Raw genomic sequence first — 71,624 nt, 5'->3', positions numbered from 1 at the left:
CTCCTCCTCCTCCTCCTCCTCCTCCTCCTCGGCCCAGGTCACGGCTGCGGGTTACCTCCTTGCCGGTCCAGTTGGTCGGGTTATCTCGGCGTCTTTTACTTCGGGTTATGAATGTGGAGCAAAACTTTCTGTCGGTGAGGCAACGCGGCTTTACGTCATTAAGATTTACACGGCGCGCGAGTGTGTGTGTCGGGGGGCGTGGGCGTGGGTGTGGGCGTGGGTGTCGACGGCTCGGCTTATTTATTTTTTCTTTAACGGTGAATCACATCTTCGACCTTCCCGTCACAAAACTTCCCTTCCCTTCTCTCTCTTCTCTCTCTTCTTGTTCTCTCTCTCTCTCTCTCTCTCTCTCTCTCTCTCTCTCTCTCTCTCTCTCTCTCTCTCTCTCTCTCTCTCTCTCTCTCTCTCTCTCTCTCTCTCTCTCTGGTTTCCTCTCGCATGCCTTCCCTTGCTTTATACTTGACTTGCTCTCCTTTCCCTTCTCCTTCCTTTCCTTTCACTTCCTTTATCTTTTCCCTTATCGTCTTTCTTTTCCTGCCTTGACTTGCTCTCCCATCCCATCTCGTCGCTTTCCTTTACTTCTTTTCTTATCTGTTCCCTTTCGTTCTTACTCTTTTCATTCTTTTCCTTTCTCATCTCTTCCCTTCCCTTCTCTTCCTTTCTCTCCCCTTTAGGTTCTTTCTCTTCCCTTCTCTTCCCTTCCATTCACTTCTCTTTCCATCCCTTCCCTTCCTTTTGCTTCACTCCCCTTCCCTATCCTTTCCTTCCTTTCTCTTCCCTTCCATTCACTTCTCTTTCCATCCCTTCCCTTCCTTTTGCTTCACTCCCCTTCCCTATCCTTCCCTTCCCTTCTCTGCATACCCTTCCCTTCCCTTCCTTTCCCTTCCATTCCATTTCATTTTTTTCTTATCCCTTCCCCCTCATTCCACTCTTTTCTCATCCCTTCCCTTCCCCTCCATTCTCTTCTCATCCCTTCTCTTTTTTTTCCCCTTCCTCCTGTCTCATTCCTTCTCTTCGTTTATAGTTTTCTGGGTTATATATATTTTTGTCCTCGCCACTCTTCACAGCCACAAACGATACACACATATGCCATCAGTAAGTAGCAGCAAGTATCGGTCTTGTTTTTTTCATTATTGTTTTCTTTTATTTTACGCCCTTGCACTGTCTCCTCTGCTGTAAAAAAAAAAAAGTTCCCATTAATTCCTCCGTGATTCATGGTGTCTGTTATTTATCCGTCCATTCATTTATTATACCTGTCTTATCTTATATACACTGGCAGCATCAGCACCATTGTTAAGAAGCGGCGTTTTTTTGTGGGTGGCTGTGAGTGAGTGCATGACATTACTCGGAACACTGACACACACACACAGAGATAAAAGGAAGAGGAAAGATTGATGAAAGGAGGGGAAAGAGAGATGAAAGAAGGGAAGAGAAAGATGAAAGAAAGGAAAAGAAAGATGATAGAAGGGAAAAGAAAGGAACACACACACACTTACACTTAAAGCCGGTACACAACGAGAGAAAGAAAGAATAACATTGGAATTACGAACACACACACACACACACACACACACACACACACACACACACACACACACATCTGCATACGAATAACCAGATACAAAGATAAACGAACTGAGAGAGAGAGAGAGAGAGAGAGAGAGAACAAGGATTGGGACTTGATTGTGTCCGTGTCTGAAGAATGTCAAGTCAACTCCCTCTACCCTCTTCCCCCGCAGCCTCGGTTCGCATACGTCGTGTGTTCCTCGTTGCGTCTCTGCGTCCAGCGAGGGAGGAGCTCGGAGCTAAACCATGTGTGGCGTGAGAATCTCTACTCCGCGTTATGGTGAATGAAGCCGAAAAAAATATGCACGTTTCTGAATGGCCTCTTCTTTTTAGTGCAGCAATTCTTGACGATATTTTCATGTTTATTCACTGGATATTAGATTTGCAAAGCATTAGTGTAGTTAATTTGCAACTTTGGTGTGTATAAGTGTTACAAAGCACTTTTTGGTAAGCAAGATAAAGTTCATTATGTGTTTGGGTGTGTAGTGTCTGCAGCGTGAGAAATGATCTTTCCTTTCCTGCAAAGCATCAGTTAAAAAAAAAAAAAGAATGCGCTAGTGTGAATTATGCCTGTGCTTTCATGTGCCGCACTCCTGTAAATTACTGAAACAATTTTAAGATTTTTTTTATTTTTTTCGCAATGAGTGTATTATTTTGATAACATCCTGCTGGGGTGCGTGGAAAAGTATGGGATTAACTCGAGTCATTTATCAATTTGCAATTCAGATCATTATTCGTTTTTATTTTGTTGTTATTCCCCGCAAACACGAATGGTATTTGAGATTTTCTGCACAGACTGATGCGTATTCATTTCAGTTCGCTTATCGTTGTATCACACGGCCAATCAGCAACGCGCAAACACACAGCAGGAAGCGGAAGCAGCGCGCCAAGACAGCCAAGAACTTATAAGCAGAAACACGAACTGCAGTATTTCTCCGCGCCGAGTTGATATTACTCGACCAAGTGCCATAACTCACGGATAAACTTTTATAAACCGAGGCATTATTTACACCATCAGGAAAGCAGTCGGGCACACACACACACACACACACACACACACACACACACACACACACACACACACACACACACACACATTTGTCTGCATCACTCATCGTCGTCGTCGTCCGTCTTCTCCCTCGTTGTGTCCGAACCTCCACCTCTAGTAATGGCATTCAGTGATTATATAAAAAAAGAGGAAGAGGCAAACAGTCAGGAAACAAAAGAATCACAACAAGGGAAGGACTGACAGGCTGGCAGACACACGCATCCCCTTCCGCCGGGTTCCTCCTCCTTGCCGCTCTTCTTCTCCCGATAATAACGTCCCATCCTTGCCGAGACCTCCGCAAATTCTCCTCGGGCATTGGTGTGGCAGTGACGAGTGGGCCAAAACGCAACTGTTCACGTATTGCTGCAGGCATTTCCCTTCCCCCCCCCCCACCCCCCCCCACACACACAAGGAGGAACTATTGTATGTGTTATCTATGTGCTTTTTTTTTATAATGCTTAAATGTTATTCGTGACTGATTTTAATATTAGTCGCATGCATTTTTTTTTTATCATTATTTATCTTTTTCAGTTATTAATATAGAAACTCCACAATTGCCTGCCCGTTAAAAGAATGTAGTGCATTTTAACGGGATTATACTCGTAAATTATTAACTATTAAACAATTAAACTATTAAACTATTATTGTATGCGACAGTTGCGCGGCTCGATAATAATACTGTACAGGGAAACTATTTATGACCTTTTGCAATCCTAATCCTTTTTGTCTCTCTTTCGTTTGTCCCTTTCAGAAACACAAAAATAAATCGCATTCACTGGTGGCTTTACTTTATTGTTTGCTGCAGCGTCATGATTCACATTATTCATTAGCTTTCTGTATCTGATGAGCACTGGGCAGGTGGCGGGGCTGTGTTGGTAATAATAATAATGATAATAACAATGATAATAATAAATAATAATAGTTAATAATGCATTTCCACCAATAAAAAAAAAGAGAAAACTGACCTCTTCTGAACTCTCATACTTTCTCTACTGGAGCAACGTTTAACGGGCTTTTTTTTTGGTTATTTTATTTATTTTATTTTTGTTGCCCTGTCAAAAAAGATAAGAAAAAGAAAAAAGAGCAACGTTGTGAAAATGAAAACCATGGGAAACCTGATCAAATGCTGCTCAATTTAGCATCAATTATATGTGTGTGTGTGTGTGTGTGTGTGTGTGTGTGTGTGTGTGTGTGTGTGTGTGTGTGTGTGTGTGTGTGTGTGTGTTATTTAACCTTTTTACTCTTTTCCTTATATTCAACTTCACCTATTTCCTTTTAATCCACCTTTTTGCCTCTTCTCTTCCAATTCATTTTTCCCTTTTATTCCACTTCTCTTCTCCTTTCCTTCCATTCCCCTTTTACTATTTCCTTTCCATCCACTTCTTTTTACCTTCGTTCCAATTAACTCCTTTACTCTCATCTTCATTCCGCTCCTTTATCCATTTCCTTCTATTTTACTTATTTATCCATTCTCTTCCATTCCCTTCCAATCCACTTCCTTATCCATTCCCTTCCAATCCACTTCTTTATCCATTCCCTTCCAATCCACTTCTTTTCCCATTCCCTTCCAATCCACTTCCTTATCCATTCCCTTCCAATCCACTTCCTTATCCATTCCCTTCCAATCCACTTCCTTATTCATTCCCTTCCAATCCACTTCCTTATCCATTCCCTTCCAATCCACTTCCTTATCCATTCCCTTCCAATCCACTTCCTTATCCATTCCCTTCCAATCTACTTCCTTATCCATTCCCTTCCAATCCACTTTCTTATCCATTCCCTTCCAATCCACTTCTTTATCCATTCCCTTCCAATCCTCTTCCAATCCACTTTCTTATCCATTCCCTTCTAATCCACTTCTTTATCCATTCCCTTCCAATCCACTTCCTTATCCATTCCCTTCCAATCCACTTCCTTATCCATTCCCTTCCAATCCACTTCCTTATCCATTCCCTTCCAATCCACTTCTTTATCCATTCCCTTCCAATCCACTTCTTTATCCATTCCCGTCCAATCCACATCTTTATCCATTCCCATCCAATCCACTTCTTTATCCATTCCCTTCCAATCCACTTCTTAATCCATTCCCTTCCAATCCACTTCCTTATCCATTCCAAACCACTTCTTAATCCATTCCCTTCCAATCCACGTCCTTATCCATTCCCTTCCAATCCACTTCCTTATCCATTCCCTTCCAATCCACTTCCTTATCCATTCCCTTCCAATCCACATCTTTATCCATTCCCTTCCAATCCACTTCTTTATCCATTCCCTTCCAATCATCCACTTTTTACCCATTCCCTTCCAATCCACTTCTTAATCCATTCCCTTCCAATCCACTTCCTTATCCATTCCCTTCCAATCCACTTCCTTATCCATTCCCTTCCAATCCACTTCCTTATCCATTCCAAACCACTTCTTAATCCATTCCCTTCCAATCCACTTCTTTATCCATTCCCTTCCAATCATCCACTTTTTACCCATTCCCTTCCAAACCACTTCTTAATCCATTCCCTTCCAATCCACTTCCTTATCCATTCCCTTCCAATCCACTTCCTTATCCATTCCAAACCACTTCTTAATCCATTCCCTTCCAATCCACTTCTTTATCCATTCCCTTGCATTCAACTCATTTACTCTATCCCTTCCATTTCATTAGTTTACCCATTCCCGTCTAATCGGCCCAGCCCGTTCTGGCGCAGGCGAGTGTTTATAGTGGCGCCATCTTGCATTGGCTCATGCTGCCCTCCCAGAGCTCATCTTTGATCCTAGAATCTAGAGTCCGGGTTGATAGGTGGTCTTCTGGACAGCATGTGGGTAGTTTGAAGCCACTCGGCGGCGGCTCAAAAATCCCAGCTTGGTGGCACCGGGCGGGGATTGAACTCGCGTCCTCCTGAACACGGGGCCGATACTCTGACGACTCAGCCACCGCCTCCCCCTAATCCATTCCTTTACTTTTTCCCATCCATTCTAAGCTCTAACTGTTCCCTTTCCCTTCCTAACCTTTCCTCCGCTCCACTTATGTTGGCAGCCCCATTCTACTTCGCTCGTTTCCTGACATTCCCTAATATTCTTTCTCCTCCATTCCATTACCTATTCAATTTCCATCTCTGCTCTTGCCTCATCTTCACTTCTCTCCCTTTCCTTTCTTTCGCTCTTTTTCCTTTCCCTCCTTCCCTTCGCTTTCTTTAGTTTCTGTGCCTTCTCCTATCCTCCTCTCCTATGTTTTCTTTTCCCATTTCTTCATTTCACTTACCTTCACTTATTACTCTTCTTCTATACCTCCGTCCTTTTCACATCTCTCCGTCCCCCACAATCCCCTCCCCACTCTACCCCTTTCCTCTCCTACGATCCCTACATCTCTCCTCCCATTCTCCCCTACCCTACCTTCTCTTCTCTTCCCCCACCATCCCCTCTTCTCCCTTCTCCCCCTCCTTCCCCCGCCCCTCCCTTCTTCCCTATCAGCCGGTCGAGCGAGATTTGGGAATGGCGAAACGGAGGTAAGACGGACGAGTTTCTCTGATTTATCGCTCACTTTTCCTTTCGTTGTTCTTGACCGTGTCTCCACCGCAACAGCAGCTAGTGGTCGTCGAGGAGGAGGAGGAGGAGGAGGAGGTGGGAGGAAGAGCCGGAGAGCCTATGACCGAGATACAAGGCGCAATATATGTAAAAATGATCCTTGCTTATACTGGTTTTCTCTCTCTCTCTCTCTCTCTCTCTCTCTCTCTCTCTCTCTCTCTCTCTCTCTCTCTCTCTCTCTCTCTCTCTCTCTCTCTCTCTCTCTCTCTCTCTCTCTCTCTCTCTCTCTCTCTCTCTCTCTCGCTGATGACGTGATGTTTTAATATATATAACAGCACTTTTCAAGACTTACAATCTCTTAAGACACTTTTGAGATTAATTCCTTTCTTCCATCACGCGCTCTCTTTTACGTATTGCAGGAGCGCGTAGAACGTAGAGGCCAGGCGCGGTGAACTTAACCCGCCTCCTTCTACCGTAATAAAACAAAAAAGACAGAAGGAAAAACTAAATTAAGGGTTTTATTGATCGCTCCATAAAGTTCGGATATAAAGGAACAGAAAGGCAATCACCGGAGGACTAAGAGGCTGCTGATTCTAATTCCTTTTTGTTCGATGGTGAGACATGAAACACGTAAGAGTCCACTGTCATCATAATAATCAGTCATTTTTCTTCTACTGCACGACGAAGGCCTCTAAAGTCTTCCACCTCTCAGTCTCAGTTAGTGTCCGCCACCTTCCTCCGGCAAACGCTTTTTAACGTCTCCTTTACATCTGGTTCTGTCTAGGCCTGGAATTCCACACTTTCTGGGTTAATGTACTCTTCCTTTTATTGTCTGTCCGTCATCTGTTAGGCGATTGCTATAACCTTCTGAATTTCTTGGGAGTTTTGTTTTTCTTTGTACTTTCACCACTACGTCTGGATACGGAGACATCAGCAACCAGTCAATTCTTTAGGTCTATTGGAGGTTGCTGATCCCCCACCTTCCCGTTTCTTCCTTGCGCAACAAAATCCATTAGTGACCGTTGGGGATACTTAACATGCTGAGCGAGGGCCTTATTGGAGAGAGAGAGAGAGAGAGAGAGAGAGAGGCAAACTGAATACTGAATCATACTTAATGGATTTACGGAGAATATTGACGATGCGCGACTGAGTGTGTTTTATTTGAGGCTTTCGAGACATCAAGACATTGTGGGAAAGGCCAATATTTGTTGTACAGTTATTGTTGTTCGGGGAATATAATGTATGCCTCTTGGATAATGGGGGGGGGTCATCTCTCTCTCTCTCTCTCTCTCTCTGTCTCTCTCTCTCTCTCTCTCTCTCTCTCTCTCTCTCTCTCTCTCTCTCTCTCTCTCTCTCTCTCTCTCTCTCTCTCGATTCTTTTATTAATTCCTAGAGTGAGGCAGACAGTTATTGTCGAGAGGAAGGGAACATGTGTAAGTGTGAGAGAGAGAGAGAGCAGCTAATGAGAGGTATAGTGCATGTGCTTTTTGTCTCCACGTCACAAAGCTGGTCTTCGTAATATCCTGGTGGGGGCGTGAGAGGCGATGATTATCCCTTTGTTTGTGTGTAGAGGGATGTTACGAGCGTCCGATGAAGAGTATTTCGCGTCCCGTATCACATGTTTTTCTTATTACCCCTTTGAGCTCTTCCTCTCATTATCCAGCTTTCAAGTACCTAAAATTCTAAGAAAAAGAGTATCGTTAATTAAAGCTGAAATGGTATCCACGTATATATAGTTATAATTTCCCTAATTTTGTTGGATATCATCATTAGGCATTACTGGTTGACTGTAGAACAAAGGCCTTTTTTTCAACTTATCCGGCTTTGTGTAGTCTCTTTTTTTTTTCGTCTAATCTTAGTGTACTCCATTATGGGTTTAAAATTGCTCTATTTCCATCTCTCGACATGGTTTTGCCCGCCGTGACCTTTACAGTTTCTCTTTTACCACTCCGTCACTTTCGTTTTACATCTGTTATCAGTTCTAAGTATGTGATGTCCTGTCTAAGTCTATTTCTTGTTCCCAATCTTCATTAGAATATAGTCCACCTTTCTCTGTTCCTCAGTCATTTGTTCTCCTTTTATGTGATGTTATTTCCATTAGTTCTATGTATGTGATGTCCTGTCTAAGTCTATTTCTTGTTCCCAGTCTTCATTAGTGTATAGTCCACCTTTCTCTGTTCCTTAATCATTTGTTCTCCTTTTATGTGATGTTATTTCCATCAGTTCTAAGTATGTGATGTTCTGTCTAAGTCCATTTCTTGTTCCCAATCTTCATTATAATATAGTCCACCTTTCTCTGTTCCTCAATCATTTGTTCTCCTTTTATGTGATGTTATTCCCATCAGTTTTCTCTCCATTTCCCTGTGAAGTTTTCTAAGCTTTCTCACGAGATAATCTGGAAGGCGCCAAGTTTCTGAATCATATGTTAGCACTGACAGGGTGCAGTGATTGTACATCTTTTTATTCACGGCGAGTGGCCTGTAATAAAAGCAAATTCATGAATGAGTAGCTTTTCTTTTATTATATTTGCATTTACCAAGAAGTTCGTGGCCTCGTTTATTTATCTTGTATGTATTTTCTCTACTTTAATATACCAGTAAAAGATTTATCCGTTGTCACTCCCTTAAAAAAAAAAAAATGTGTTGAACTAAAGGTTAAAGGGTGAACACACACACACACACACACACACACACACACACACACACACACACACACACACACACACACACACACACACACACACACACACACACACACACACACACACACAGGTAGTTTTCTCTCAGCATATCCACTTGACCTGACCTTACAGTTATCAGTCAATCCAGAGACTTGTTTTGCCTGTGCCCAGCCTTGCACCCACCCACCCCCTACCCCACCCCCACGCACCTTCCCTCGGCCCGGCGTCCTTCAGGGCTGCATAGCTGTCCCCTGGTGTTGTCTGTCCGCCTGACCACCCGCCTGCCCACTGGCCTTGACGCTGCAATGACCCGCTAACTTTATATGCCATTGTTGCTCACTTTCCTCGCGCTTAAGTCGAAGATGCTACAGTTAATTGCTTCATTCACACATGTGGTTTAGTTGTCTTTTTTTATCAGGTTTTATTGTATGTGTTTTTTTATTTTAGTTTTTTTTTTAGTATTTTTTATGTGATTTATGTCTCTTTGTCTGTCTGTTTTTCTGTCTGTCTGTTTGGAAGGATGGATGAGTGGATGGATGGATGGATTGATGGATGGATGACTTGTACTCTGTTTCTGGATCTGCCCATCTGTCTTTTTTTTTTTTTTTGCCTCATTAGGCTTTTTTTAATCACCACAGATTCAAAACAACACATATAGTCTTTCACCTTCATTGGTACCGTGTGTGTGTGTGTGTGTGTGTGTGTGTGCGCGTAGTGTATAAATTTCATCTCTGATAGAAACTAAATCAACACATATATATGACCGGAAAACTGAGAATCAATTTACTTCAATAATTTATTCATAAGCACACAGAGACACATGCATACATATCACTTTCACGTCGTTTCTGTTCATCCAATATTTATTCCACTTATTGGACAACATTTATTCATTGCTTCATTCAACCCTCCACCTGCTAATTTTTTTTTCATTGTCATCAGCGTCGACCATCAGTAACCACTTCGATGTTATTAAGGTCACAACGGCAATTTAAAACGTTTCGTGCATGACAAAGAAATGCTGAATAGACCTCCTCTTTGTTTTTTGGTCCTCAGAAGCCATTAACGTCTTCATGCCTGTGTTGTGTGTCTGTCTTTTTCCGTCTCTTTGTCTGGTCATTATTCTGTCTCTTTCTTTCTTTGTAGCTGCGTTAGTCTGTCTTTATTTGCTTGTCTGGGTTTCTGTTTATGTGTGTCGTGCATGGGTGGTTATCTGCATGGCGTTTGATTGTATATATGTTTGTCTGTCTTTTTCTGTCTGTCTGTGTCTGGCAGTATCCATCTTTGCCCACCTTCATGTCTGTCTCTCTTTGCTTCTGCTGTCTTGCCTGGTTGTCTGCTTCTCTGTCTGGTGTTTTATTTATCCGTCTGATTGTGTGTCCTTGCGTCTGTCTGTCTATGTCTCTGTCTCTCTTTCTTTCCTTTCTCTCACTTTCCCTTTTTGCTCATTATCTCTTCTCCTGTGTCCTCTCTTTTTTTGCTCATTATCTATCTATCTATCTTTTTTTCTATATCTATTTTTCTATTTCTACGGCGGCCAGCATCACCAAGTCTACCGGTTGCTCGTACTTTCACTCTCATTCAGCGTCACATTAAATCAATCAGCAACCTCCGGCCACCTCAATACTGGGTCTTCCCGTTTTCCTACCCATTCCCCGCAGCCACATTTCCTTCCCCGTCTCTTTTATGTTCCCTTCACCTTCCCCGGGGCCATACCTCTCTTCTACGTCCCCTTCTCTTTTCCCATTACTCTCTTCTACATTCGCTTTTCCTTTCCGATCTTCTCCATGTTCCCTTTCCCGTCTCTTTCTATGTTCCCTTCACCTTTCCCCCGGCCATCCCTCTCTTCTACACCCTCTTCTTTTCCCATTCCTCTCTTCTACATCCCCTTCTTCTCTTTTCCCACCGTCTCCACGCTCCCTTTCCCGTTTCTCTTATGTTCCCTTCACCTTTCCCCGGGCCATCCCTCTCTTCTACGTCCCCTTTTCTTTTCCCATTACTCTCTTCTACATTCGTTTCTCCTTTCCCATCTCTCTTTCCTATAATCTCTTTTCCTTTCCCATCTCTCTCGTACATTTCCTCTTCCATTCCCAACTTCTCCACGTTCTCTTTCCCGTCTCTATGTTCCCTTCACCTCTCTTCTACATTCCCTTCTCTCCTATTACTCTCTACTATATAACCTCCCTTCCCATCTTCACGTTCCCCTTCTCTTTTTCTCTCTATTCCAGGGTTCTCTTCCTTTTCCCATCTTCTGTAATCCCTCATTTCCCCATTGCTTTCTTCTACATCCTCGTCTCCTTTCCCATCTTCTTCACGCTCCCTTTCCCTTCTTGGTTATCTATTCCAGGTGGTTTGTCTTCCCTTTCCTATCTTCCCCATCCTCATCATGCACTCAGTCTCGCATTTCCAGTTCCCTTCTCTCGGTAGTCCTCTCGCTTCACTTCCGTTTACCTGTTAACCCTCAATTTACGTTTCGCTTGCTCTCTCTCTCTCTGTGTGTGTGTGTGTGTGTTTATCTTCTCCTCGCTTGGTTAACCCTTCCTCATATCTCCTCCCCCTTTCAGTCTGTTCTAATTCTTCCTTCCATTTCCTTTCTCTTTGCATTCACTTTTCGCCCACTTTTCTTCCTCTCATTCTTTCTCCTCCCATTTTTTGATCTCCCTCTTTTTGGTTTACTTTTATTTTTCTTCTGTTCCTCTTGGTAATGGATTTCTCTCTCTCTCTCTCTCTCTCTCTCTCTCTCTCTCTCTCTCTCTCTCTCTCTCTCTCTCTCTCTCTCTCTCTCTCTCTCTCTCTCTCTCTCTCTCTCTCTCTCTCTCTCTCTCTCTCTCTCTCTCTCTCTCTCTCTCTCCATTTCTTCTTTTTACACCAACTTTTTTTTTTCCGCTTTTTCTTTTCCTTTATCCCTTCTCCATATGTTCTTTTCTACTTCCCTGTTATCAATCCCCATCTGTTCCTTTCCCCTTCATCTCTTTCCCTCCTTTTTCTGTCTGTTCCTTCTTCCCCCCTCGCATCTTCCCTCACCATCTGTACTGCCTCTTATCCGTTATTTTTTCCTCCCTTTTCCCTCTTCAATATTGCAGCTTCCTCTCGTCTGCCTCATCTCTCCCTCGTGTTTCAAGGTTATCTCTCTCCTTTGCTTCCCTCATTATTCCTTCTTCATTCATTCCCCTTCGTATCCTCCTTCACCCTGCATTATCTTCTATTTTTCTCCCCTCTTCATCTGTTCTCACCACTGCACTCTCGCCATTCCTTCTCCCCCAGCTCTTCCTCCTGTCCCTTCTCTCCTCTCCCTCTCTCTCTCTCTCCCTCTCTTCTGACCGTCTGTTATCACGCCCTTTCCCATTTGTCTTTACCTTGCATTACGTTCCCCTTCTCCCATCCACTTCATCTTTCTTCCCCATAATTATGTTCTTGCCCTCTTCTCCGTTTTTATCATCTCAACCATCTCATCATTTCCCGTCACCCCTTCCTTTCTCTCCTTTCTTGCTTTCACAAACACTTCTCCCTTCCCTTCCCTTCCTTTCCCCCTTTGTCTATGCTCCTTCCTTCCCCTCTTCTTCCATTCCTCTTTTTCCCCTCTCCTTCCATTCCTCACCCTCCCCTTCGCATTCATTATTCTCCCATCCTCTTTCCTTCCTTCTATGTGTCTGTTCATCTCCTCCCTTCCGATTCCCTCCTGCATTTCCTTTCTCCATAATTTCTTCTCCCCTCTCGTGCCTCTCTTTAATGTCTGTTCTCGTCTCCTCCAATCCCCTCCCTTCCACTCCCTCCCCATTCATTATTCTCCCTTCCCCTTCTCGTCATTCTTCCTCTACTCTCGCCTCCCCTCTCCCCTCTTCGGCCTTCCACTCCCCTTCCCTTCCCTTTCCCTTCTCCCCTCCCCTCCCCTTCCCTTCCCTTCCCTTCCCTTCCCTTCCCTCCCCTTTCCATTCTCCCCTTCCCTTCCCTTCCCTCCCCTTTCCATTCTCCCCTCCCCTTCCCTTACCTTCCCTTTCCTTTCTCCCATCCCCTTCCGTTCCCCCCCCCCCCTCGCCTTCCCCCGTATATTATTCTCCATCGTGTTTGTTTATTCGTTTGTTTGTTTCTGGAACGACAAGAATTACGTGTCCCAGCGAGGGGTCTGTGATTACGGCCGGCATGAAAATCTTTTGTTTTTTTCATTCTTTTATTTTTTTTACCTGCAGCCTCGCAAATCAAGCTTAATTATTGGCAGGTATCATTTTTTTGCTGTTGTTTTTGTTTGCTTCGCGTCCGGTGGTATTCATTACTCATTGTTGTTGTTTTCTTGTTTTTATTGTCTTTATTGCCATCACCATCATTATTTTTTCCCCTTCTCACTTATCTTCATCATCAATACAATCAGTAGTATATCATCATCTTTACCTCCACTATCATCATCATCATCATGATTATCCATCATTATTATTTTCCACACCTTCAGTAGCAACACCGTCTTCGCCGTCGTTAATACCATCATCATCATCATCACCATCACCATCACCATCACCATCATCAACATTCATTACCTCCGCTAGGTGCCCCTGGTGACCGCCTCGGCCGGTCGTCACAGGCGCTGAGGAGGCTGGCAGCGATATGCGATAGACTGTGCTTTCGGCGAGACCTTCAGATGCTTTTTTCCAAGTCGTGATCACTTGTCTCACGCTGGGAGCTGCCCCACACGCGATGCCTGCTTCACCGCTTAGATGTATGGCCAACGAATCATTCCTGCATTTTTTCACAGTAAATTGAAAGAGATCAAGGGCTTAAATTAGAAAACAATAATGAAAAGAAAGCCCGCAAATCACTGTTGCTATATAAAAGAGTTAAGAGGAGTGTAATGTCAGCAATGGAAATCTCAAGTCAAATAGTACTTCTTAGTCCGGGCAAACAGGGATGCTAAGAATATCTCAAATCTCAATCGCAAATCTCAAATATCGCAAATCACTGCTCCTGTATAAAAGAGTGAAGAGGAATGTGATGTCAGCAATGGAAATAAAAAATCAAATAATGCTATCTAGTCTGGGCATACAAGGGAGCTAAGAATATCTCAGTTTTTGAAATACAAATACTGAAATACGCGATGGAACATGGACTATTCATGCACTGAAGCAGGAAGTTAAACTGGAACAGATAGACTGGGCGCTGAAGCAACACAAAATTTATATGTTGGAGGGATGAATCAAACCATTACGACGGGAAGCAATAATTCCCTTTTTCTTCTGACAGAGTGCACGGACAATATGGGACGTGATTGAATCGGTTTTATTTTGACTTAAAGGACTTCATGAGTATTATCCGTATGAAAACCTTTAGCCAGTAACAGATTGCTTTGTTTGTTACGCACCGACATGTATTACAACCCATGGGGAGATAAAAAAAGATCCCCTTAACCAAATGTTGCAAAAGAGAATCACAGTACATATACCAACAAGTGATATGAAAATTGTGAAAGTTGGCAGTAATAATCCTCCTCCTCCTCCTCCGCCTCCTCCTCCTCATCATCATCAGTACCATCATCAACCTAATTTCCATCATCATTATCTTCCTCATCTTAAATATCATCATCACAGCATCCTCATCTCGTCGTCTCATAGCGCAGCATCTTGAGTGGCAGAACAAGTAACCAGGTAACAGCATCATGAGAGAGAGAGAGAAACACACATTATTCATCACACCACTCACCTTTCCATTTCAAACTCATAAATATTGAGGTACCAGAAATGCAGGAGGGGAGGGGAGGAGGGAGAGAGAGAGGGAGAGAGAGAAGGAAGGTGAAATGGATATGGTCGTTTCAGTGGCATTCAAGTGGAGGTAGGGATGGGGACGGGGAAGGGAGGGAGAGAAGAGTAGTGGCAGGTGGAGGAGGGTGAGGGTGGAGTAGAGAGGGAGTACGGGTAGAGAGGAGGGAGTAAACAGGGACGGTAAAGTAGGGGAGAGTAGGTGAAGTTGGGAATAAGAGAAAAGTTCATTATCTACTCATAAATAGAAGAGTAGCAAAAGTAAGGAAAAGAAAGAAAAGAAAGGAGGAGGAAAGGAAGGAAAGGGAAAGGAAAGGAAAGGAATGTAAAGAAAAAAAAGAAAGAAAAGGAAGGAATGGGAAAGAAAAGGAAAGGAATGGAAAGAAAGGAAAGGAATTGAAAAGGAAGGAGGAGGACAGGAAGGAAAGGGAAGGAAAATAAAAGGAAAGGAATGGAAAGGAAAAGAATGGAAGGGAAGGGAAAGGAATGGCATGGAAAGGAATGGCATTTGAATAAGAAAAATAAAAAAAGTTCACTTATTCTCTTTTATAAACTCCTGATATCAAGGTAACAAACAATCTAACAACAGTACTACCAATCTGAAAGTACTGAACCGGTCTCTCAGTATCCCCTCTTTCGCACCTTAACTCTTCCTCCACGTTTTTATGACTTTACGAGAAGTTCCAACTATACGTGCTGACTTTTCTCTCTTCTTTTTCCCATATCCCGAAGCGTCAAGACGGTATTGGCTTTTTCTTGTTTTTGAGCACGGAGAGGCGGTTGTGTAAGGTACGCGCGTGCTGCCTCTATTCTTTTTTCTTCCGTATTCCGAACAGTCACGACTCCATTCGCTGGTTGCTTCTTGTTTTTGAGTACGAAGAGTGTGTTATGTAAAGCTCCTATGCTGGTGTGAATCGCTATTTTCAGACGCTTCCGCCACACACAGCAACTATTTCCTGAGGCTGAAAAGGAGGTCAATTGGGTTCTGATGAGTGTCTTCTTAGGTTCATGGTACAGAAGAAGGATCAAACTACCACCAGGGTCGTAGAGGTACCCGTGGAAATACCCAAAACTTGAGCTTGATGCCGAAATGTTGAAGAAAATGACCCTTAGCCTTTGTTACGGCACTGCACTTGATGCGTTTTCCTGCCGTGGTCTAGGTTCTGTTTTATTTCGATATTTTTCTTACAGTTTAGTTATCCGTGGAAATACCAAAACTTGAGCTTGATGCGGAAATGTTTAAGAATATGACCCTTAGCCTTTGTTACGGCACTGCCCTTGATGCGTTTTCCTGCCGTGGTCTCCGTTCTGTTTTATTTCGATATTTTTCTTACAGTTTAGTTTCCGTTTTTTTTAGTCTTACCGTTTTTATTTTTTGGACTGTAAAGATCATATACGCTGGTGGCTTTCTCGCTTGGGGGGTCAGGAGAGGAGCTTTGTTTTGAGTTGTTTTTTTTTCCTTTGCGGTCTCGTTTTATTTTATTAAAGCGTCCGCGTGAGAGTATCCACTTATGTTATTGCGGGGAGGAAATTTTGTGGTGGGATTATTTTGCTGCAGTGCCCGCGGGAGCCATGTTATTACTGGCGTCACCACCACCACCACCAACACCACCAACAACAACAACAAAACAACGACCATTATTTACTTTTCCTTGTCTTCTATTGCTATTCCTTTTTTCTGTTCTAGTTCTTGGTTTACTTTCTCTTCTTCTTCTTCTTCTTCTTTTTCTTCTTCTTCTCCTTCTCTTTCTCCTTCTTCTTCTTCTTCTTCTTCTTCTTCTTCTTCTTCTTCTTCTTCTTCTTCTTCTTCTTTTTCTTCGTCTTCGTCATCTTCTGCTTCTTCTTTAAAATATTGTTGATAGTGTTTCATTTAATATTGTTGTAGCTCTTATTATTATTATTATTATTATTATTATTATTATTATTATTATTATTATTATTATTATTATTATTATTATTATTATTATTATTATTATTATTATTATTATTATTATTATTATTATTATTATTATTATTATTATTATTATTATTATTATTATTCCTGTCGTCAGCGGTACCGTCTTCGTCATTATTGTTCACGGATGAGGGCGTTGCCTCCGCCTCGCGCCAGAAGTGGCGGGGATATTGGAGGTTCGGGACTCTGAATTTCGCGTCATATTGAACTCCTGAGTACGACGCTTTAATAACCTTAACATCCACAGTGCGGCACTTGCACCATTAGCGTTATTAAATTCATATCTCCTTTTTCCTGCTCCTCCTCCTTCCCCTCCCGATCTTTCCTTGTTTCCTTCTTCTTCTCTGCCCACTCACCCCGCTCCTCCTCTTCCTCCTCCATCTTCTCCTCCTCCTCCTCCGCTCACTCAAAGATATTTCAACTCCACACTCATTCAGGAGCAGGAAATAACGCTCTACCACTTCAAGAGAGACGTTGCGGACTTGCGGTACAGTTGTCGGTAGTTTTTTTCTCCGTTTCTCCGTGGGAACACACATTTAACGGAGGTGGTGAGGGCAAAAACGTCGAACGCCTTAATGGATTGGATTGACCGCTCTCTCGTTGCGACAGAAGTGAATTGAACGAGGTCGTGTGTACGATGAAAGATTTTTTTTTTTTAGCTTGTTCTCTGCAGGTCATTGGAAAGCCTCACCAACAGAATAGATCATTAAAGCAGGTAGCATCTATAAATCAATATAATTTATCTTGCCTGCCCTTCCTAGTTTCCATGTTTCTTCCTATTTTATTCCTTGCTTCGGTTTTTGTTTTGTTTATTTCCTCCTCCTCCTACTTGTTTTCCTCTGTCTCCTCCTTCACCTCCTCCTCTTTCTCCTCCTTCTCCTTCTCCTCCTTCACCTCCTCCTCTTTCTCCTTCTCCTCCTCCTCCTCCTCCTACTTGTTTTCCTCTGTCTCCTCCCTCCTCCTTCACCTCCTCCTCTTTCTCCTCCTTCTCCTTCTCCTCCTTCACCTCCTCCTCTTTCTCCTTCTCCTCCTCCTCCTCCTCCTACTTGTTTTCCTCTGTCTCCTCTCTCCTCCTTCACCTCCTCCTCCTCCTCCTCCTACTTGTTTTCCTCTGTCTCCTCCCTCCTCCTTCACCTCCTCCTCTTTCTCCTCCTTCTCCTTCTCCTCCTTCACCTCCTCCTCTTTCTCCTTCTCCTCCTCCTCCTCCTCCTCCTACTTGTTTTCCTCTGTCTCCTCCCTCCTCCTGCACCTCCTCCTGCACCTCCTCCTTCTCCTTCTCTTTCACCTCCTCCTCTTTCTCCTTCTCCTCCTCCTCCTCCTCCTACTTGTTTTCCTCTGTCTCCTCTCTCCTCCTTCACCTCCTCCCCTTTCTCCTCTTCCTCCTCCTCCTCCTCCATCTCCTCCTCCTCCATTATCATCATCATCATCATAAATTTCGTCCTCATCATCGTGCTCATGGACCCTGCAATTCCCCCTCCTAATCCTGATCCACGGAGGCAATAGATGAAATGAGAATTCGCAGTAGAAAATATAAACGAAATCCCATCGCGTCCCGGAGCGAGGGAAAAGAAAATTACCGCTATTATTAAACGCTTCTGCCCCCCTACCAAAAAAAAAAAAAATTAAGAAAAATGAGAAACCGGATTCATTGAGGTGGAAAAGAGAGATATACGATGAGGGGAATGGGAGGATATAATGGAAAGACAGCGGGACGGATGGAAGGGAAAAAGGAGTGGGAAGAAAAAAAAGAACAATAACACTATACAGGGATGTGACGTGTACAGAACGGGTCGGGAAAACACGGACGTCTGTTTCACGGCGCGGGGAGTAAACAAAAATATGAAACAGGGAGAAAAGTTTGAAAATAGAAAGAAATGTCGAGTTGGAGAGGCGAGAAAACATGTCAACACACACACACACACACACACACACACACACACACACACACCTAATAAATATATCATGATGAAAAATGGGATGGTGTTTTTAATGAGTTTGTCCAGCATTATTCTGGATCCAGGGCATGGCGACCCCAGGCAGGACGATCTCTTGTATCCTGTGCCACGTGTGTCCTGTGGGGAGGAGGAGGAGGAGGAGGAGGAGGTGGTGATTGGTCAAGTCTGGTCACCCCTTCCTCCTCACTTCTCAATCTGCCGCATCCCTTCCCTTCCCAGCCTAATGGAAAACACACAGAGCTTTAATAATGAGAGAGAGAGAGAGAGAGAGAGAGAGAGAGAGAGAGAGAGAGAGAGAGAGAGAGAGAGAGAGAGAATGATTTATTACTTGGATATCAATAGGCAAAAAACTGGTTTGTTAATAGGGAAGAGGATGAATTGAACCAATTGTCCGGTCACGTAGGCAGTGCAAATACAATTAAAATTCTAAATGTAGGCTGATTTGATTTACGGACGGGCGAGTCACACGGAGAGTAACTCGTTCTGAGGACCTTCCTTATGTAGGGTGACTGGCCTCCTCTGACCTCCTTAAACGAGTGTGTGTCAATTGGCTGTCTACATAATCACTATCAATTAGCTGTCTGCATAAATTATTAGGAAAGAGAAAGGGACGTGAAAGGGACAGGTGAAAGCAGACTGACACACACACACACACTCTCTCTCTCTCTCTCTCTCTCTCTCTCTCTCTCTCTCTCTCTCTCTCTCTCTCTCTCTCTCTCTCTCTCTCTCTCTCTCTCTCTCTCTCTCTCTCTCTCTCTCTCTCTCTCTCTCTCTCTCTCTCTCTCTCTCTCTCAGCATTTGGTAAGCATCGAGACTAAGCCGAATATTCATCAGAACATTCAGCAAATTCCAAAGTGAACATTGTCTTGTAGAAGGAAGCAGATAGACCACCAGATAGAGGAATAGGGAAGGTGATTATCTCTCTCTCTCTCTCTCTCTCTCTCTCTCTCTCTCTCTCTCTCTCTCTCTCTCTCTCTCTCTCTCTCTCTCTCTCTCTCTCTCTCTCTCTCTCTCTCTCTCTCACACACACACACACACACACACACACACACACACACTCCCAACACACACTCGTACACGTACACACACAGCTGTCAGGTACTGAACAGATATTGCACTAACGAACACGTAGAGGTTTGTTTGGAGACAATACCGACACACACACACACACACACACACACACACACACACACACACACAAACCATAAGATACATATAGTGAGATAAACAGACAAACAAATATACCAAATAGACAGACAGATAGGTAAACCGGTAAAGAGACAGACAGATTAACAATGGACGCTGGTTGTAACATGAACACATAAACCTAGTTCCATACACATACAGAGTGGCGCATGACGGAGAGACAGTCAGACGTAAACGGGGAAGAGAGCGGAAGAAAAAAAAGCCAGAAGTACAAAACATAAACAGGCATACTTGGTGAGAGCCAGGTGAAGGGACAGGTTAGGTAGCCGAGCACGGAGGTAGACAGGCAGACATAAACGGGGAAGAGAGCGGAAGAAAAAAAAAAGCCAGAACAATACATGAACAGGCATACTTGGTGACAGCCAGGTGAAGGGACAGGTTAGGTAGCCGAGCACGGAGGTGGACAGGCAGACATACACTCAGAGTCCCAGGGTTGCCAGAGTATCGTATCCACCATTGTATTTACCGTTTCTAGACACTTAACTATAGCAAAAAGACACTAATAAGTAAACATTTCAACGGTAACTATAAATAAATGTAGTTGTTGGAGTGGAGCAGACAGTTTTGGGGTTGGAAATCGGAAAACATAAGAGGCTAAGTACGATAATCTGGTAACGCAGACTCAGACACACCCACAGAGCAACAGAGAAGCAAACAGGTAGACAAGATATGCAAGAAAACAGACAATCTAGCATGCAGGCAAACACACAGACATACAGACAATCCTAGCTACGAATAGACACTTCTGCATACAAATAGTTACCAAGTGGCATATAAAGTTCATGGCTGACCCAGACAAGCAGATAGCCAGGCAGACATTCAGGCAGCAGCAGGCAGGGTGCAGCACCTGACCCAGACGTCTCAGGTCCTGCCGTGATGCGAGCCACGTGTGAGCTTTTTATTTTCAAGGTTTCAACACAAACCTGATTAGCCGTTGACACTTATTGCAAATTATTGGTAACTCAAGAATGCAGCGCGAACTTTGACCTAAATAGAGAGAGAGACGCAGCATGCACTTCTTTTTGTCTTGGTACCCTACTTTATGCTTTCCCTGTGAATCGGTGTGCGTGCGAGTGAGTGACGGCGGGACACACCTGGTTATTACCTGTCTAGCTTCCCAGACGAACCAAAAAACACACACACACACACACACACACACACACACACACACACACACAAACACACACACACACACACACACACACACACACACACACACACACACACACACACACACACACACACACACACACACACACACACACACACACACACACACACACACACACACACACACACACACACACACACACACATTGTAACTTTTTCTTTTTCCTCTTCTCCTCCTTCCTTTGTTCTAATCGCTCCTCAGGGCCTCTTTCCTCCTTCCTCTTGCTTCCCTTCCACAGCGGCGTCCTCTCCACGGCTGTCCGCGCCGAACTCAGAGGCCGCGGGTAGGAACGGGAAAAGCCCCAGCAGGGGTTGGGTTAATGGGCGGACGCGTCTGGAGCACCCCAAAGCCCTTTCACTACTGTCCCCTCCCCTTGCCCCGCCCCGCCCCGCCCCGCTCGCCCCGCCCCTGGAGAATAACACTCTTGCCTCTCACTCTTTTTCCACTGTTGCCAGCTCTTCACACACTAATTGTCCATTCCAGCGGATAATAGATTTTTCATCGCCAGAGGTCGCCACGTGTCGCTTTTTTTTTTTTTTGTAATGGGTGACCTTGCCCTGGGTCCAGTCTTGATATGAGAGTTATTTTGAGTGGTAGTGTGGGGGGTGGGGGGGTGCTGAGCAATGGGAAAGTTAAAGGGTTGTGGGGGGTCTCTAATGGGGTTGCGGACAGGGAGGGGGCTTGTGACTGTTGGGGTTCGGTATTGGGGCAAATGGGGATGGGTTTGAGTTGTAGGGGTAAGGGGTATCATGGGTTGACATAATGGGGGTAAAGCTGGAGGGTGATATGCTAACGGAAGGGGGGGGGGGTTCTCTGCTTGGGGGTGGCGAGTTAGGGTGATGGGGGTCTCATAGGGGGATGTGTTACTGTTGAATGTTAGGGTGATATTAGAGGGGTGATATGCGTGTGCTTTAGGGGGTTAAAGGGTCACAGGGGAGGGGAGGACGGGGTTGGGTGTAATGAAGGTAGGGTTAAAATGGTATTGCGGTGGTGGGGAAGATAATCGACGCTAGAAGGGGAATGAGAGTGCAACAGAGAGTGGAGGGGTTCAGGGTTAGAGGGTAGGGTAGCGAAGGGGGCTGTCAGAATGCTGTAGAGGGACTGGAGGGTTTGGAAAGGCAATGGATGAGTAGGGGGAAAGCGGTAGGCCTCTCAGAATAGGACTGGGGGTGGGGTAGGTGGCAGAGGAAGGGGTGATAGCAGTGGTAGGGGGAGGTGCTGGAATCGAGAGTTAGGGGACAGGGGCAGGGCAGGGGTTGGGAGAGCTGGGGGATCTGGGAGGGCTGGGGGAGGGGGCTGGGGGTAGGTAGAAGAAGCAGGGGTGGACAGGGGAGGGAAGGTGTTGGAATCGAGAGTTCGGGGGTCGGGGCAGGGAGGTGGGGGCAGGGGGTTGGGAGAGCTGAGGGAGAGGGGCTGGGGCGGGGGGGGGAGTGGCAGCGGCACGGGTGAACTTGACACTACCCCTGTGGTGCCACGGGTCGGGCGAGGGCGACGAGGCGGTAAGTATATAAGAGTGAAAGTGAGTCAGGTCGCATTCAGTTCCTCTCTGCCCTCCTCGTCTCCGTCATGAGGATGCAGGTACTGTCTCTTGTGTGGACCTCGTGTGTGTGTGGCGGTGGTGGTGGTGTGGTGGTAGTGTGGTGGTTGGAAAATGTTTTGCTCTCCTCTCGTCTCATCCAGAGTGTAAATTCATCGGTTCCAATCCTCCCGGCGTCCCTTTTTTTTTCCTTTATGGACGCACTGGAAATATTGACCCTAGGAACTGATTTGTATGGTGTTTGAACGGGCCGGACGCACTTAGCTGACTGGATCTTGCTTCTCGTCTCTCCGTCCGTCTGTTCGTCTGTCTATCTGCCTGTCTCTTTCTTTCTCCGTTTGCCTCTATGTCCTTAATGTCCTTATCCATCTCGTCTCAATGTACATCCTTCTTTTTACTCCTCCACTCTCTGTTTCTATCTCCCGCATTATGTTCATATATTTACCGTGGTTGCTTTGTTTCCTCCTCTCTAGCTATCTCAGGTTTTGTCCTTTTCATTTTATCCTCTTTAGCAGTTTACCTTTGTGTCTTGTTCCTATATTCACTTTCTCTTATCCACCTGTTTGTCGTCCTGTCTTACTCCTGTGTTCTCTGTTTCTCGATTCTAGTCCTGTGTTCTCTATTTCTCGCTTCCCTTGTGTTTGTAGCGTGTCAATGTAGTGTTTCTTCGTGTCTAGATGTCTGTGTTTTACGTTAGCCAGTACTGCAGCGGTTGTCGGTCTGTCTGTCTGTTACTTCGAGTGTGTTTGAGGTCGTTTCTTTCGTCGCGTTTTTCTGCTTGTCATTCGCACATCAGTTTGTGTTTTATCTTAATGTGTCTGCTTCTGTCGTTCTGTTAGTTCTTTTCTACCTTCCTGTCTTTCTGTCATTCGTGCGTCAGTGTGTTTTATCGTAGAGAGCTTGCTTATGTTGATCTGTTTATGACATCTACCTGGTTTGCCTGTGTTCTTTTCTCTCTGCCTGTTAGCTTTTTTTTTTTCTACAACAAAGGAGACAGCTCAAGGGCACCCAAAAAAGGAAACAATAATAAAAAAAAGCCTGCTACTCGCTGCTCCTAAAAAAAAAAAAGAATCAAAAGAGGTGGCCGAAAGAGAGGTCAATTTCGGGAGGAGAGGTGTCCAGATACCTAGTTTGTCCGTATTTCTTGTGTGGGTTATCCTGCCCCTTGATCCTGTCCGCCTCCGAAATGTTCCCCGGCTTTGGTACGGTACAGATCAAGAGGCGCCTCGTGTTGCGTGTGTTGTATAAGCTTCCTCTTAATAAGTCGGGGCAGGAATTTCATAACATCTTCCTCATACTTGCGAGATTTTGAGCAACTACGGCCTATACAGACTCTCCCCCGCCTCTCCGCTTCTCTCTCTCTCTCTCTCTCTCTCTCTCTCTCTCTCTCTCTCTCTCTCTCTCTCTCTCTCTCTCTCTCTCTCTCTCTCTCTCTCTCTCTCTCTCTCTCTCTCTCTCTCTCTCTCTCTCTCTCTCTCTCTCTCTCTCTCTCTCTCTCTCTCTCTCTCTCTCTCTCTCTCTCTCCCCTTCTTGCTTATAAAGTGAATGGGTTTATGAGAGGCCCTTAGGAGGTGGTGATTATGAAGTAACAATAGAAGTAGTTACAGGATGGAAAACAGGACTACGGTAATTGTTCTCGCACGTTGTGGATGCAATACAAATACGAGTTTTTTTCACGTTTTTTTTTCTCTGACTAGACGGAGCCGTTTGATAGAAAAAGGGTCCGTTTTCTTGCCCTCGGGAGCATCTACTTCCCGGTCTCTGGTTTACTAAAGAAATGGATACAAATATAATAAAAAAAAAATAATAAGGCACTGCCGAAGTGGAGCTGCTGCGCGCCGTTGTATAGTTAATGCTTCTACTTTTGATGTTAGTACAATTTTTACTAGTACTGCTGCTATTTTTTGCTGCTGTTATTATTTCCGTTCTTTATTTCAGTTATTTTTATTTTCCTCTCATGATCTTTTTCTTCTTGTTTTTGCTCCTCTTGTTCTTGTTTTTCTTATTATCATCATATTACTTTTAGTGCTAATAATGATGATGATAATGATAATAATAATAGTAATAATGATAATAATAATGATAATGATAATAAGCAGTGGTGTAATTCAGCAGGCGTGTTATTAAGAGCTCCTCCAGTCAGCGCGTGTAATCTCCTGGGCCGGTTAAGCCTACGTGTAATGTATTCAGTGTCTGCCGCCACGCCCGGCTGCCTGCCGCCCGGGGAGACGCCGCGCGGCCTAATTGCAGAACAGCGGTAACTCGTGTACGCGGCGGGACCATGTAACACACACACACACACACACACACACACACACATGGGGTTCGTTTGCACTCACACCTTGCTCTGGTAAATTTAATAACATGCAGCCTTTTTACTCTTCTGTATTTCGTTCTTCCTGCTATTTAAGACATTTATTTTTTATTTTTAGAGGAGAGTATTAAGACACCTCTGGAAGTAAAGTTGATTCCTCGCTTTGCATCTTGTTTAGTTTATTTTATTTTGGAGCGAGCAGAAAGTTAGATTTTTTTTTTTGCTATTTTCCACGACTTTTGCCTTATAGTATGTAAAGAAAAAAAGTGTATCTTTTCATCTTTCCGTCATTTTGCACATATACCTAAATCTCTTCTCTTTAGTCATTATTACACAGGACAGACAGCTTTACTAGTACATCATCATCATTACCATCATTACTATCATCATCATCATAGTCATCATTCCACGTAACCGACGCCACCATGAGCCATCACATCACAGGCAAGCGTCAGGGCAGCGCAACGCAAGCAGCCACACGTTGAAAAGTCTGCTCTATTCCACTTCTGGCACGCCATAATTATCTCGTCCTCTCACGCCCTCTCATACCCACGAAGCCTGCTACCTCTCACCTTCCTTTCCTCCCCTCCCTGCTACCACTACTAAGACCCATGTTAAGAGTATGTTGTGTTCCATTCCTCTCACGTCCATTCCATGCTGACGCCTTGCAACACGCCCTTCCCTTCCTTTCCTTTCCACCTCTCTCATTAACACTACATTTCTCTCTTGGTCTCTCTCTTTGAAACGCACAATCAACTAGCCTTTCCCTTCCTCCCCTTTCCATCTCTCTCATCAAGAATGCGTTTCTTTCTCTGTCTCTCTCTTTGGAGCGCACAATCAAACATCCCGTTCCTTTTTTCCCTTTCCACCCCTCTCATCAATACTACATTTCTCTCTCTCTCTCTCTCTCTCTCTCTCTCTCTCTCTCTCTCTCTCTCTCTCTCTCTCTCTCTCTCTCTCTCTCTCTCTCTCTCTCTCTCTCTCTCTCTCTCTCTCTCTCTCTCTCTCTTTGGAACGCACAATCATCCAGCCTTTCCTTCTTTCCCTTTCCACCTCTCATCAAGACGACACTCCTCTTCTGTCCGTCTCACACTGGGTTTTTCGCTCCGGTTACGTGCGGAGTATGAAAACCTTAGTATATCTTCGCCCCGCTTTGCTTTCCGAACAGCTGAGAGGGTCAAGTATATTCCCAAGCCAAACCTCATTGACCGCCGACACAACGGGACACTTCTTCCGCGCACCCCCACTCACCGCTATATATTAAACTCCCTGTCTGTTCAGTCCATTCAGTAGGCGGAGGGCTGTTTGTGCCGACTTATACGGAATTGGGGAGAGAGGGAGAGAGAGAGAGAGAGAGAGAGAGAGTTGGTTATTTCTGCGTTAGTTACACTGTTGAACTTTTTCCTTTATTCATTTTCAGTCCTCCTCCTCCTCCTCCTCCTCCTTGATCGGTGCTCGGGTTACGGTCTGGGCGGGAGGCACCGACCACTTTCACTCTCACCTGCCCATGTCCTCGACGCGACCCCCCTCCCTCCACCCTTTCCCTTCCTCCTCCACCTACTCCACCTTCTCCCACCCCCCTCGCCCTCTCCTCCTTTTTCTTACTCTCCCTCTCTTGCTCGCATTCTCCTTCTCCGTAACCATCCGCCGCACAAGACCCGCTTAATCATAATATTCCGTCGCGGGGTGGCGGGAGGGGCCGTGGGGGGTATACCTGTGGCTTGACTTACCTGCCGGCACAAAGGAAGACCCTCACCGGACATTGAATTTACCTTTGCTTCCCCGGGGCGACCTTACAGCCAGCAACAAACATCCTAGATTACTCATGTTTGACCTCCCCTTAACTACGTGTGTCTCTCTTTTCCTGTCCCTTTGTGTAGAGGATTATAGATACAGAAGTCTTGTTTAACCTGAAGATGAAGAGCGAATGAAAGATTGATATAGAGAGAAATACATAGACAGAGATACACATACACACATAGACAGATACACATACATATATAGATAGAGATGGAGAGAGATAGTGTGCATGTTTGTTTGCTTGTCTGTTTGTTTGTTTATCCTTCTCACCGCTTTCTATTCCCTTACTCCTTTGTGTTTATCTGTCTATCTGTTTATGTTTGTCTGTGTGTCTCTTCTCTCTATTTTCTTAACCCTCGCCTTACTTCATCACCCGTTTCTCCTTCGTGCATTACCTCCTTATTATCCTCGCCTAAACCATTTCACTCCACCCACACGCCCTCATTTGTCTTTCCAACGTGTTCTCCACTGTGTGTCGCAACCTTCACTCCCTCCTTTCCGCTCCCTAAGACATTGAAGTGCGTGTGTGTATATGTGTGTCTGTGTACCTTACCCGTCCCCTGCCTGTTCGTCTCACCTTGCCCCACTATGAGTCACACCTCCAGGCAATACTAACCCCCCTTTTATCGTCTCCAGGAGCTTATTCTTAGGCCTCAAGGTATAGGTGGGAAGATATTGATGTTTCTCGCCTCCTCTCATGACCTGGATCTGCTGGTACAACTGCTGCAGGTTTTTCCTATTGGGTACGACAGCGCTTCCTTTCGTCTTTACTCCCACTTTTTTATGTGTTTAGTCAACCTTGAACCGCGGCGATTTTGTCTATTTTGAGAGAGAGAGAGAGAGAGAGAGAGAGAGAGAGAGAGAGAGAGAGAGAGAGAGAGAGAGATGGGTGGTGTAAATGAAAACAAAAAGTGACCTCTTGTTGAAAGGTGTCCGTTTGTATTCAATCTCATTATTTGCCACTTACAAACACACACACACACACACACACACACACACACACACACACACACACACACACACACGCACACACGTACACACCTCCTTCCCACCCCATGTCTTCATTCTCTCCACTTATCCACTTAGTCATGAAACACGTTTATCGCCTTCCTGATTTACCCGCCTCGCTATCACCGTGCGCACCTGTCCTCCTTCATCACCTGGGCCGCCTCCTCCTTTATTACCTGGCACGTGACCTGATCCCCCTCCACCTTGTCTTACTTTACCTTCCTGTACGTTACCTTACCTAACCTAACCTAACCTAACCTAACCTAACCTGACCTGACCTGACCTTTCAATATCTTACCTGACCAGTTTTATTTTCCACATTCATCTACCTGCTTTCCCTCTAAATTACCTGGCCTACCATACCATACCTTCCCTTCCCTTCCCTTCCCTTTCCTTCGTCTCCCATACCATTCCATACTTCCCGTACCTTCCCTTCCTTCCCTTGCCATACCTTCCCTTTCTTTCCATACCTTCCCTTCCCCTCCCTTACTCTACCTTTCCTATTCTACCCTTTCTTCACTATACCTTACCTCATCTTACCTTGCCATACTCTCCTTTACCCTACGTTCCCCTCCCTTCCCTTTTTTACCTTCCTTCCTCCTTACCTTACCTTTCCTATTCTACCCTTTCTTCACTATACCTTACCTCATCTTACCTTGCCATACTCTCCTTTACCCTTCTTCTCCCTCTTCCACTTCCTCTCCATCTCCGTGTTCCTTTCTCTCTCTCTCTCTCTCTCTCTCTCTCTCTCTCTCTCTCTCTCTCTCTCTCTCTCTCTCTCTCTCTCTCTCTCTCTCTCTCTCTCTCTCTCTCTCTCTCTCTCTCTCTCTCTCTCTCCCTTCCCCCACCTCCACATCCTACCCCATCCGTGGCCTAGTTCCTTCGGCTCTGGGAATGCGACCATCTCTTTACACTCCTTCACCTCCTTGACTCTTTTACTTCGCCTCCTCCTCCTCCTCTTCCACCTCCTTTTCTCTTTTTACTTTGCCTCCTCCTCCTCTTTCTCCGCCTCCTCCTTACCTCTTTTGTTCCTCCCAGGCTTCCTCCTCACCTCATTTTATATATTTTTTTCTTCTTCCTCCCCCTTTCTCAGCTCTATACATTCCTGCCGGCTCCTGTGAGTTAACGGTGTCAATACTAAAATAATAATAATAAAAAAAAACGTAGGTCCGCGAAAAAATTAATGGAGGCATCGAATATTATTCATTCATTTCATCAGCATTTATTTTATTTTATTTAATTGTTTAGTGTGTGTGTGTGTGTGTGTGTGTGTGTGTGTGTGTGTGTGTGTGTGTGTGTGTGTATTTGCATGACAGCTGGGCGTGCGATAAGTGTATTCCCTGTGCAGTAATTTCATTGTATTTGCTTAATCTGTTTGGTGTATTTCAGTTAAGCGCTCATAGGATGCCATGATAATTTACTGATATGTTTTGGATGTCGTTCTGTTCAGTCTCGAATACTGAGATCATTTGCCAACCCTTTCATGTGTATTTCTGTTGACTCATTGGAAGTTTGGAGGATCATCTGTGTAGTTGTGTTAATGTACCTCTAAAAAACTATCAAAGGTTTGAATGATAACCACTACAATCCGTTTCAGTGACTGACTAAAACAGTGCTCACAATATGGCAGCACTGTCGGCCAGGTCGCTTCTTTAGGTTATGTAATGGTACTCGATGAATTTTCGCCCAATAAGGAATAAGAAACGCACTTGTATATACTTTCATCCTCATCACGTTCTAATGGACTCATGAATACCGTAAAGGAGGTCGCTATTAGTGGTTTGGCTGGCAGGAGGAGGAGGTGAAGATGTTCCCTTGGGGTTTGTTTAGGACGAGAGGCGGTGTAGCGGACTATTGATGTAGGACGTTCATGCCTGTAACGTTTTGCTTGTTGTTTTCCCAGAAGAGCAGAAGGCGTATTATTTTTGTATCGTTGGCATAGTATTCTCCACTATCAAAAGTTTACCAGAAGATTAAGGGTGGTATTATAGACACTATCGCTTCCTCACATATCAGTATTTCTAAAGGTCAAAGAGGGCAGTTGAGTTCTAATGAGTGTTTCTTTAGGCTCACGGCACAACAGAAGGACCAAACAGCCACCAGGATCATGAAACTACTCCTGGAAATGGCGAAAACTCCTACGAAGGCCTTGTCAAATTTGTGTTCCTGGGCGACGTAATGTTTAGTAATACGGCCATATAAGTTTTCAGACACGCTTATACATATATGCTATTTTTTTCCCCTTCAGACCAGAACGCACATTACATTGGTATCATCGTTTTATCATTCTCAGGGCGTGGGTCGGTAATAATGAGTAGGCGAGCAATAGCGTGTACGTCGCTTTCCTGTTTTCGTGGACGACCAGAATATGAACTAATACGTATCGCTCCTCTGTTATACATGAAGCTGTCAGGTGTTTGGGAGACGAATAAGCGTTTTCGAGCACGGTGTAGCATATGTTTTGTTATCCTGTTTTCGCGGAAGACCAGAATACGTAATGCACTTCATCAATAATTATCACGTCCAGTCAGGCGGAGTATACAGCAGTTAGAGTCTGGCGCTGCCTCGTGAGTCACACCTTGCTGCTCTTGTCCTAAACACTGAAAGGAGAACGTGTGCGCTGTAGAATGAACGTTCCAATTATTTCTCTCTATGTTTGTTTTCCTGTTTTTCCATTTTTATTTATTCTTCCGATCTCTGTCCTCCTCTTCATTCGTACCTTCTCGTATTTCTCTCTTCCTCCTCGTTCTTCTCCTCCTCTCTCTGTTACCTTCCTCCTTCCCCCCTCTCTTTCATCATTCATTTATTCAGTCTTTTTGCCATTCATTCATTCATTCATTCATTCATTCATCAGTTCCCTTTTTCTCGTTCTTTGTTTGTTTCTTCGTCCCTTCCTTCTATCCTTCCTTCTTTCATGTCTTCTTTCTCTTTAATTCACTCCTTTCTTCATTCCTTTCCTCCTGTCTTTCTCTATCCTCCCTTCCTCTCTTCCATCCTTTCCTCCTCCTCCTCCTCCTATTCCTTATCCTTATCGTCTTTGTCTTTGTCGCCCAAGATTAGAACAACCAACTCTCTGACTTGGGATATTGCTGTGTGTCTTCCTCCTCCTCCTCCCCCTCCTCCTCCTCTTTATCGCCTTTGTCTCAGTCGTCTACTCGCCGCCTTTAGAACAACAGACTTTGTGACTTGAGACGCTGTTGTGTGTCTAGTGGGTCTTGCAGGAGTGACGAGGTGCGCCCCTGCCTCACCCCTCCTCCTCCTCCTCCTCCTCCTCCTCCTCCTCCTCCTCCTGCCACTGCCTCGGATACTGTGGTCGCCTTTCACTCCGTATCTGTCTTGCCTCCCCCCCCATCCCCCTTCTCTCTCTCTCTCTCTCTCTCTCTCTCTCTCTCTCTCTCTCTCTCTCTCTCTCTCTCTCTCTCTCTCTCTCTCTCTCTCTCTCTCTCTCTCTCTCTAACTCACCCCGGTAGATCCATATTTAACAGTAGACTATATATTTTAATTTTCCACCCTTGTTTTCCACCTGATCGCGTCCGTCCACCCAGCTTGGCTCCGTTGATTCCGTCCACGCGGCGCACCTTGGTACTTTTTTTTTTTACAGCTTAGGAGACAGTTCAAGGGCGTAAAGAAAAATATAAAAAAAAAGCCCGCTACATTTACACTCGACTTTCCTCTCAGTGGCGGAGTTTACCAGTGCGAGGCAACCAAAGCCACCAACAACATGTAACAACAACAGACACTAGGAGGGGAACTATTCTAAAAGGTAAAGTGTTGAGGGGGAAAGTGAAGGACTAGGTATTCCTGGTGCACGGAAGACAAAGGCGTGCAGGAACAGCAGCAACAACCACAATAACAACGACAGTGTGTAGGTGAAGGGCTGAGAGAAAAAATACATGAAAGGCGAGGCATAAAAAATGTAATACTTGAACAACAGAGCAACAACATTACCGGCAAAGTAAAGTGTTGGAAGAAAAACATAAACAGAGAAACATATCGAAAACTGATGGACAAAAGTTGAGAGATACAAAAACAGAGCCAAAAATAATAGCAGAGAGGTGAGGTGGTGAGTGAAACATACTGGCAACAGGGACGAAGGCTTAGACATAACGTAAACAACAACAACAATAGCAAACTGATGATATGATAAGAAATGAAGTGATTAAAGAAAATGGGTAAAAAAAATCTACTGACGCAACAACACAGATAACAGTTAACAGGAGGGATGAAAAGCAGAACTCAAATTAATATGTATCGTTGTGGTGTTATTCACGAAGCTATCAGAGGTTTGGCAGATGAATAGGTGTTTTCGAGCACTATTTTGTATAAATGTTAAGTTTTCGCGGAAGACCAGAATGGGAAATGCTGTCTATCGATTGTTTCCATGTATTTCAAATGATTCCCGCACAACAAGACACAAATCGCATCGCTCGAGTCTGTGCGTCTGGAGGCGTGAGGAGCAGCTGCATAACAACCTTTTGGACAGCTCATACGATTCCTTGTTTTCAAATTCTCTAAATATCTCTGAATGTTCTCGTAATGCGCGGGATACGGACAACAAGTATATTAAATCATATCCATGGACGTAATGTATCATGGAAACTATTACATGAACTTCGTATTTGCTCATCGTTGGTAGAGTACGGTCAGCCAAGAAACTAAATCCCTTCCATTGACGTAACATAATAAAAACAACCAGAAGAGCATGCCATTTGCAGTAACCAAGCTTCAGTCTCTCTATTTTTTGCTCATTCTCTTTTCTATCGTTCACATGGCGAGTGCGATTTATTTGACCGACTGTACACTATCACGCCATTGAGTTCCTGATTCTTGAGGCGTAAGCGGCCGTATAACATCCTTTTAGAGAGTCTTTGTGTGTTATCCTGTTTTCCAGCTCTCCTACACTTTTCGCCAGCCCGTAATGGATAGCGCGGAGCTGCGGGTCTGCTCTGCCCGCCCTGAATCACCTTTGGGGAAGGTTTATTGAGAGTGAAAGTGAACGGCTGGCTCTCTCTCTCTTTCGTGTGTGTGGTGTGTGTGTGTGTGTGTGTGTGTGTATCAGAGAGAGAGAGAGAGAGAGAGAGAGAGAGAGAGAGAGAGAGAGAGAGATGTAGGCGATTCTTAAGGGGCGTAAAGTTATGTTAAGGATCCTTTTGTTGAAATTTATGGAGTGTGTTTGTGTTATTCCACCCAGACCTAGACTGACACACACACACACACACACACACACACACACACACACACACACACACACACACACACGGGATTATTACTAGCTCTTAAAAATCTTGAGTATAATGTGTTTGTTAGATACATGGGGAAGGATTACTCTTTTTTTTTGTTGAAGCATTTTACCCACAATAAGTACCTCATTCTCATTATCATATTTTTTTGGTATCTATTCATATTACACAAGGATTCAGTTGTCAGGGTTTACGAAATTGGTAGATATTTCACTTTACTTCTCCAGACTTTGTATCATATTGTTTAGATTCGCTGAGTGGCTCAATTTGGTTTACCTGAGCAGTTTTGGTTTGAGTAAAATAACTAGAAGAAGCAGAAGGTATTTGTACAGATCCAAAAATATGAATAATCTTTAGGGGAGGAGCAAATTGCAGTCCGAACAACAAAAAATATCGATCCTCCTTTTCCTAACTTCGTTGTGACGTCGTAGCCTTGGAGGTGTAAAGGTGACGTGACCCCAAACAGCGAGATCTGAATCCTGTAACCTGCCAGTCTGGACCGTCATTTGGCATGTCGACCATCTTGGTCAAGGTCAGAAAGGGAGGTAGGGAGGAGAGAGGCAAGGAGTCAATCCATGATGGTCCCCTCCACGAGCAAGTCTCCATTTCCTCTCTTACAGGTCCACCTCCCGCATTCTCCCCACCCCACTCTCTCCCTTCCTCTCTCACAGGTCCACCACCCACATCCCCGGCATACCACTCTCTCCCTCCACTCTCCATCTTCCTCACGTAACTTTAATTAATGAAATATAGCTATCGAGTCACTAATTTATTTAAGATCAAGTTTCATCGATATTTTCATTCGGAACTGTACAAAGAAAAACTCAAGTCGTTGGGTATGGTCAGGTTACGAGGCGAGGCAGACCGTGTCGAGGAATTTCTTTTCTCCTGTTGACCTTCTGGAAAGTCTTAAGACAGCTTCCCTGAGAGTCCGGGGAACGGTTTGAAAGCTGACAGACATCGACAAACGTTAACTTCAAATTCAGGAAGCTGATCAGAAATTTTAGAAACACCTTTTCTGAAAGTAATGAACGCCGTCTTAATAAGGAGAAAGGGAATCAGAAGCCAAAATCAATATGGTGTCTGATGCAAGTATTGGGTATAATTAAGTCAGGTGTGAGGCGGTAATGAGCGCTGAGGAGTGTTCTTTCTTATCCCAGGTGAAGGGTTGGGGGGGGGGGGGAGAAGCAATGGTCAGGGGGAGTGGGGGGAGTCGGGTTCGGGGAGTGGTGGTGTAGCACTGTCAAGGATGGGAAAGGAGAGGGAGATCAGGCCAGGCGGGAAGAGGGGGGGTGGGGGGTCTCGCAGGATGAAGGATGGGAAGGTGTGAGAAAGGTTAAGCGTGGGGAGGCGGGGAGGAGTACAATGAGGACGTGTTGGAGCTCCTTGGGATGCCCGCGAGGAGGACGTGAAGGATTGCGAGGGGAGGAGGAGGAGCAGGACGTGAAGGATGGCGAGCTGAGAGAGTTACGAAGGACGGGGTGGAGAGGTCAGTCAGGCTGGGTGAGGATGAATAGATTTGAACTTCTTGGTCCGGCCGACGGGAGGGTGTCGCGTCGTCTTGCCGGGGTTTAGGTAGCCGGGAATGAGGTGAAGGTTCCGTGGGGGTCAGTGATGTGTGGCGGGGCGGAACGGGGGGATGGAGGGAGGGGGGTGGGGGAAGGGGTCAGATGACAGAGAGAAAGAAACGGTGGGATAGAGTGAGGATTGTGAGAAAGAAGAATGAAAGATATTAGGGATGTTGAGGGGGGAAGGGGTGATGGAAGGGAAAGTAGAAGGTATGGACAGACGAGATGGGTGGCAGATAGAGGAAGGGAGGGAGAGGCAGAGACAATGGGATGGAGTGAAGGATTGTAAGCAAAAATAATGAAAGTTAGCAGGGGTGTGACGGAGAGGGGGCGATGGAAGGGCAGTAGGAGAGGGCAACGACCTACGAGATGACTGATAGATGGAGGGAGGGAGGGACAGCAAGGGGGTGGAAGGGTTCGGAGGAGAATGGAAGGCCTGGAATGTTGTATGGTCGGGTTGCTTACGAGGCGACGACAGGGAAATGACGGGTGTGGAGGTGTAAGGTGACGCAGACGAGACGTGACCCACTGGCGGAGTCCCTTGATGGCGTGGGATGGCCTCGACCTCGCCTGTTCTTTGTGTCTGTCCATGCCGAGGAGAGAAGGTGCCAGAGAACTTCAATGGTCTTATGAGTTGATGACCTCGTGTATTATAACAATGGTATATAATGAACTGTGATTATTTTTATGGTTAGTCTGTACTTAAACTAAGGTGGAATGTGGGTTTTGATTACCTTCTGCTTTTTTCGATTTTGTGCATTATAACTGTGTGATGGACAATGTTTTTTTTCTGTTTTTTTGATGAGGTGTACTTAAACTAGGATGAACAGAGGAGGTTAATGCGCCTTTTTTTTTGTAATCCTCTGAAACTGGCGCTTTTATGTTCAAACGAAGGGCTTTTTTTCTTACTGTTGTTTCCTTTTTTGTGCCCTTGTGCTGTCTCCTTTGCTGTAAAAAAAAAAAAGTGTGTGTGGGGGGGTGGAGGGGAGGCAAGTATCACGAGTCTCAAGAACTATCCCATATATTTACCTGAACTGTACACCTGTTCATCGCTAATCATGTGAGGGAATTCCGTCGTTCAAGGGGAAAATAAATCGAAGTAAAGAGTGAGAAAAAGAGAGGGTGAAGGGACATGATCGAGTGGCCGCCCCCGCGCACCTCACACGCTGATGATGACTCCAATTCATCATATATTTTTCTCTACGAGCACTGAAACAACGAGGGATAATGGCTTCCGCTTTATTATTTTATTTTTATTTTTCAATCAGTCTTAAGAGGACAATTAATGAGTGCTCGTGCTGTTTTAACATGATGCATAGTTAATGTTTCCGCCACTAATTATATTCTAGCAGCGAGTAGCGGGCTTTTTTTTTATAATTTTTTCCTTTTTTTGTGCCCTTGAGCTGTCTCCTTTGTTGTAAAAAAAAAATAGTGTATACGAACCAAAAAATCGTTGTTTATCTTTTTTTTTTTCTTCTAAAGCGTAATCTGTAAATTTTTCTCGTTGTTTTAATTAGAATTCTTTGGTATTCCGTCTCTCTCGTGAAGTGGAAGTATATCTAATTATCATTTCTCATTTTTCGCTCAGAGACTGGACGTGTCTACCCTTCTCCGTCGCGAGTACAAAAGACACACTTCTTCACAATAACGCTTTCCTTTTGCTCACGTTTGACCGTCGCATTGCCTCGGGAAAGAATGATGATTCCTCCTTTTCCTCGTTCATTGGGCTTCCCCTTCAATATCTTGCTCTCTGTTATCGCCTTCCTTTTTATTCTCCCCGTCTCGTGTGTATGGGAGCGTTCGTCTCACTCCCTTGGCTCTGTCTGGTGGGGACACGAAGGATTAAGTTTTTTTTTTTTTATCCTGCCTGACTTTTCCATCGTCCCTTTTTATTGACACCATCTTCTTTGGCTTTTGTCCGCCTTCAATAGAGTCCTTGCATGTGATCGGGCAGCATAATTTCAGCTTTTCTCTGTTATGGTGCTGTTGTGTATGTTTGGGGTGGGGTGGAGGTGGGGAGGTGTGTGTGTGTGTGTGTGTGTGTGTGTGTGTTTGTTCGTTTATTCTCTAGTCTCCTTCCAGTCTCTCATACACACTCACACTTTCTATTTACCTTTTTCTTGTTATTACGCGTCTCATTTCCTCGCTTTATCCTTTCCTTCTTTAGCCTCTCTCAATCTGGAACTAATACATTTCCTTTCCTTCGTTTACTGTACGTGATCACCTTTAGTATCTCGTTTCTTACAGGTATTTTTTCGACAGTATCTTACCTCGTGTTTGTCTTTCCTGATGCTGTCGTCTTTAGCCTCTCGTGTCCTTCTAATCCCTTCAACAGTAGCGTCTCTCTCGCTTGTTTACTCTCTCATGTATTCTTCTCTCAGATCCCGTGTAATCTCCGCCTCTACTGCCCGCATTACCGTTCCTCCTGTTTACCTTCTCGCCGTCCCAGCACTCATTTTTGCGCTCCTTTGTTTTCTTCCTCACACCATCGAGCGTCCTTCCCTCCTACCCTTTCACTGTCCCTCTTTCCCCCTCTCACTCCTTGCCTCTTTTGGAACAATGAAGTCAATGTGAAGTGGCGCCTTGACCAAAAAAAAAAATGATGAAAGTGAACTCGACAACCGTGAATCCCAGGCGGAATGAGAGGCACGAACGTTAACCCGACGAGGGAGTGGAAAGTTCAAATGATGCGGCGATAAGGTGAGGAGAAAAAAAAGGATATTAAAGAGATGAAAAACAAAAACGATTACAGAGGATTTAGGAATAAGAGCTTCAGAGGATGTGACGATAAGGCAGAGAAAAGGATATAAAGGAGGAAAAAGAAAGGGAATAGCGGATTTGGGAATAAGAGGAAATAACGATCAGCAGAGAATGGGATATAAAGGAGAAAATAGAAAGGGAATACCGGATTTGGGAATAAGAGGAAATGAGGATCAGCAGAGAATGGGATATAAAGGATAAAAAAAACAGAAGGAATAGCAGATTTGGGAATAAAAGATGCAGATGGTGTGGGGATGAGGCGAAGAGAAAAAAAGGGAGAGAAAGGAGAGTAATTGCAAACGACGTGGAAATCAAGAGGTCAAATGATGTGAGGACGAGGCGAAGAGAAAAGTTAATGTTAAGGAGGAAATAGGAACATACAGGCGACTAGAGAAGGGAAGGTTTACAGGAATATTAATGTAGAAGCGAAAATGTTTAGTCGTGGGAAAGGAAACATACGGAGAGAGAGAGAGAGTACAAAATCAATGAAAGATTCTTGTTCTTCTTCATATTATTATTATCTGATCTCTGCTTGGCTACTTTCCCACGGCTCCTTAATTAATAGAGATGATGAGTCACGCGCTAGACAAGTTATGGGAGCATTATTATCATCATCATCATTATTATTATTATTATTATTATTATTATTATTATTATTATTATTATTATTATTATTATTATTATTATTATTATTATTTTTATTGCTTTTATATTATTTCTTCTTTTTTATCCTAGCTCATGGACTTGTTCTAGTGTTTGTTCTTCATATTTTTCTTGTTTTGTAGTTCTTTTATCACTCTTGTTCTTCCTCCGAAGTATTTCATTTTACTTCATTCATATATCTATTTAATTATTTTTGTTCTATATGTTTTACTTTACTGTTCTTTTTTTTATCTCATGTATCATTTGATCTCATTCATATCTATTTCTACTTGACTTATCACTACTTATTTCCCTCATTATTACGACCGTACCCTTTACCTCATCTAAAGTTACACACACACACACACACACACACACACACACACACACACACACACACACACACACACACACACACACACACACACACTCACTACAGTTTACTTTCTTTCCTTGACCCGATATTCCTAACATCACGCACGAGTTTTATTCTTCCCCGGGACGAATACTTTTCCTGCTTGTATTTTTCTGCTCCAATCTTATGCAAGAGCGGGGGAGCGAGCGGTTCTGAGTCTCAAGCCGCCCGACACTCCCTTTGTTTCTCGTCTCCTCTCTCTCTTTCTCTCTCTTGCTTTTCTTATTGTTCGCTCCTGCTTGCCGCCCTGCCTCCTCCGTCCTGATTCATCTCTCTCTCTCTCTCTCTCTCTCTCTCTCTCTCTCTCTCTCTCTCTCTCTCTCTCTCTCTCTCTCTCTCTCTCTCCGTTTTTTTTTCCTATTCTCTGATCATTATTCTCAATTTTTCCTTTTTTCTTTGTTCCCTTCCACCCTTTTTCATGCAAATGTGTGTCTATTTATTATATTTTTATTCCCTCCTCTCTTTTTGTCTCTCTCTCTCTCACTCACTCACTCTGACACACACACACACACACACACACACACACACACACACACACAACAAAGAAACACAAACACACTCGGGTCAATGACTTCATATCACGCTTGAACAGAAGGGCGCACTGGTATCCAAGAGGCAGGCAGGAGGTGGAAAATGGAGACTTGGGTGGATTATGAGGTGGAGGAGAAAGTGGAAGAGGGGAGAAGAGGCTGAGGAAGGGATGGCAGGAAGAGGAGGAGGTTTAGGTAACGATGCAAATGGAGAGGAGGAGGAGGAGGAAAATTAAGGAGACGGTTAAAACGGAATGGCAGTAAGAGGAGAAACTGAAGGTAATAAGTGGATCGGGGTGAGGAGGAGAAGGAGGAGGAGGAGGAGGAGGAGGAGGAGGAGGAGAAGGAGGAGTAGGAGGAGGATGCGGATACGGAGGTAATTAGTGGATCGGAAATAGTGTGTTTGCTTTTAATTGTAGATACTGTTTTGATTTCTCTCTCATCAGTATTACTTGTCCTCTGTGTGTTTCTCTGTGATTTATCTTTCTTATTTTGCTATGAATTTGTAGCCTCTCTGGTTGTTATTATTTTCGCTTCTTTTACAGGGAAGGAGACAGGCCAAGGATGATAAAAATAATAAAAATAAATAAGCCGCAGTACGATGATGTATTAATAAAAAGGAATAAAGAAAATAAATGTTCATGTCTGGTTGGATAATTGCTTTGATATCTTCTAATGAAAGGGTTTACGATATAATGGATAAGAGGTACAGACGAAAGTAGTGGGAGTGGAGAAAGGATACTGGTTAACTCTTGCATTAGGAAGTTGGACAGCATTGAAACGAAATAGAGTTGGATCTACCCTGTGCGTCGTTGGAGTAAGATCGGAGATTATAATCGCTCTGGACGATCATTATTTATTGAAGGTTCGTGCGTGGTGATGCTATTTCCACCCCTATCGTTTTTGTTATCTGATATTAAAAGGCATCACGTGGCCTGGGGAATATTCACCTTACACTTTTTTGGTGGTACGATATTTTCTCGGAGTTTTATTGTGTTCCGATGAAATTTTGCCTTCGATTTTCGTTAATTTGTAGTGGCAAGGATCGCGTGTACAGGAGGGTATCACGCCACGCTGTTGGTATGGACTATTTTTCTTTCTTGTCTGGAATATTTGTATTTTGTTTCTGCCTTTTTTTTGGTTGATTTTTCTTTTCACGTGTTCCGATAATACTTTTTTTTACCTTTTCTCTTTTTTGTTTATTTTTTTCTTTTTCTTTGGTTTTCTTGTTAACTTCTCTTTTTAATGGGATTCGATAATACTCTTTTCGTTACCTTTCCTCTTTTCTTTTGAGCTTTTCTTGCCAAATTTTCTTTTCACGGATTCTTATAATACTACTTTCATTAGCTTTTCTCTTTTTATAAGCGTTAATTTTTATTATTTTATTTTTACGTTTTTTTTATCCTTAGCTTTTCTGTTTCATTTTTCTCTTTACGTGTTTCCACAATGTTTTCGTTTTTTCCTCCTTTTTCAATATTCGCAATCCTGGAAAATCACGATCTTACCTTATTGATGCCGAGGCGATGGATATTTATTTTTCACCTTTCGCTTATAATATGGTCCTGTATTTACCTTCATTTTCTCATTCAATATACTGGAGAGCCTTGCGTGCGCCGGGGACTCGCGTTGCGGTTACAGTGGTGTGAAGGTTTTATCCTCGAGTGTACCGCCCAGGGTCTTCCCGCTGATAATCGTGACCCGAAACTCCGCCCGAAGTGACCTCTTAGTAATAACTGTGCTGACCCCTGACCTGCCATCTGTGTGTGTGTTTGTGTGTGTGGGCGTGGTTGTGGGCGTGACCTGACCAGAGTGCGGTGAACTTTTGGGGTGGAGCATTGCGCTGGGGGTCTGTCTGTTTGAAGGGGAGCACAATAGGAGGGTGGAGTATTGCTTGATCCACCCACCTGGCAGCCTTCCAGATTGTACCCTTCCCTCCACCACCACCACCACCATCATGACCATCCTTATTTTCTCTCTTTTTTTTACTCTTTTCATGATAATCTCAACCTTCACTCTACCATTTTTTTTTTTTAGCTTTATATTCACCTTCACCACCACCACCACCACCACTACCACAGCCACCACCACCACCACCATCACCACCACCACTGCCCCTATTTTTCTCTTTTCCCCTCCACTACTATAATCGCTACCTTCACCCAATATGTTTTTTCTTGGTTCATATTCACCACCACCATCACCACCATGGCTATCCTTCTTCTCCTCCCACCACAACTACTGTAATCGCTGCCTCCTTCCCATACGTTTTTGGTTCACATTCACCACCATCACCACCGCTACCTAAATATTACCTCTTCCCCAGTCTCCCCCACTATATATATACACCAATAGAAATGCCTCCTAACTCCAAGACTTTCCTGTTTACTTCCACCACCGCCACTACCGATTCTGTTACATTTGTTTTCACTCCCTCACCGCCATATACATCCAATACCACCTCTCTCACTTCGCTCCCTCTCACTACGCTCCCTCTCACTTCGCTCCCTCTTACTTTGCTCCCTCTCCCATCAGCAGGAACAACAAGGACAGCAACAATAAAACAACACCACCTACAACAATAGTGATAATTATACACAACAGCACTAAATTACGTCATGCAGAACTTAATACCTCCAGGTGCTTAATTTATGTACAATCTCTGACGGTGCAGTTTCTGTTATCTAATTGTGAAAGTGACCACGGCGCGAAGGCTTATATAGTGTGTGTGTGTGTGTGTGTGTGTGTGTGTGTGTGTGTGAGAAGGATTACGCAATGCTGTTTACTGATAGAATAGTTTAAAAATGTATTACGAAACTGTTTCTAATTAAGTAGTAGTAGTAGTAGTAGTATTAGTAGTAGTAGTAGTAGTAGTAGTAGTAGTAGTAGTAGTAGTGGGATCTGAAACCTCATCAACGAACGAACGAACGAACGAACGAGTTATGGAGGTTGTGTTTGGGTAAATTTTATGGCTAATTTTGCAATTGTTTCGATCTCTACACTCTTTCCTGTTGATTTCTGGGAGGTTTTAGTAGTAGCAGTAGTAGTAGTAGTAGTAGTAGTGATGGTGGTGTTGGTGGTGTTGGTAATGTCAGTAACTATTTATTTTTCCATGCATTCATTCAATCATTAATTATACGATTTTTTGAGTTGGATTGGTTATTGAATCAGTGAACTTTGCTACACCTGCACGGGCCGGCAAGAACACAGGTGCGACGCCGCCCAGTTACTTGCTAATCAGAGGGAACAACCAGACACCTGTGATCGGGAAGGGACATAAAAAACAAAACAGCCAAGAAAAAAAGCGTAAAACCACACGAGCTCCTTCTCAAACATTTATTCCTTTCATCCCAGCCGGCAAGAGCAGAGGTGTGGGTATCTAAATTGAAGCTTGCATTCCTCCTCCAAGCGCTGCCCCGCCCTCTACCCTCCCGGCCCCGCCCTGACCACTACCATTAGGGCCAAAGTGTGGGTTTCCTGGTGAGAGAGACGCAAGCACTGGGATTACTCTGTGCCTCCCCGTGAGCGATGGAGCAGCGTATTGGGTCATTAGTGGGAGGGCGAGCACGTGTTTGTGTTTGGGGGGAGGCAGGAGAGAGTGGAAGGCAGGAAAACATATGTCTGTGGTAGGAGAGGAAAAATAGAAGGAAAGAAGGAAGAGTGAGAGCGAAAAAGAGAATGGAGTGTTACGAGAGAAGGGAGGGACAGCTGAAAAGGATGTTGTTGTATGTGGTGTAGGGAAAATGAAAGAGAGAGAGGAAATAAGAGTAAAAGAGTAAGAAAAACGGAGACTGTTGCATACGGAGGAAAAAAAAAGAGGCGGGAATGCATGGAGGAAAGGGGGAAGGGCGGGAATGCATGGAGGTAGGGGAGGGGAAGCGGAGGACGGGAAGTGAATCTGGCAAAAGGAGGGAGAAGGAAATTGATGTTGTCTGTGGCGGGGAGGAAACGAAAGGGAGTGAGAGAGGAAGGAAGAGTGACAGGGAAGGAGAATCGAAGAGCATGTTGCCTTTAGCTGTATTTTACGAGTGAAAGATGAAAGGGACGAGAACAAAAAAAATTATCTGTAGGCGAAAGGTAGGAAGGTCACGTAGGAACTAACGAAAGAGAGAGAGAGAGAGAGAGAGAGAGAGAGAGAGAGAGAGAGAGTGTAGGAAGAGTCTGAGGGGGGCTGGATAACCTGTGCTCGAGGTGGAAAGGTGGAGGGTAAGGTGAAAGGTAAAGGTACGAGCCATGTGTTAATTAAACCCGCTTTGCCACCACTCGCCTCCACGCCTCCCCTTCCACGCCTCCCCTGCACTCCTCCCCTACACGCCTCCCCTCTACACCTTTTCTCCTCGTCTCTCTTCCTTTCCTCGCTTCCATGCCTCGCCTTCTTTCTGTACAGTGAGTGAGAGCCGCGTGGACAGAAACAAAGGCTCTCCAGGGTCACTCGAGCCGCCCAGTTTGTCTTGCCCGGCTCTCCTCCGCTGGACATTAATCGCCTGGCGCGGAGGGGGGCGTGGAGAGCTTCCTATGTGGCCAGTATCAGGGCCAGTATAGTCGACATAAAGAGTATCGAACACCCACGGTTATACTGAATGGAATATAGGGAAAATCTATAAATATGGTGTTGTGTTGATTAAGGGAATACCTATGGCTGGACAACACAACACCATGGTTTTAGATTTCACTCATATTCCATTCAGTCGACCCTTGGGTGTTCAATACTCTTTTTGCTGACTGTCAGTGGCTCGCTCCTCCTTCCCGAGACGCTTTTGGCTCCCACAACAAATACTTCCAAAGGTCACAAAGGAGACTAGTCAAGTTCTCATGGCTGTTTTCTACATTCATGGTGCAGAACCCTTGTCAAACTATCACTTAGCTCATGAAACTACCCATGGGAATACTAACACAGTCTCTACAGAAGCCTCGAAATGTTTGGGAATATGGGCCTGAAACCGAGTGTGGCCGTGGCTCTTTTGTTAGCCCGAGGCGACTACCGCTACAGGACGAGGGCTGCTACCGAGGAAATGATGGCGGTGATATGCTTACGGAAATGGAAAGGGGTGCAGGAAATAGGTACTTAGGTCAAGGGGAAAAAAATTGGAAATGTTTGGTTGCGGACGGAGATGGGAAGGTTATGTAATTCGTCGGAGAGCGTAGAAGGCGTAGACTGTTGGCATCTAGGGGAGGGAAAAAGTAGGTCAGAAAAGGATGAGTATGGGTAACTAAACAGTAAGGTAAAGGGAAAGTTCGGATGTAGTAAATAAAAGAAACATGATAAATAAATAAATATGCGTTACGAAATCTTGACTATAAGCGGCTAAATAAACGAGGTTGTGAAAGATGAAACATGAGAGAAAAAGAGAGAAGTTTTAATGGTATGGTTTAGTTTGCCTGACCAAGAAAATGAGGACCAGAAAAGAATGAGAAAAAAAGGAAAAAACAACAGCAATACTAACATCCTCTTCTCCGTATACTCACCTTTCATTCACATCCTAATCCCTTGCCTTACTTACCCTCAGCACCTTTAGGGAGAGAAAAAAAGCTGATAACAAAAGAATGACGGGCGCTATAAAGAGATAGACGAATTAATGTGAGGAGCCGATACCTTCGAACAAATTATCTCCATATACTCACCTTGCCTGCACATCCTAATCCTTGCCATCCTTACCGTCAGCACCTATAGGGATAAGTAGCTGATGATAAAAGAATGACAGGCGCTATAAAGAGAGACGAATTAATGTGAGGAACCAATAACTTCAAGCAAATTATCTCCATCTACTCACCTTGCCTGCACATCCTAATCCTTGCCATCTTCACCATCAGCACCTTTAGAGAGAGAGAGAGAGAGGAAAAAAAAAAAAAAGCTGATAACAGAAGAATGACAGGCGCTATAAAGAGAGAGACGAATTAATGTGAGAAACCAATAACTTCGAACAAATTATTTCCATCTACTTACTTTGCCTGCACATCCTAATCCTTGCCATCCTTACCATAAACACCTTTAGAGAGAAATAGCTGAACACAGGAAACAATGAAGGGCGAAATGCAAGAAATCATTGACGTGGAACTGACACTGAACACGACTCTCCTTATCCTCGCCTTGCCCCTCACAACCTTGCCTTTCCCTTCTTTTCCTTCAGTTCCGGTCCCAACCTTCACACACGCCCGTTATTTTCACCACCCGTTCGATGCCCGTCTCTCACCTACGGTCTAACGTCACCTTGAGAGAGAGAGAGGGAGAGAGGGAGAGGAGAGACAGAATTGTTTAGTTTAGGTTCTCTCCTTTTCTCCTCTCCTTTCTTCTCTCCCTCTCCTCCTTCTTTCCTCTCTTCACTTTCCTCATCTTACCTTTCTTTGCTCTCTTCCCCTCCTTTCCCCTCCACCCCTCTTTTTCGTCTTGTTTCCCCTCCTCTCCATTCCTCTCCTCTCTTCTCTCTCCTCTCTCTTTTCTTTCTCACCTGTCTCTGCTCTTTTCCTCTCCTTTCCCCTCCACCCCTCTTTTTCGTCTTGTTTCCCCTCCTCTCCATTCCTCTCCTCTCTTCTTCTCTCTCCTCTCTTTTTTCTTTCTCACCTTTCTCTGCTCTTTTCCCCTCCTTTCCCCTCCACCCCTCTTTTTTGTCTTGTTTCCCCTCCTTTCCATTCCTCTCCTCTCTTCTTCTCTCTCCTCTCTTTTTTTCCTTCTTGGAGGGCATTCTCTGAAGAGCGCTGTTTTTCAGTCTCACCTAATGACCTATGTACGAAGAGAGAGAGGAAGAGGGAGAGGGAGAGAGTGTGAGAGTGAGAGATTATTTATACTACTGCAACTTGTACTATCTTTGAATTCTTAATATCTTGTCAGCCTCATTTTCTAGGGTCAAACTATTCTCTGATATAATAGTGCTTGCAACGAAATGATGTAAGAAGTTTAGACGTTCGCCATGATGCAGGAACAGGACTGGCCGGTATATATCGCAATGTTCATGGCTTGTCTATGTTAATTGGGTGGTTTAAATGTGTAAATGTTTTCTTTTGGCGCTAGGTCTGCGCGCGCGCGTGTGTGTGTGTGTGTTCACGGCAATGTACAAGAACAGGATTTGCAGGCATATGGCATGTGGTATGTGGTATGTGGCGTTTAATTACTTCGTTTCAATGTGGGCAAAGTGATTGTTTGTTGTACAGTCGCCCCAAAACTGAAGTTCATCCCAGTACACAAAGTAATATGAAAGCGGTTTAAAACATGCGGCAATTACAGTTAGAATTTAAGTGGATCATGTATAGTATTTCGTTCATTCTTTGTTTTATTGTTTAAGTGTTGTTGCGCAGTCAGCTGAAAAAGTAAATTCCATTCCAGAACACAAGGTAATATGAAAGCGGCTTAAAACATACGCCATTTACAGTTAAAATTAAAATACATCATGTGTAGTTGTCATTCATTCTCTTTTTTGCCGTCTTAAGTATGTGTTTGTTGTCCGAGAAAGTAAATTCCACGCATGAACATCAAGTAATACGTAAAATGCAACGTGCTAATTAAAGTTCTGTAACACTCACATACCTGTTGAACCCTCACCTGCCGCTTCTGGCAACTAAGCGCGCCTTCTGCTGCTGCTCTTCGCAACAAATCATAGACTGCAAAAAAAGAAGAAAAGAAAAAAAAGTAACAATCTCAACTAGACAACAGGTCGCCCACTTTAACCTGACGTAACGCATCCTGTTCTCTCGCTTTTATGAAACAACTGCCGCCGGTGTAAAAAATGAACTTCAACGTTGTGCAAGTATGTGATAGTGGGAAAAAGTGGCCCCTAATCTAACCTAACCTGGATAAAACGGGTCTGGCGTCGTCTAATGTGGGGCACAACAAACACACGCCCCTCAAACGAAGCCGTCATACCCAAGGCAGGCATGACGAGGCGAGAAGGGGCAGGGGAGAGGGTGGGAAGTCCCCCTCTGCCCTGCGCGTCAATTACAGTGAGGCAGATCATAAGTCTGCCAACGTACCCGAGGCAGCACGACAAGGCGCGAAGAGGCAAGAGAAAGGATGGGAAGTCCCTCTCTGCTATGCCTGTCAATTGCTTTGAGGTGGACAACAGCACCAGACATGCACGCTTTCAAGGAGATCGAAACTGGCATACCCGGGGAGTTTTTTTTTTTTTTTTTTACAACATAGGAGACAGCTCAAGGGCACAAAAAAAAGAAACAATAATAAAAAAAGCCCGCTACTCGCTGCTCCTAAAAAAAAAAAAAAAGAATCAAAAGAATAGGCAGGGCAATGCAAGGGAAGAAGAGGGGAGTCGATGAATGTTCTGCCTGGCTATAACATTGAATTCCCCGCCTGCACATGAATTATATTTGCATTATAAACACACACACACACACACACACACACACACAGACACACACACACACACACACACACACACACACACACACACACACACACACACACACACACACACACACACACACACACACACACACACACACACACACACACACACACACACACACACACACACTCAAGAACGAAGCTTGCATACCAATGGCAATACGAATTAGTGAGTGCTCCATTGTACATGTTCCATTAGCCCATTCATTTTTGCTGCCAACACGGGAGTCGTCCATTTGATGCAACTGTGATGTAAGAATGAATGGACGTAAAAGGCAAATAAAAAAAAAAAAGCTCAATGGTACTTTCACTACCTACAGCGCAAAAAAAAAAAAAAAAGACTTAAATTGTGGTCAGACAGATGAGTTACGTTGGTCTTGTCGTGTAATTAGATGGTTCAAATAAAATGAGCTGTGCAGTGAGGGCTGATATTACCTGCACCCCCCCCCCTACCTGAGGCGAATATTTGCACACCTGTCCACCTGTCTCTCCGCCCGTCGAACCTGATGTATGAGCGCGATAGATCAAGGTCGAGCAATAATTAGTATTTTTTCCTTTTTTTTATTTTTAGTTTCACCAACAACCTTTTAAGTCCCTCATCTTCTCTTCTCTCCAACTCTAACCACTCACTTCCTTCCACTTCTCCCTCTCACACCTTCATTTACTCCCTCTCTCTCTCTCTCTCTCTATTCCGTGCCCCACCATGTATCTGTTATCTTCCTCCCTCCCTCCTGCTCCTCCTCCTCCTCCTCCTACCACTAGATTATTCATCCTCTCCCGAGGTCCACTATCTCAGTCACAGGAGGAACATCACGGACGTCGAGCAAAAAATAAATGTCTATAAGAAAACCTAATGAGAATACTTTCGCTACTATTCCTATTAAGGTAGAGAGAGAGAGAGAGAGAGAGAGAGAGAGAGAGAGAGAGAGAGAGAGAGAGAGAGAGAGAGAGCGAGAGCGAGAGAGAGAGAGAGACCCAGACATAAAAATCAGCCCGGGACACGTTAATATAAAAACAATACGAAAGCAAAACAGCCGAGGAACTTTGTCCAGTAAATGTAAAAGTAAACAAAGCTGGTGAGTGATAAGAATGAGTGATGTGACAGGCATAATCAAAAAAACAAAATATCACGAGGCTGGGAAGAAATATATACTGTGTGTGTGTGTGTGTGTGTGTGTGTGTGTGTGTGTGTGTGAGAGAGAGAGAGAGAGAGAGGTTAATATGTTGAAAGTTGAAGGACACCCCCCAGAGAGAGAGAGAGAGAGAGAGAGAGAGAGAGAGAGAGAGAGAGAAAACACTGAAGGAGCTCGACAGGAAATGAGCAGACAAATACACAGAAGGCTAGACACACGTAGTCAGGTAGCCGAAGCTCCTGAATATTTACTGAGACACTCGTTGCGACGCTCGCTTTGTTTCCCCCTGTTTGTTCTCACACGTAGGAGGAGGAGGAGGAGGAGGAGGAGGAGGAGGAGGAGAGCCGTCGACCACTTGAGTATATCATTTCTCCTATTTTTCTTCATCTGTCTCTCTGTCAATATATAACCTCCGTTTATTTGTCTGTCTGTCTCATCTTCTTGTTAGACAGTGTACCTCTTGCTCTATCTGTCTAATTAATCTCCCTTTTGTTCCTCTTTCTGTTCGTTCGTCTGTCTATCCTTCTGTCTTTCTATTATTGTATCTGTTTGTGTTCCTATCTCTCAATCCGTCCGTCAGTGTCTTTCCTATGTTAGTCTGTGTGTGTGTGTGTGTGTGTGTGTGTGTGTGTGTGTGTGTGTGTGTGTTCGCCACTAGTTCTGTCTGTCTGTCTGTTCGTCCATCCACTCCTCAGCATAATTGGGTGTCTCCGTCTCTGTCTGTCTTTCCTTCCCTCGTGTCTGTCTGTCTGTCTGCCTCTTGGGATCACCTTTTTCTTCCTTAGTGTCAAGAGAGACGAAGCGATTCTAAAAGTTACCCGTGACGCCTCATTTCACCGAGTTGATTTGCTGCCCCCCTCCTCCTCCTTCCTCCTCCTCCTCCTCCTCCTCCTCCTCCTCCTCCTCCTCTTCCTCCTCCTCCTCCTCCTCCTCCTCCTCCTCCTCCAGCCCATCATCGAGTCATCAAGAGAGTAATTATTTCACTCATCTTCTCATTTCACTGCCTTTTCGTCGTTCTTTCTTTTTTGGGGGTAATTTTTGTAATCATATTTTGCTCCCAATTCGAGTTTATGGGTTTCTTTTTTTATCCTTCCTTTTTAATTGCTCCACTAGATTTAAATTGGTTTCGTCTCTACCCGGTCTTATTAGTGTAGCTAATATCTTGTCTGCCTCCTTTTCCTCTTCTCCCTCCTCTTTATTTTCCTCTCTCCCCTCCTTTTCCGCCTCCACCACCTTTTTTCTCTTCCTATTCTTCTTCCTTCTCGTTTTTGTAATCCTTCTCTTCTTGCTCTTTGTCGTGCTTCGCCTTCTCCTCCTCCTCTTTGTCCTCCTTCTCCTCCTCCTCCTCTGACGCGTCCTTCTTTTCCCTCTCTTTATCCCCTGTTTTGCAATTTCCTTTTTCTTGCCTTTTGCCCCGCGTGCCTTTGTGAATGAGTCTGCTAAGAGAACGCAATTAACTCTCCGCTTGTCTCTGCTAATTAGGGAAGACATGAGGCGAGTGTGAAGACGTGAATCATAAATGCGAATAAAAGGAAAAAAAATAGAGATATTGAAAATGGAAGAGAGGAAATATAAAAACAATGGGGTAGTGGGGAAGAGGGTGGAGGTGCATAGAGATGATGGAAAGGGGAAGTAGAAGGTGAAAATAGGAGTATGTGGAAGGGTAAGCGCACGTAACTAGGTCTTTTGTTGTATGTTGAATGTTGCTGTATGGATGGATGTGTTGTATGGATGGAGGCTGACAGAATGTAATAGTTAATAATGACTGACTCGAAGGCCTTAAATCAGCAACATGAAGAAAAAAGAAAATTAGTGATTCATAGGTATTGAGTGAGAGAGAGAATGAAAATGAAAATGAAAATGAAAATGAGAATGAAAATGAGAGTGAAAATGAGGAAGAAAATGAGAAAGAAAATGAGGAAGAAAATGAGAAAGAAAATGAGAAAGAAAATGAGGAAGAAAATGAGGAAGAAAATGAGAAAGAAAATGAGAAAAAGAATGAGAATGAGAAATGAGAGAGAGAGAGAGAGAGAGAGAGAGAGAGAGAGAGAGAGAGAGAGCAATAAGAAGGGGCGTGCCCACCTACCAGCCCCCACCATTACCTTCCCTTATTCCGGTCGTGTGAAAGTCGCTGTCAAGGTTACTTACTTACATTCACCTGCGTCCTGTTCCTGTTTACCTGAGTTATCGCTGTTTTTCCTTCTCCTCCTTCTCCTCCTTCTTCTTCTCGTCCTCCTCCTCCTCTTCCTCCTCCTCCTCCTCCTCCTTCTTCTCGTCCTCGTCCTTGTTCCCTTTCTCTGTCCCTAATCTCTCTTAATTTTCTATACTGATTTATTTTCTTTCCCTTTCCGTTCATTTCCTTAACTTTCCGTTTCTTTCATTTCCTTTCTGTTCCTCTCCTTTCCTTTCCTTTCCTTTCCTTTACCTTTCCTTTCCTTTCCTTTCCTTCCTTCCCTTTCCTTTCCTTTTCTTTTTCCTCCTTTCCTTTCCTTTCCTTTCCTTTCCTTTCCTTTCCTTTCCTTTCCTTTCCTTCCTTCCCTTTCCCTTCCTTTCCTTTTCTTTTTCCTCCTTTCCTTTCATTTACTTTCCTTTCCTTTCCTTTCCTTTTCTTTCCTTTCCATTTGTTTTCTCTCCTTTCCTTTCCTTTCCTTTCCTTTCCTTTCCTTTTGTTTTCTCTCCTTTCCTTTCCCTCCGTTCCCATGCCTTACCTTTCCATATAAACTGGCTCATTTCAGACTTTTCATCAATTCTCTTCTCTACTCTCCTCCTCTCCTCCTCTCTCCTCTTATTTCCTCTCCTTTCGTGTCCTATCCTCTTCTCCTCCTCTTCTCCCTGCCTCCTGCTTTCCTCCGCTTTCGTTCATTTCTCAGTTTATAATATTCCTCTCCAATCTCTTCACATTTGCTTCTTCTCAGACGTATTAAAGTTTCATTCATACTCCTCAAATCTCTCTAAGCTGTCATTAACATGTGTGGGCTCATTTCCTGCCTTAATTTTTTTCTCTTTTCACGTGTTTTTAGAAATAGTTTGTTTTCAGTTTTTGTAGTAGTAGCAGTAGTAGTAAAAGAAGTCGTAGCACCAGTAGTAGTAGTAGTAGTAGTAGTAGTAGTAGTAGTAGTATGTGTAGCCGCAGCATATCAACAATTACAGTAAGAGAAAACAGTATAATGAGAAAGAAAAATCACTCCTGTAGAGGTTATTAAAAGTTTCCCATTCTTTCTGCTCCTCCGTCTCCTCCCCTTCCTCCTCCTCTTCCACCTCCTCCTATTCTTTTTCCTCCATCACCTAACTTTTTATATAACTTTAGTATATTAAGCAGCAGCACATCAACAACTACAGTAAGACACAACAGTATAACGAGAACAGAAAAATCACTCCTGAAAAGCTTATTAAAACTTTCCCACTGCTCCGCCGTCTCCTCCTCTTCCTCCTTTTCCTCCTCCTCCTCCTCCTCCACCTAACTGCCTGCCTTGGTATTTGTTTGTCTGCAGTACACAGTTACACAACCACACACACATTTTTCCTCTTTACTTTATCACTTTTTACCTCAACAGATTTTTCTTTATCCACAAACTCTCCCTTTCCTTCCGTGGTGTGTGCGTGCGTGACTTTACCTTTCTCCTTTTTTACATTTTTTTCTTGACGGGGGAGAGGACGCGTGTTAAGTTACCGTGCGTGGGTTGGCGTGTCGTGGGTGTGTTGGCGTGTGACGTGGTGGGCGTGTGGGCGTGTCTCCAGATATCGTTGTATATATTAGCAGATTATTCCTCTCCATTGTGTTCTTAGTCATTGCTCTGTTTGGCGTTTATCTCCTTTACTGACCTGACCTTTTCCCTTTTTGTTTGATATTCTTCCTTGTTTATTGTTTTTGTTTACTATCTTCTTTATTCTTCGTTTTATACCCTTATTTTTTTATACTATTACTTCTACTACCACCACCACCACCACTATACTACTACTACTACTACTACTACTACCACCACCACCACTACTACTACTACTACTACTACTACTATCACTACTACTGACACTACCTTTACAGATATTTCCTCCTGTCCAAGGCATATTTTTTTCGTAAAAGATCAAACAAACAGATTCGTGGAAGTCGGTCTATGCCTGAAATAAAGAGTCCGAAGCAGCAAGGGAAACAAATGCTAAAAAGTTGGAGATAAAAGGTAAAAAATGGTCAAAGGATAAAGACTGTAGAGAGAGAGAGAGAAGAGGGAAGGAAGAGAGGAAGAGGAGAATGCTAGGAGAGAAGGAGGGGGGGGAGAGGAAAGATCTACTGGGCAGCATCACGGTAGAGGAAGAAGACGGAAAGGAAAAAGGAAAAACAATATCCAGCCTCAGAAAATAATAATTGGGAGAGTGAAAACTGCGCCGGTAAACTTGAAGGAGGAGGAAAGAGAGACCGTGGCGTGGAGGAGGGAGGAGGAGGGAAGGAGAAAGAGAAGGGGAGGAGGAGGAGAAGACAGTGACAGGAAGAAGGAGAGGCGTAATGAGGTGAGGCAAGAGGAAGGGAAGGAGAAAGAAGGAAAGAGGGAAGGAAGGCATGAAGCAAGGAATGAAGGAAGGAGGGAAGGAGGGATGGAGGAAAGGAGGGAGGGAGGGAGGGACTGCAGAGCGTTCCTTGACGTCAAAATAAATAATGGTGGAAGGACTTGAGGAGGAGGAGGAGGAGGAGGAGGAGGATAAAGTGAAATAAAATAAAAAGCGAATTATATGAAAACTGAAACAGACATTAATGAGGTAAGGAGAGGAGATGATTCTGCAACACACACACACTCACACACACACACACACACACACACACACACACACACACACACACACACACACACACGCACACGCACACGTACACGCACAAAATACCACCAAAGAATAAAACGAGAAGAAATAAACCACAAAAAGATAACAGCAACAATGAGAACGGACAACAAAACGGACACACGGCGCTAAAAAAAAAAAAAAAAAAAAAAAAAAGTTGGGACGTGTGTAAAAATCCAACACAATTCTTTATGGGCGAGAAAATTGTAGCGTTTTCTTGGACGTAATAGGCCCGGTTCTTCTTACCTGGGGGAGGGTCGGCCAGGTAAGTGAAGGGAGGGATGGAGTGGGAGGAGGATTGGGGGGTGCAGGCAGGCAAAGGGGTGGTAGGTGAGATGATGGGGTAGGAGATTGGGTGACGGGATGGGGAGAGGAGGAAGAAGAGGGGAGGCAACGGAGTGGAGGCATGGTGGTGAAGCAGAGGAAGAAAGGTGGATTGGAAGGAAGGGAAGTATAGTAAGGGAAGATGAGACGAAGAAAAGAAAGTGAAGGTAAAAAGAAGGGCGTAAGAAATAGAGAGACTAAAAGGTGTAGATAAGAATGTTTGAATGAAGGGGAGGAGGGGAGGTAACTGAGTGGAGCAGCGGAATAAGGGTGGAAGGGAAGGAGGAAAATATAACGAGAGAAAAGGAGAAAAGGAAAAGAAGGGAAGGTAAAGAGATGGGAAGATGAAAAATAGAAAGTGAAGGGAATGGAGGAATAGAAGGGAAAAATGCAAAGAAAGTTGAGGGAATAAAAACAAACAAACAAACAAACAAAGGAAAGAACGGACCGGGGGAAAGGAAAAGGAGACATGAGAGGAAGGAAGAAGGGGAAGAAAGGAAGGGACGACAGGAGGGGAAGCATTTAGGAGGAAGTGGATGTAAGGTTCAAGGAAGGGGAAACGTGACGAGGAGAAAGGGAATATGAGAGAGAGAGAGAGAGAGAGAGAGATAGCCAGAAAGAGAGACGTGATTTACCGCTACACGTGTAAGTTATCTACCTGCAAACTAATTAGAATGCATAGGAGGCGGCGCAAGCATGAGTGAGGTGTGAGGACGAGTCAAGAGGAGTGACGGGAATACACAAAGACACAAAGGAACGGACTTGGGGAGGGAGAGGGAGAATGGGAAGAAATTGGGGTGAGAGTAGGCAACAAGGCGAGGACGAATGAAAGATGGAATGAAGGAGAGGAGGGAATGCACGGGAGGAAGCGGGAAAGAAATGTGGAAGGAAGGGAGGAAGGAGGAGTGGAAGGAAGAAAGGAAGGCAAGGGAGAGAGTAGGGAAGAATGGACGAAGGAACAAAGGAAGGAGCTAATGGTTGAAGGAAAGTAGATAATGAAAGAAAAAGAAAAAGAAGGAAGTTGGGGATTAATTTATTGAAGAGTGAAAGAATGAGTAAGGGAAAGAAGGAAGGAAGAAACAAAACAAACAAACAAACAAAGAAACAAGAGAGGAATGGGAGAATGAATTAATAATGAAAATGAAGGAAAGAAGGAAGGAAGAGAAAGAGAGAAATGAAATGAAAAGAGGAAGGAAGAATAGAGGAAAACTTGACTGTATAAAACAAAGAAATAAACAATCCAGGGAGGGGAAGAACGCACCGCTTCACCTTATCAAGATTCTAAGTCTGTGTTTGTACATGGAGCACGGGGGCGCCACACGTGTTTCCCGTTAACTCACTCTTATAAGCCGTGGGGTGAGGGCGAGGAAGCGGTGACAAAAATACACAATGACGGACAGGTGGGAAGAGGCTTACCTCCGCCTGATCTAATAAAGCTTTTGAGTCCATGACATGCAAGGAGAAGGGGAGGGAGCACGTGTATGTATTCAGTTAACTTATTTGGAGAAACTTGTACCAGAGTAATCGTTTGAGGAAGGCTGACAATTACACACAATGCCACACAAGGAAAGACTGTTGTTCACTCCTACAGATAGAGGTGTAAAGTCTTGTTTATGTCGAGGGGAGGGAGGAAGGGGAGGACGTGCATGCATTACGTATGTGGAGGGACTTTGAGGAGAGGGACCAGAAAAGGGTGATTTATTTACCTATGTTTTCCGGGCGTAGGGAGTTTGGTTGCCAGTTATGGGGAGCTGGGTTACCATCTGAGGGGAGTTAGTTAACTGTTTTATTAGATTACAGTGTTTGATCGGATCTAGTGGCTAAAACATCACACAGATAAACTGCAGCTGTTTATAATTTGTTTTACGACCCATGAACTTGCAGTGGAGGGGTGGAGAGTGAATGACCGCAGTCCAGGAGAATTCGTTACTCCTTAGTACATACGAGACGAAGGGAAATTGCAGGCTCGTTTTACCGTAATTGAACAAGATTGGACCAGAGGGATCGAGGGAGGATGATCGGCAGTCCCAGAGGTGAAATGACTTTAGCACATACAAGGGTAAGGGGAATGTGTAGCCTGGTAACGTATATGAATGAAATTGTATTAGAGACATCGAGGAGGGGAACCAGCTGTCCCAGGGAACTCTTCGTGACCTGGAAACAAATGCCACTGGACGAGAAATTTCTATTCGGAGCACGGCTGAGTGGGCGCGGGGCGGAGAAAAATCTGCGTCGCTCCTGATAGGCAAGAATTATGCGTCACTGAATCAGGTGTGTCAAGGTGAGGACGCCAGGTGAAGGGGATACTGGCCAGGGACTAATGAGTGGGAGCCCCGACGCGACCCTCACTGAGTTTTCCGATGATTGTTAATGTAATTAGCGAGCGGGGTGAATTAGTTACATACTGACGGGACCATTAGTGATTGTTTGTGTAATTAGCGAGCGTGGTTGAATGAATTATTGGCTGATCGGGTTGTGAAATGAATTGGGCCCACGTGTAAATATTGCAATGACGCTACTCGTTGTTGTTTTTTATGTTTTGTCAGTCGTTATAAGAATATTGCCACTAATCGCTGGTGAATTGCGTCTCATCTGTGGCAGTATTAGCAGAATGATAAGGAAGGGTCGCTGTTAAACTTCTACCTTTCCCTTAAAGAATATTGGCTAAGTAAGTCTGTCTGGCCGATGTCAATTCTTATCTGCTTACATTCTCTTAGTGTTGACGAAATAATTGTTACCGGAGTGTTTTTTCTCATTTTTTTACTTTCACTTCGTCCCTCCAGCTCGCGTTTTTCTCTACCGTGAGCCGCGCCGTGTGGTCGTGTCATTTGTTTCACCTTTACCTGACAGTTTGGGCACAGGAGAGTTGCGAAATCCACACTCATATGAATCTTAATCTAATATACGTATGTGTGTGTGTGTGTGTGTGTAGAGAGAGAGAGAGAGAGAGAGAGAGAGAGAGACCCATTATCACGTTGCGTCGTATACTTGTTGTGCCGCTCAGGTCTTATGCTAATGAGCTCAGCCTAATTATCATACTCGGACAGGTGAGGCGGGCGGCATTAGGACCACAGGTAACGCTGGGGGTCACTCGGTGTTATGAGGCCACGTGCACAGGTGAGGTAGGGGGGGGGGGGTGAGGGAAGTGGAGGAAGGTTGGGGAGGGTGAGGGAGGGGTGGAGGTGGGTAAGGGAGGATTGGGTGGGATCGGGAGGATAGAGATCAAGATGGTAATTATGAAGGACAGGTGGTGGTGGTGGGGGGGTGAAGGGACGGTAAAAGAGAAGGTACGAGAAGAGAAAAGAAGAAAGTAAGAAAGAAAGAGAAAGAAGAAAAGAAAGAAAGAAAAAAGAAAGAGTAAATGCACTTTTGAATGTATATATTAATAAATTTCCTCCTCCCTCCCAAGCACTCACCCCCCCCACACACACACACCACTCACCACCATTACCATCACCATCACATAGAGAGCATTCAACCTGATCGCCTTCTATTCGAGGCAAAGAGCTTTTCATCGGTCTGACCCTCATTAACGAAGGCTTGTGGCCGGGAGAAGCGCCCCTGAAAAATGGACGTGTTATTGCTGTGCTTGAGGGAAAACGAGGCTCATGTTATTTGGCGGGATGTGCGGCGTCTCATTAGCGGTCTCTGGGATAGGAAGGAACGAGAGGCCTTTTTTTTTTTTTTTTTTTTTTTTAACAACAAAGGAGACAACTAAAGATCACACAAAAAAGGAAACAATAATAAAAAGAAGCCCGCTACTCGCTGCTATTGCTATTGTTGTCGTTATTGTTATTTCTGTTGTTGTTTTTGTTGTTGTTGTGGCATTCAGCTATTATTGTTTGTGTTAAAATTATCTAATCTTTTGTATTGTAAAAAGGATTGAGAAGAGTATTGCTTGCTACCACACCTGTTCTCTTTTTCTTTCTTTCTTCTTTCTTTCTTTCATTCTTTGTCTCGTTTTCTTTTCTTCGCTTATAATTTTTTTTCTTTGCCCCTTTCTCTCTCTCTCTCTCTCTCTCTCTCTCTCTCTCTCTCTCTCTCTCTCTCTCTCTCTCTCTCTCTCTCTCTCTCTCTCTCTCTCTCTCTCTCTCTCTCTCTCTCTCTCTCTCTCTCTCACACACAATTAACAACACCTGCATTCCTGACGTTACGGTGCACTGCTTTTCCAGGTAAGTACAGGTGGGCGTAATTTGGCAGGCATGCAGGTAACAGGTAATATCGCTTTCCGGCCGGCACTTCCAACGTGTCAGTGAGAGTTGCTTTACGATTATTGGCGCAGTCGAGCATATAGCGCTAATTAAAGACAAATATAGCGAGCAGAGTAATATTTTAGTTGTGTTGTCGTTTCATGTGTAGAATATCGTTTTTCTTTTTTTCTTGAGATTTTTAGAGGTATCATTATTATTACTATTATTTTTATTATTATTATTATTATTATTATTATTATTATTATTATTATTATTATTATTATTATTATTATTATTATTATTATTATTATTATTATTATTATTATTATTATTATTATTATTATTATTATTATTATTATTATTATTATTATTATTATTATTATTATTACTCATTTCCTTATCTTTGTTACTTAAACTGAAAATTGTTACGCTAGTTTCTTGCAGTTAGGTCTTCGTTTTCCTTGCACTTTCTTTTCTTCTCTTTTTTCTTTAGCTTTATGTGCATTGAATATTTTTTTTAATGTGGAGGAAACTGCTCTTTTCTCTTACTTTTCTTTTTCAAGTGTACTGTATGTGTGTTTTGTTAAGTCCTTTCCCTCTACTGTATTTTCCTCTTCATATGACACAGTCTCTTTAAGTAGGAGAATATCAATACAGCTCTGAAATGATGTTTGAGGGATGCGAAATTAGATGTTATAGATTTCATTTCACTTTACAGTTTCTTCGTGCGTCCATTCTTGTCCCGCCTAATGAATCAATGCAGTAGTTAATTAGCATCTCCACTCTCTTAACCTTCTCAGTGGTAAACACTCTCTCTCTCTCTCTCTCTCTCTCTCTCTCTCTCTCTCTCTCTCTCTCTCTCTCTCTCTCTCTCTCTCTCTCTCTCTCTCTCTCTCTCTCTCTCTGTATTTTCATTGCGTTTTTTTCTGTTCTTTGTTCTCGTTTTTCCTTATTTTGTTCTTTGTTACTGTTTTTTCATTCCCCTTTTCTTTATTCTCAATTTTCTTTTTCTTCGTTCATATGTTTAATTATTTTTCTTCTCTTCCTCTTTTCATGCAAACGTGTTTATTTTTTTCCTTGTACCCCCATTTTCTCTCTCTCTCTCTCTCTCTCTCTCTCTCTCTCTCTCTCTCTCTCTCTCTCTCTCTCTCTCTCTCTCTCTCTCTCTCTCTCTCTCTCTCTCTCTCTCTCTCAACCCCCCCCTCCCCTCTCCCCCACACGTGGAGTGATAGGAATCTAACTTTTTTTGGAGCCTAGTCACAAGAGCTTCCATCAGTTGGGTAAGCCTGATGACGAACATCTGCTTAGGGCTATAGACTCGCCGTGTTCTAAGAGGTGACGAGTGTAGGAGCTCTTAGGAAGGAAGCTGCGTCGACCTGTTGATGGGACACGAAGAAGAGATAAGGCAGTTTTTTTTTTATGGCTGTGGTGGTGGTGGATGTGAATTTGGGATTAGGCTTGTGTGTGTAGAGGGGTGCAGGGGTAGTGATGGTGGGTGGGGGGGGATACCGTTCACAGATTATTGGGCAGAGTTTTATGTATGAAAATATCACTTCCTCTTCTTTTTTTCCTTCGCTGTCATCTTCTCTCGTATTTTTCCTCTTCGTTCCTTTTTTTCTATTTCTTTTCTTTTTCCATTACCGTCCTGCTCCTTCTCCTTCTACTTTCTCTCTTCATTACCTCCGTGCTCCTTCTCCTCCTACTCCCCTCTCCTCTTCCTCCCTCCTCTCCCTCCCTAGTTGTTGTTGTTGTTGTTGTTGTTGTTTTCTTCTTCCATCCATTTCCTCCTTCTTGTTTCTTCTTCTTTTGTCGGACCCAACCTTCCTGCAGAAAAAGTTAACGCGAAAACGATCACTTTCATATAAAAATCACAGTGTCTATTACTCCGTTGCGAGAGGAGCGGACCAAAATATCCTCTGCGTAACGAAGTGCCTAACGAATCGATTAAATTACCTGACCTTATGGACCAACGTGCGTTTAGATGCCAGTGTTTCTATTTTCTATTCGTCCTCTTCTTTTTGTTCTCGTACTCCTCCGTTACTTTCGATCATCTTTATCCATTCCGCCCTCGTGCCATATGATGTTTCGCATTAGGGGTTGAGGAGGAAGAGGAGGAGGAGGAGAAGGAGAAGGAGAAGGAGGAGGAGGAGAGGCTGAGGGAGTGGAGATCTTATTGTTTTTGAGTACATGGGTGGAAGAAGGAAGGTGCGATGGAAGGGAAGGTGGAGATCCATGCTATTTCAGGTCATTGTTGAAGAGAGAGAGAGAGAGAGGGAGGAGGAGAAGCAAGAAAGGAACACGGATTAAGGATATACACTGCTCCAGAACATGCGTCGAGGCCAGAGGTAGAAAGTAGGAGGACAAGGAGAGGGGTTGGCATGCTTTATAGGAACATGAATACAGGAAAGTGGGACGGAGAGGCAGGAAGGAGGGAACGAAAGAGGAAAACGTGCCTTGTCGACCATACTCTTCCGTCACACCTCGATCTCTCTGCCTGTAAAAAGGACGCTAGATCGAGCACGTCTTTTTACGGGAAGATGCGGAAACTCTTGACGCTTTGGGAGGGGGAGAGAGAGGGAGAAAAAAAAAAAAAAGAGGGAGAGAGAGGGAGAGATGCGGAAATTCTTGACGCTTTAGGATGGAGTGTGAGTGTGAGTGTGAGTGTGAGTGTGAGTGTGTGTGAAAGAGTGAAAGAGTGAAAGAGTGAGAGTGTGAAAGAGTGAGAGTGTGAAAGAGTGAGAGTGTGAAAGAGAGAGAGTGAGAGAGAGAGAGAGAGAGAGAGAGAGAGAGAGAGAGAGAGAGAGAGAGAGAGAGAGAGACGGCTTTTGTTCTCGGCGTCGTTTGTAAGGTTGTCTTGAAGTTAATGGTCGTCGTTTGTGTAGGTCGTTTTTAATGGTTTTGGCGACGGTTGAGAGATGTTGGCGATGAGAAAGAGGAGGAGGAGGAGGAGGAGGAGGAGGAGGAGGAGGAGGAGGAGGAGGTACTCATAATACTATTGTTTAACGTGGGTGTAAAGGATTTGTCTCATCTCTCTCTCTCTCTCTCTCTCTCTCTCTCTCTCTCTCTCTCTCTCTCTCTCTCTCTCTCTCTCTCTCTCTCTCTCTCTCTCTCTCTCTCTCTCTCTGCTCTTAACCCCCCCCCCCCCCCTCGCCTCCCGTATTTCCCTCCGTTACACCCATTTCTCTCTCCACTTCCTGCCACCCCTTATCTTCTCTCCTCCTCTCCAGCCTCCATATCTCGCCTTACTTTACTTCTCTCCCATTATCTCTTTCTCTCCTCTCGCCTTTCCTTGGCTTCATATATGGTCTGGTGCTGTTTTCTCCCTTCTCCTTACATTTATTCCTCCTTATATTAATTCTTCGTTTCTGTATACCTTATTTTTATTCTCGTTGTTTCCTCCCTATTTTTTTTCCCCTTTGTCTGCACCCTCTTCTGCAGTAGCTCATTCTTTCTAATTTTTTGTCTTCCATTCTTCCCATATCTTGACCCGCTTGATTTTGGACACTTTTGTAGCATTTCTCTGTATTTCCTGTGTTGGCATACATTCCAGTTGCTTTCCAGCCCTGTCGTCCTTTCTTTCTCTACTTTTACTCTTTTACGATCAAGCCTTCTATAAAACCTCGTACAACTCTTCATCTCCCTTTTCATTTCTTTGTGCTCTCACTCACCTGTTCTCTCCCACAGCATCACTTAGGCTCCTCGCACCTCCATTAAATATTATACACTGCATGCCGCTTTATGCCTTGTACGTTATTGCCGTGTTGGTAGAGCACACACGCGGGGGGGCGGGGGGGACGGGGATGCATGAGTTCGTTAAGGTAATTGTCTGGGAAGCAGGTGTGCCGTCTCTTACCCCCGTAGCAAGACGTGTGGCCTTAGTCGTCGCATTAGCACGCACTACTTGTCTTGTCCCGCGCTGGTATACACACTCTCTAATGCAGGTAGACGTGGAGAAAGGGTTGTTGTCTGTTTTTTTTTTTTTTTACTGCTTTACTGTTAGTGTGTTGTTGATTTGTCTTAAAAAGTGCTGCTTACTTGCGTCTCTCCTTACTTGTTATTGCTCTTATGAATAGAGACTCGGATGTGTGTAATATGATTCGTATTTACCTTTTCCATCCTTACTTTTGCTCTTGTTCTTTGGTAAGGAGGAAACCTTGCCTTCTTTGTCTTTGTCTCCGCTTATAGAGAAATGAAAACAGAGAAATGGTTGGTTTGTATGATTGTAATGTGATCGAGACCGATACGAGTACCCAGGCACGTTGGCTTACGCTTTGGGCATAAGCTGGCTGAGCAAAGACTAAAAATGAAATGCAACAAGCTCTGAAGGAGGGATTCAGGCAACACTAACCATATTTTTTTCTCCTCAGGTCACCTTCCTGCTGGTGGCCGCGGCCGCGTGCGTCCTGGGCGACAAAGGGGAGGTAAGTCCGGCACGGAGGGGAAGTTCTTGAGGCACAGGTGAACCAAGAACAACCTCCTGCCATTGCGATACCTTGATCGTCCTTTACGCTTCTCTTTAAGCGTGACTTAACAAAATTAAGTAGGAAGGCTTTCCTCACTTAACTCAATATTCAGTGTTCAAAATAATTTGTTACTATTTCTGTAGTTAGTTTTCATTTTATTGTTAGTTAAGACCTTTTGTTGATATTTATGCATTTCATATATCATATATTTTAATTAACTTTACATTGTCAAATGATATTTTTTGCTAAATATTGATATTTTTTCATGCTTTGGAACGAAGTAAATCATATATATATATATATATATATATATATATATATATATATATATATATATATATATATATATATATATATATATATATATATATATATAAAACACACACACACACACACACACACACACACACACACACACACACACACACACACACACACACACGAAGAAAATAGGCTCCAGATCCGCTTATTTGGTGTCACCGCTTCTGCTGCATAATGGCTGTGGTATTTGATAGAGACCACCAGTCTGCCCAACTGGTTTTTTAACAAAGCAAGCAGAGTCTGTCGAGGTGCCTCATCGCCCTCCTCTCCTCAGGTCATTGCCCGCACTGTGTCTGTCAAGTCTCCCGAACGAAGATCCAGCGTCATCTCCCACTTCACCCCCGCGGACCACAGATATGAGGCCACTGGGAGCGTGCTTATCGCCCCGGAGTCCGCGGAGGCCAGCAGGCCAGTCCAGCGAACCTACGGACCTCCAGCAGTCACTCAACAAGTGCAACCCGCTGTGCCAAGTGGACCCGCGCGTCCTGCCTCCAAGGCCTCTGGAGCCGCCCTTACTCGTACGGTAAAGGTCAAGACGCCTGTTAGGGTGCCCACTGTCATATCCCACTTCGTTCCCGCAGACCACAGATATGACGCTGAAGGGTCAGTCACCATCGTGAAGGGATCAGCTGCTTCCACCAGGGGTTCGGCTGCTGGCTCTGGCGCAGCGGCTCAGTTTGTGTCCCTTCCAGCGCCCCCCCGCAAGGTCAAGGTGGAACGAAAACTAAGTGCGTCTTCACAGGGATCTTCCAGTTCTGCTGCTGCCGCCGCCGCTGCTGCTGCTTCTGCCGCCAAATTGGCCCTGACGAGGACCGTCTCTGTCAAGAGCCCCGAGAGGGTGCCAACTGTCATCTCCCACTTCGTGCCAGCAGAACACAGATATGAGGCAACCGGCTCCGTCACCATCGTCAAAGGGTCACAGAATTCTGGAAGTGGCTCAGCTGGTGGCCAGGCTCAGTTTGTTTCAAGACCTGCCCCTGCTCCCAAACCCAGACGCCCTGCCCCAGTTCCCGCGCTTAAACTAGACAGCCAGTTTTCTGGAGCTTCTTCCTCAGCCTCCAACCTGGCTCTGACGAGGACCGTCTCCGTCAAGAGCCCCGAGAGGGTGCCCACTGTCATCTCCCATTTTGTGCCCGCCGAGCACAGGTATGAAGCTACCGGCTCCGTCACCATCGTCAAGGGGTCGCAAAACGCTGCAAGAGGAGGTTCCCTGAGTGGATCATCTGCTTCACAGGCCACGTTTGTGAAACCTGCTGCCCCTGCCCCTGCCCCTGCCCCTGCCCCTGTTCAGTTTAAGGTGAAGAAAATTAGCAGACCTGCACAGACCTTCTCTTCTGCTGCTTCCTCCGCCGCCAACTTGGCCCTCACAAGGACGGTCTCCGTCAAGAGCCCTGAGAGGATACCCACCGTCATCTCCCACTTTGTTCCTGCCGAGCACCGCTACGAGGCCACTGGCTCCGTCACCATCGCTAAGGGGTCACAAGGCGCCACGAGGAGGGTTTCAGGTGCATCAGGGTCTGCTGCAGGGGCTCAGGTCTCATTCAGACCAGCTGCTATTCCCCTCCCCGTAGCCTCCTTAGCCTCGCCTAAACCGCGTGTTGAAGCTGTCCGCAAAGCATCATCAGGCTCTGAAGCCAACCTGGCTCTGACGAGGACAGTCTCAGTCAAGAGCCGCGACAGGCAGCCCACCGTCATCTCGCACTTTGTACCCGCCGAGCACCAGTACGAAGCTACCGGCTCCGTCACCATCGTGAAGGGGTCGTCTGGAGGCCGTCAATCAAGTGGTTTTAGTCAGGCCTCGTCTAGCTCCGGCAGGAGAGTTTCGGGAGGTAGTTCATCATTTGGAGCCACCGGCGGATCGTCGTTCTCTACTTTTGGTCAAGCGTCTGGAAGTGCCGCTGGTGCATCAGGTAGCCAGGCTGCCTTTGGACAACGTCAGGGCGGGTCATTTGGTGCCTCTGCCTCTGGAAGCTCCTCGGGCAGTAGTGGATCATTCAGTGCTTCTAGTCAATCGTCAAGAAAGCAAGAGTCACTCAGCGCCAGCCGCAAGGCTGCCTCCTCAGGTCAATCCGCCAGTGGCAGAGTTTCTTTCGGAGCCAGTCAGGCAGCATCCGCTGGTGCCTTTGGTCAGGCCTCTGGAAGTGCCAGTCAGGCAGCATCCGCCGGTGCCTTTGGTCAAGCATCTGGACGTGCCAGTCAGGCAGGTTCAGTCAGCGCCAGTCAGAAGGCATCGGCTAGCTCCAGCAGGGCAGAATCATCTTCAGCAAGGAGACAGTCAGCAGCAGCAGCCTCCACCAGTCAAAGTTCAGGTTATGGTACCTCAGCGTCTGCTCAGCGATCACAAGCTTCCGCCGCAGCCGCTGCAGCAGCCGCAGCCGCCAGAGGTTCATCCTCTGAGTCCTACACTTACCGACTGGCGGAACCTTACCGAGGCGGCAGCTCAGTGAGTGCTGCCGAACTTCTCGCCGAACTCAAGGCCTTCAGGGAGGAGTCAGCGAGATCAGGAGTCAAGATCAGCCAAACGAGACAGTCCGGCAGAGACGACGATGGCAGTGTAAGTATTTCTTTCACAATGTGTTCCTTTGTCTGTGTATAACAGTTGGCAAAATGCCCTGTTCCCTTGTCTCCATAGCTGATTAGGTCTTATTAAAGAGAGAGAGAGAGAGAGTATCCTGGTGTGTGTGTGTGTGTGTGTGTGTGTGTGTGTGTGTGTGTGTGTGTTGTGAGGTTAAGACTTTGTTATGTATGTATACATTTGATAGGTGTCATCGAAACCATTCCATCTCTTCGTTATCACGTGTTTGAATGACAAGAAAATGTTTGCCAACTCAGCCTCTTCCATTCTAATTTTTCGCTTTGCCTTTAATCATTAATATATTGTGTTAATATGACATCCATATTCTTGCGAATTCTATATAAATTTAACTTGAATGCGAAACCCATATTTAACTTTTGCAAGCAAGATAGCAGGCTGTCGCAGCTGTGGGGTCCTGTGACTTGGCTACAAATACCTTGATTAACTGTCATTGAGCCATTACCAAACATCAGCCCCCATGGAAGGTTCAATTCAAACCAGCAGTGCCCAGACCTATATCAGTTCGCCATTAATATCATCTCTAAAACACTGGACATGTTAGGGTTTAGGAGCATACATGAGCTAACCCCTGCCAGCCGTGCCTAACAGAGCCCTCCCTGTGTCGCCATGTTCCCGGCAGGGCACAGACCCGTACAACTTCAGCATCCGGGTGCAAGACTCCTCCTCGACCAATTACCAGAGCCGCGATGAGTGGGTCGGGGATGATGGGGTCACCTACGGCTGGTACACAATGCTCATGCCAGATGGCTTCTTCTACAACTACACATACACCTCCCATCCTGTCAAGGGCTACCAGGTACACCCACTCAGGCCCGTGCCACCAACCTCTCTACTTTACAGCTCCATTTCCTGATGTTTTCGCCCCTTTTATGTCTCCTTTTCCATGTCACTCCAAAGTCCTGTTGCTGATTCCCTTCCTTAGTGATGAAGATGAGGGTAGTATTCGTCTTCTTCCTCCATCTTCTCTTCCTTCTCCTCCATCTCCATCTCCTCCTCCTCCTCCTCCTCCTCCTCCTCCTCCTCCTCCTCCTCCTCCTCCTCCTCCTCCTCCTCCTCCTCCTCCTGCTCCTCCTCCTCCTCCTCCTCCTCCTCCTCCTCCTCCTCCTTATAATCATCATCTTTATCTAGTTATCTTACCCATTTATCTATCTCCGTATTAATGCGTGTATATATAAGTTATGTAGGTTCTTTTTTTTTTTTAAATGTATATTATAAACTTTGCATGAAAATAACGACTTTTTAAAGATTGTCAGATTTCTTTTGCACTCATTTCTGTATTGTCCAACTTCATGATAATCAAATTCATTTAGTAAATCAAAATTCCCCAAAGACTGTTTTCAGTGAGAGCTTAAAATCACAACATTATTTTCACTTGTGTTTTTACGTTTGATTTACGTATGTAGTCTCTTTTTCATTCATTGTTAGTAACTTTCGTCTGGTGTATAATTTATTCCCTTTGTAACAGTTTCACACATGTTCAGTATGTTATCAGTTCATGACTTGTTTATTAGTTTGTTTGTGTCTCTGTAAATGTCTGTCTCTGTCTCTCTGCCTTTTTGTCTTTTTATCTGTGTCCTAATCTGTATGTCTATCTATCCGTCTGTCTTTCTGTCTGTCTGTCTGTCTATTTCTGTCTTTCTATGTTCGAGTGTGTAGACACTTATCAGTCACTAACAAACTGTCTATTAATAGTTTGTCAATGTTTTCTACACTCTACCATTTATTTTTGCTCTTCTATGTTTCTGTCTGCATGTATCGTTTCTATTTGTTTGCTCATTTGTTTATCCAACTCAATTCTACGTCTTGCCGTTACTTTACTCTATATGTTTTGTACTTGTCTTTTCCTTCCAATTATCTGTCTTGTGTCTGTTTCTTCTGTCCACTAGTCTGTCAGCACTTCCACGTTACATGTGATCATAACAACATGTTTGACTTACCAAGACCACCATTTGACCAGCCACGCCAGGCAGGCAACACAAACAGACAACAGTACATAAAAGCATGCTTGACACAAACAGACCCGTACGGGGGAAGGAGAAGGGACTTTCTCTGCAACTAAGGTTCACATCTAAAACCAAAATTTTCATGTTCATTTCAGAAAAAAAGCCATTTTTTTTTTCACTGATTGTATTTATTCTAGGACTGCAGACATTGGCTTCGTGAAAACAGCAATTGCATGATTTGTGTTTTAAAAAGGGTCATTGCTGACAAGGGGAGTGCATTAGAAGTTATGTGGAAATCACTGGGATATACAATTGTAATGATAATTATGTAAAGGGAGATTGGAGTACAAGATTCATATCAGATAAAGGATTAAAAGCGGAGAAACATGAAGTTAAATAAGTGACGTACTAAGAATGGTAAGCTCTATGTCAACATATTTCTGGATACGACGAGACAGTGTGACGTTTGGTCTTTTATTGTGTATGACAGTCTTTAACATTTTGCTTTCTTTATAGGTCAAGGTGACGAAGGAAGACTCCGGCATCGCCCTGAAGCCCGTCGAGGCAGACATCTTTGCTCCGGCCACCGTTTTCTCTGACAAAGGAATCGGAAGGTTCGCTGACTTTGCCATCTCTGGCGTCAACAACGACTACCAAGAGCCAAACACCATGAACTACGAAGAGAACGCCGCCGCTATGTTCGCCGAATCACTCGCTGAGGCTATGAATGTTCAACAATCCTCCTCCACTAGGGCCGCCGTCTCCTCCGGGCCTGCCAGTCACATCTGTGGACATAGGATCGTTCGTGAACGTGGCTCCAAGACACCCGGCAGCAGGACCCTTGAAGGACTAGTCTACGGGCCCTGCACCTACACCGAGGAAGCTGCCATCCGCGTCACAGAGGAAAGGAGAGGAAGCTCTGGCTCAGGGTCACGTGGCTCATTTGGTGCCTCGGGCTCAGCTTCTGGTTTTTCGGCTCAAGGATCCTCATCAGGTTTTGCCAGCAAAGCTTCTGGCTCATCTTCAGGTGCCTCCTCGTCATCAGGATCAGCCTCTTTCGGTTCATCTGCTGCCTTTGCTGGCAAGGCCTCTGGTTCGGCCTCACGGTCCTCCTCGTCCTCTGGATCAGCCTCTTCAGGCTCATCTGCTGCTTTTGCTAGCAAGGCTTCTGGTTCGGCCTCTCAGTCTGTCAGCCAGATTTCTGGTTCTTCTTTCGGTGCTGCCAGCAAGGCTGCTGATGCTGCATTTGTGTCTGCTAGCCAGAGCTCTGGATCTGCCTTCGGATCTGCCAGCAAGGCATCCGGCTCTACCTTTGGATCTGCCAGCCAAAGCTCTGGTTCTGCCAGTGCCAGCAAGGCATCAGGTTCTGCCTTTGGTTCTGCCAGCCGCGGCTCTGGTTCTGCCAGTGCCAGCAAGATCTCAGGTTCTGCCTTTGGATCTGGCAGCCAAAGCTCTGGTTCTGCCTTTGGATCTGGCAGCCAAAGCTCTGGTTCTGCCTTTGGATCTGGCAGCCAAAGCTCTGGTTCTGCCTTTGGATCTGGCAGCCAAAGCTCTGGTTCTGCCTTTGGATCTGCCAGTCGCGGCTCTGGGTCTGCCAGTGCCAGCAAGGTCTCAGGTTCTGCCTTTGGATCTGGCAGCCAAAGCTCTGGTTCTGCCTTTGGATCTGGCAGCCAAAGCTCTGGTTCTGCCTTTGGATCTGCCAGTCGCGGCTCTGGGTCTGCTAGTGCCAGCAAGGTCTCAGGTTCTGCCTTTGGATCTGGCAGCCAAAGCTCTGGTTCTGCCTTTGGATCTGGCAGCCAAAGCTCTGGTTCTGCCTTTGGATCTGGCAGCCAAAGCTCTGGTTCTGCCTTTGGATCTGCCAGTCGCGGCTCTGGGTCTGCCAGTGCCAGCAAGGTCTCAGGTTCTGCCTTTGGATCTGGCAGCCAAAGCTCTGGTTCTGCCTTTGGATCTGGCAGCCAAAGCTCTGGTTCTGCCTTTGGATCTGCCAGTCGCGGCTCTGGGTCTGCCAGTGCCAGCAAGGTCTCAGGTTCTGCCTTTGGATCTGCCAGTCAAAGCTCTGGTTCTGCCTTTGGATCTGCCAGTCGCGGCTCTGGGTCTGCCAGTGCCAGCAAGGTCTCAGGCTCTACCTCCGGATCTGCCAGCCGTAAAGTCTCCTCTGGTTCTTCAGGCGCTGGGTCCAGTTTCTTCCAGTCTTTGGGTTCATCTGGTAGTTTGAGCTCATCGGGCTCGTCTGGAGCTCAGTTCTTCGGGTCAGCAGGAGCCTCCAGATCAGGGAGTTCCGAGGAATCTGGATCGGGACGGTATTCCTCAGGATTTACTTTCCAAACCTCCTCCAGCCCATCCAGTTCTGAGGAAAAATCTGGTGAATCATCCTCCAAATTCCAGTCCAGCTCCAGCTCCTTCTCAAGTGGGTTTTCGTCATCTTCTCGCAGTGGTGGAGGAGGATCTGGAGGATCCCTCACGCGCACAGTTTCTGTCAAGTCTCCCGTCCGTCACTCAAGTGTCATCAGTCACTTTGTCCCCGCCGACCACGTTTATGATGCCAGCGCAGGCGTCACGCTCGGCAGCTCCTCGGTGAGACAGTCTTCAACCCCATCCAGAGCTGTGTTTGTGTCTGCAAAGTCAGGTGAGTCTGCCGCAGCTGCTCGTAAAGCTGCCGAGGCTGCCCTTGCCGCCGCCTCTCGCTCTGCTGCTTCTAGGGCCTCGAACTTGGCTCTCACCCGCACTGTTGCCGTCAAGTCCCCAGAGAGACACACCAACGTTATTTCTCACTTTGTTCCCGCCGAGCACAGGTATGAGGCCGTCGGGAGCGTCACCATTCGCAGGGATTCGGAGCAGTCCACGGCGTCCGTGTCTCCCGTCAGGACCTTCACTGTCAAATCCTCTCCCGCGCCAGCCCCAGCCAAAGCCCCCGTTCGTGCCCCAGCCCCGGCTCCTGCCCGTGGTTATGGCACTCCCTCTCGCTCTGCCTCTCCCTCCAATCTATCCCTCACTCGCACTGTTTCCGTTAAGAGTCCGGAGAGAAAGTCAAGCGTCATCTCCCACTTCACCCCCGCCGAGCACAAGTACGAGGCTACTGGCTCAGTCACCATCAACCAGTCGTCAGCTTAAGTAACTGTCCAAGTGTCTCGTCGTCAGTCCTCTGTATCCTCACCGTCCGTATTGATGTTTTAGTGTCTGTACAATGTAGACAGTGTTATGATTAAGTCGATGCTTTGTATCTTCTGTGATGTGCTGTGAGTATTGCTTGGCAGTGGGCGAGCAGAGCGATTCACTAACCCTTTGCCTCTTTTTTTCACCCGTAACTCGTTACCTTTGTCCCTAAACTCCCTATACCAACCCTCTCTCCACTCCCTCATCCCTGAATCTGCCTGGGACCCGCGGGAATTTTCGTGTTGTCTTTCCTCTCCGCACTGATGTATTTGTTCTATTTATTCGACTCGATCCCGAAGTACCTTATTTACGACCTCTTTAGTGGGACGAACTGAAGCTTCTATTTATTGAGATTTTCTTGAAAAAATAATATTTTACTGATCTATGTTTCCTTTACCCTTACACATTAGGGCTTGGTAACCAATCTCTTGTCCTTCTACAATAAAGTATTTGAGGCGGTTGACAGAGATGAAAATTATGATGTAATCTATCTTGATTTTAGTAAAGCGTTTGACAAAGTTCCTCACCAACGACTGTTGCTTAAATTACAGGCTCACGGAGTAGAGGGTAAAGTTTTGAACTGGGTCAAGGCGTGGCTTAGCAATAGGAAGCAAAGAGTGCAAATCAATGGTAAAAGATCTGACTGGGGATGTGTTACGAGTGGGGTCCCACAAGGTTCGGTATTAGGTCCACTTTTGTTTATTATTTATATCAATGACTTAGACACAGGAATTAATAGTGATGTTAGTAAATTTGCAGATGATACCAAGATCGGTAGAGTAATTGAGTTGGATCAGGACGCTAGTATTCTCCAAGGTGAACTCAACAGATTATATGACTGGGCGGATAAATGGCAGATGGAGTTCAATGTAGGGAAGTGCAGTATTCTGAGTGTAGGTAGGAACAACCCCTCACATAACTATTGCTTAAATGACACTCTCATAAGTAGGTCTGGGTGCGAGAGGATTTAGGGTCTTAGTGAGCTCTGATCTCCGTCCAAGGGCACAATGCATTCAAGCTAGAAATCGAGCTAATAGGGTACTGGGATTTATTTCAAGGAGCGTAAGCAACAGAAGCCCCGAAGTCTTCCTCAAACTATATTTAGCATTAGTTAGACCTCATCTTGACTATGCGGTTCAGTTCTGGTCACCCTACTATAGAATGGATATCAAAATGTTAGAATCGGTGCAGAGGAGGATGACTAAGATGATTCAGGGGTTGAGAAACTTGCCATACGAGGAAAGACTCAAACAGTTAAACTTGCATTCTCTAGAAAGGCGAAGGGTGCGTGGAGACATGATCGAGGTTTATAAATGGATGAAGGGCTTTAATAAGGGAGACATTCATAAGGTTTTGTTGGTAAGAGAACCGGGTAGGACACGAAGTAACGGGTTTAAACTGGATAAATTCAGATTCAACAGGGACATAGGCAAAAATTGGTTTACTAACAGGGTGGTGGATGAGTGGAATAGGCTTAGCAGTCATATGGTGAGTGCCAATACAATTGTCACATTCAAAAATAGACTAGATAAATTCATGGACAGCGATATTAGGTGGGGTTAGATACACGGGAGCTTAGGGTCAAAGGAGCTGCCTCGTACAGGCCTACCGGCCTCTTGCAGACTCCTGCGTTCTTATGTTCTTATGTTCTTATGTAACTAACTCTCTCGCCT

At 44.8% G+C, this 71,624-nt stretch overlaps 1 protein-coding gene across 44 annotated transcripts; it reads left to right on the top strand.

Annotated features, from left to right (window-relative positions):
• Positions 1-22,369: 22,369 nt before the first annotated feature.
• Positions 22,370-70,330, top strand: LOC127001563 (hornerin-like). 44 transcript variants are annotated; one of them, XM_050866309.1, is made up of 7 exons: positions 22,370-22,418; positions 61,843-61,896; positions 62,534-64,813; positions 65,475-65,651; positions 67,315-68,254; positions 68,414-68,539; positions 68,699-70,330. In XM_050866309.1, the coding sequence occupies exons 1-7, from the start codon at positions 22,407-22,409 to the stop codon at positions 69,907-69,909; spliced, it is 4,800 nt and encodes a 1,599-aa protein (XP_050722266.1). In that variant the 5' UTR covers positions 22,370-22,406; the 3' UTR covers positions 69,910-70,330. The 44 variants fall into 44 exon arrangements, with proteins under 44 accessions (XP_050722266.1, XP_050722262.1, XP_050722259.1 ...); XM_050866305.1 differs by lacking the exon at positions 68,414-68,539 and adding an exon at positions 68,540-68,638 and having other exon boundaries at positions 67,315-68,287; XM_050866302.1 differs by having other exon boundaries at positions 67,315-68,287.
• The last annotated feature ends 1,294 nt before the right edge of the window (positions 70,331-71,624 follow it).

The sequence above is a fragment of the Eriocheir sinensis genome, chromosome 21 (genome assembly GCF_024679095.1).
Source record: "Eriocheir sinensis breed Jianghai 21 chromosome 21, ASM2467909v1, whole genome shotgun sequence".
Taxonomy (NCBI): domain Eukaryota; kingdom Metazoa; phylum Arthropoda; class Malacostraca; order Decapoda; family Varunidae; genus Eriocheir; species Eriocheir sinensis.
This window is presented reverse-complemented; position numbering and strand designations above follow the sequence as displayed.

Excerpts from the sequence above, each read along its gene's own strand:
- LOC127001563 (XM_050866266.1), top strand. Across the intron at positions 64,814-65,474 it reads GCAGAGACGACGATGGCAGT|GGCACAGACCCGTACAACTT; the intron begins GTAAGTATTTCT and ends TGTTCCCGGCAG. Across the intron at positions 65,652-67,314 it reads ATCCTGTCAAGGGCTACCAG|GTCAAGGTGACGAAGGAAGA; the intron begins GTACACCCACTC and ends CTTTCTTTATAG.